Source organism: Nuphar pumila, chromosome 2 (genome assembly GCF_984573655.1).
Source record: "Nuphar pumila chromosome 2, dmNupPumi1.hap1.1, whole genome shotgun sequence".
NCBI lineage: Eukaryota > Viridiplantae > Streptophyta > Magnoliopsida > Nymphaeales > Nymphaeaceae > Nuphar > Nuphar pumila.
This window is the reverse complement of record NC_143250.1, coordinates 111,265,949-111,338,037: the sequence shown is the minus strand read 5'-3', so window position 1 is coordinate 111,338,037 and position 72,089 is coordinate 111,265,949. Positions and strand designations below refer to the sequence as shown.

Sequence of the window (72,089 nt, the reverse complement as noted above, 5' to 3'; positions counted from 1 at the left end):
AAAGAAGGGCAAGTAACCAAGAATCAAATGTGTAAAAAAGAGTAAATATTCAACATAATGTTTTGTGGTCAGAATTTGGATGGTTGTAAGCATAGTGACAAATATCGAAAGATTTATGAAAATCTCGCGATAATATCTCAAGAAATTGCCTGAAAGTTTAAAACGGTAATTTCCAGCCAGATTTTCAAAATATTGCAAGATTTATAAAAAACATAAATACCATGATTGAAACATGACATTTACTTTTTAAATGGCTATTTATTGTGAAAAAAACATGTGCTTTTAATTTTAAATAATATTTTCTTATAAAAAATATTTTTTATTGTCGAGATTGTTCCAAAAAATGCAAGATTTATGAAAAAAATTCGAATTCTGTCAAGTTTCTGAAAAATGATATTTTTTACCGTTTTTAGCTTTTGTCACTATGGCTGTAAGCAAAGCATGTATCAGAAAGAAATTTTAAAAGGTAAGGCACTATTTCAAATATCTAAAACTCCGGTCGTGTCCAACGATCCAAAATGGAGTTTTCATTAAGGGTCGTTTGTTTCACCTCTACTTTCATGTGAAAGGCATCTTTCACATGAAAGTGGTACTCTTTCCTTCCTGGGTTGAAGCAAACGCCAAACACGAAAGTGCAAGTGGGGCCTACATATTTTCCACCCAAATAAACAGGTTTGCTGGAAACCCCGTCACACCTCCCCTCCTAGGGAAGCAATTTTCACCCAAGGGATGGCTTTGAGGGGATTTTGGTTTCTGCTGATTTCTTTTTCTCCACTGCCAAACAAACGACCCGCGCCAAACTTGTTTGCATATATATATATATATATATATATATATATATATTGAAAAGCAAGCTGGGGCAGACCCTTACCAGATATCTCTTAAGCCCTATGTGGTAGAGGGATTCCAACCTGGGCCTTCTTACTTACCACATGGGATAACACCTCGGTGCTTATGACTGTTTTATATGCATATAATTATATTATCTGTATCTTACAAAGAAAAAGGTAAAAAAGGAAAAGAGTATAAGACCAGAATATTTTTTTTTGTTGGAACCCTCACCAAGAGCCGGTGGGCCCGCCTCCCTGGAAGGTAAAAGTTCGGGTTAGAGACACAACCACACAGCCTTATGGGCCCCAATCGTGTAAAAGCAACAGCATCTCAATGTGACAGTGGGGTTCTATCCTGGGCCTTCAGGACCCCGCTTACCACAAGCAACCAGATTCGAATTTGAAAGTTGGTAATAGCCTATTACTTCTTTTAAGGCAAGCTGGGTTAGACAGACCTATACCATTGGGTTTTGAACCTGCAACGACCCAATACGAGGTGACGGAATCTAGCAGCTCCTACCAGACAAGCGGAGCTCCCCCCTTGGAGTCTATTACTACTTTACTCGTAATAATGATTTTCTTCTGTGTTCAGTGAATTTTGGCAAAATGTTGTTTGATAATTCAATGATTTTTATAAGAAAATTAATGCAATAAATAGCATCTAAATAAATTGCCTTTGCATTTAGTGATTTATAAAGAATCATTGGTATGTTCAGCAACCATAAAATATACGGGCAATAACGTAGATGGCACTAATTTTTGACACAATATCATATATGACAACAAACTAGAAAATATGGCAAACATGGCTTTACTTGCAAAATATCACAAACATGTCAAATTTATTTTTTCTCTTTACAATTTTGTGATTTGTCATGGAGCTTGTTTTTCAAGCGATAACTTAGTAAGTGGGTGCCTAATTTTTCAGGTCATAGGCAAAACTGTCAAGAAAAAAAATCATCTGGCCAGATTTGCCATATTTTCTAATTCATGGCGACAAGGGTAGTGAGTCAAAAAATTAACAATTTATAACTTTTTTATAAATGATATTTATGGCATGTGTTTTGAAAATATTTGTTTAGACATTTGTATTAAGAAAAAGTGTTATTATTTACACGGTACTTCCATACAAATTTTAAAAGCTAAATAGTTACCTTTTACAAACTTAATTGTTGAAACAGATAAGCACACCTCTTTCTCTACTTTATAGAGAATCTCTCTCTCTCTCTCTCTCTCTATATATATATATATATATATATATGCTCTCAATTGCCAATCTTGTATGACCTATCAAAAGACATGCCCCTCCTACGGGAAGCAGATCAGGTCAACAAAACCATGTGGCATTCATCCAAAATGCAAACAGACGGCCAGGATGTCGGCATGAGAAAAAACCCTAGTGTTCAACATGACCTGATCTGCTTCCCCTCCTAGGTATGTACCAGAATTTTTGCTTTAATAAATCTTAATGTACATTTTTAGTAATAAATAATTTCTTTTATCCAAAAGAGGTTTGGCATAGTGGGATGGGACCTAGGCCGGTAGGTAGGTAGTCTAGGTTCAAATCTCATGGGCATTATATATATATATATATATATATATATATATATATATATATATATATATATATATATATATATATATATATATATATAGAGAGAGAGAGAGAGAGAGAGAGAGAGAGTAATGGAAAGGTGCTGACCTTTTTTGTATTTTTCTAAAATTTGATCATAGATTTTGGATCATCCCATTTCAAGATTAAAAAATCAATGGTCTATAATTTAAAAAAATATTCAATGCATAAAAAAACAAATTTTTTTAAACATGATCCAAGTGTGATTTTCTAGCACATCCATCATTCAAAACACATAAATAGGGTCAAATTTTTGAAAAACAACATGAAAACCCTATCCACTGGTGGGCACAAAAAGCGTCAGACACCTACTCATTTCTCTTTATATATATATCACCCGTGTCGACCTGTGGCTGGCTGGGCGATGCCCACCCCTACCCGTCACATCCCACTATCTCATGATAGGCATGGTAGAGGGAAAAAATGGTCCCCTATTAATAGTAGGAGTTCCGGGACAGTGCCTCCTAATTTTTTGGCCTTCTATTAAAAATGAGCTTCTTAAAAATAGGTTCTTTATTGAGCCCTTATTAAAAATGGGCCCCTAAATTTTTTTTTTGGGTCTCATTGGCCTCTTGACAGGTCCGGCTCTGGTAGAGCTGGTCGGTTGGTTACCTGCTCCAGGTCCTACCCCGTGACACAAACCTTCACCTTCACAAGTGAATGGGTGCATTACCTTTGTCGGTTTTTGACAACCACAGAGAAATTGTTTTGAAGAATCTTCGCTTTCACAACGTCATGATTGCAAAGAGCGTGCTGCTTTGAAATCACAATGCGTGGGCGATGACTTACTTCAGTGTGGTTAATGAATAAAAAGGAAGTATGAATGATTCCGTAAAGAAATGCATTTACACAAATTGACAACTAACCCTTATAACACTACATAGTTTTTTTCTCCTTTGTTCTTTTGAAGGCCGACGTGCCTAAGCATTCTTTACCAAAATCGGCTCCACTCATTCCATATGTCATCCCTATCTTTGTACCCTTTTTAGGGATTTTATTGATGTAAGTTGTTTTGATCAAATCTGACTCTATAAGTGTGATTTACATCATTCATTTAGTGAAGATCAACTATTAAATCACCATAATCCAACTTGTGTGGAGGGTTTTTTGTTATTCAAAAATCAACAGTTGACAAAAATATACATTTTGTGCATTAAAAAACCATAAATTTTCATAAAAAAATACAATCCAAGGGTCATTCTAATTAAATCCGTGATGATGAATCCATTTATAAGATAAGATTTGATAAATTATAAGATTTAAGAGGGGCATGAAGACGGGGGATGACATAGGGATGAGTGGAACCCAACTCTTCTTTAACAGTCTAAGTTACTTTAATAACCTATCTTCTGTTTTCTTTACCTAAAAAATACCGGTGCTGGACCCAGCACTATCCTGCTGAGTTTTGCTATTGAGGTCAATGGGAGGAAACATAGTGATAATATCATGATATTTTTTAGTTTGATGAAATTTTTAATAATCATATTGTATGACAAAAATGGCATATTTTTTTAAATGCCCCATAATTTTTTAAAATATGCTTCATATTCAAATTCACAAATATCTGGCTTTAAAAAAACATTTTAATCCTTCACATGTGAATTTCCTTCATATATGCAAATTTTTACCCAAATGTTACTTTTTTTTTTTGCATAATAGTATTTTGTTCTTAAATCTGTATCTCTTCGATTCGATATCAAAAACTTATATTTTTATAATTGTTGAAAAGCTGAAACACGTGCCTATAATTTTCTTGTTTTGAGTCAAAACCAAAAACCAATATAGGGTTTCTGTTTCTGAGTTTCAAAACCATAACAAAAAACATGTTATATAGACTAGAACAACCGAATAGTCTATATTCTAAAAGACATTTTGACCTAAAAAATAAAGGATTCCAATAAGTTTTTAAAAAAACAAAGAAAATAGACAGAAATTCATTTTCAACAACACCTCATTCGCTAGAAAAGAATGGTCTCCAAGATACATCCTCAACAACTTTCCTAAAACAAAAAATGAATAGGTTTAGCTGTACTTTTTTCGTCTGTTCTATGCTGTTTTTTTATTACTTGTACCAAAAAATTGAAAAAACAACAAAAATGATAGAAACAAATCGGAATGTTATCTTTTCAATGCCATCAAGATCACCTTGATCTGATGAGTGGTTGGAGAGAGACGTCCTATGAAAGATAAACTATTCGGTTGTTTCAGTTTATACCATATTTCTATTCTGGTTTTGGAACTAAAAAACAACAACCCTAGATCAATTTTTAATTCTTAAAGCAAAAAAGCTATAGGCTTATGTCCTAGCTTTTTTATGACTAAAAAACATGTTTTCGATGTTGAATAAGAGAGATACAAATATGAGAACAAAGATTGTTCTACAAAAAAATATATGAAAATGTAAATTTCCTCTTAAATACATGTGATTTTCTTCTATATATGTGATTTCCACTTAAATATAAAATTTTATCATAAATATGTGAATTTACTCCTAAATATGCAAATATGCAAATATGCAAAAAAAATTCAAATATATATGAATTTTTTCTTAAATATTTGCAAATTTTCTCCTATATATGATATTTTACACAAATATGTAATTTTTTTCCTAAATATATGTGTTTTTTCTCTTAAATATGCAAATTTCTTTCCAAATATGTGAATATACATATTTAAGAGTAAACTTATATATATTTAAGAGAAAAATAATATATATATATATATGAGAAAAATAACATATATTTAAGAAAAAAATTACATATATTTAAGAAAAAATTTGCATATATTTGAGAAAAATATGCATATTTAAGAGAAAATTTGTATATTCATATATTTGGGAGGAAATCACATATGTTTATGAGAAAATTTGAATATTTGAGAAGAAATCACATATCTTTAGGAAGAAATTCATATATATATATATATAAGAAAATAATGACATATATTTAAGAGAAAATCACATATATTTAGGTAAAAATTTACATATCTGAGAGAAAATTTTCATATATTTGCGAGAAAATATGCATATTTAAGAAAAAATTGCATATTCATATATTTGTCAGGTAAGCGTATATGTTTAGGAGGAAGTTCATATATTTTGGGAGAAAATTACATATGTTTAGGAGAAAATTTGTATATTCATATATTCACGAGAAAATCACATATGTTTAGAAGAAAATTCATATATTTAGGAGAAAAATCACACACACACACACACACATATATATATATATATATATATGAAAAAAATTATATATATTTAGAAGAAAAATCACATATATTTGAGAACAAATATGCATATTGGAAGAAAAATCATATATTTAGGAAGAATTTTGCATGTCTAAGTAGAAAATCACATATATAGGAAGAAAATCATTTATACTTAGGAGGAAATTCACATGTTTGCATATTTTTTTACAACATAGTCTTTGTGCTTATATTTGTATCTCTTTAATCTGATATAAAAAAATATGTATTTTTATTGTTGTAAAAAAGCTGAGACACATGCCTATAACTTTTCTGCTTTGAGTTAGAACCAAAAACTCTTCTAGAATTTTTGTTTTTAAGTTAAAAAACTAGAATAGAAATATGCTTTACTGATTAGAACAATCAATAGTCTATCTTTCAGAGGATGTTTTTTTCTAACTACTTATTAAATCTAGATCTATCTTTGTTCTTTTTGCTATTTTCTTTTAAAAATCTTTGCATGATGACTTAGAAAAAAGAGGATTCCTACTTACACAAACAATTTTTTGATAAAACTCTAAATTGGCATTTTCTTGTAAACTAATCAATCACATTGTAATAGTATAGGCTATGTGTAACTTATATAACACTATTGATCACCAGTCAACCCAAATTATAGATTTTTATATATTTTTCTTGTAAACTAATCAATCACATTGTAATAGTATTGCCGAACATTCCATGTTATTTATGTATGGAATATATATTTTTATATATTGCACTTAATATATATATATATATAATATTTATTATACGCAATAATTCATATTATATGTATTATCCATCCTTCTCTTTTTATATATATTTTGTGCATTCTTTTTATATATTATACTTAAAATATATATTTTTTATCTATACAAGCTCTCCCAAGCTCAGCCAAGCCGAACAAGCTGATCGGGCTCGGCTCACCAGCTATACGAACTGACCACGAACGAGTTCGTGACAATTCGAACTGTGCTGAGTCACAAGCTGCTTGGTTCCTTTACCAGCCCTACCCATGAGGGCGTATCTTGCTTCAAGGTTGTTGGGTGTACTCCCTCATGGACAAGGGGATCCTACAGGTTTTGCCAGCCAGAGGCCACCAATGTTGGGTTAGCGATGGAGGATTTCTCTTGGCCTAGTAAAAAAAAAAATTAAAAGTTCTACGTGAAATGGGCAGCTGAATAATTGCCGTTTTAAAACTTTTATGTCCATGGGAGAAAATAGAAAATCTTTCTTTACATAAAAATCTTATGTTGATTCTCTGATTCCTTATTAGGACAGTCTTTGTCTGATAGCCAAACCAGGATAGATCAGGTAATATCATATATTACCAATTCTTGGATTATATTCAATTCCCACCCCCATCTCACTGGATGGAGATGTCTGTGGGCTCCACTCTCACGGTTCACAAAGTTTGGATCTAGGACGCTAGGCAGGTGGTTTAGGTTCAAATCCCATGGGTGTCACCCCCTTGCGCAAGCCCAAGCATGACGACTCCTTAGGGCAAGGCGTAAGCTAACGGAGTTTTATGCTGTCAGGACAGTGACCATAAGTTCGGCAGGTAAAGCCAGCACAGCTAGGTCTCTGATCATGAGAGTGGTTTCTCAGTAGGGGTGTCAACGGGTCGGGTTTACCTGGACCTGAACTGGACCAAACCCCCTATAGGATGCGGGTATGGTGATAAATAAGAAGACCCGATTAAGACCCGGATCCGGATACGAAAGACCGATTAATACATGGACCTGGGTAGAGTTTGTGAAATTTTATATCAGACCCAGGCTTGACCTGAGTTCCGATTAAGACATGCAATTTTTCAATCTAAAAATGATAAAGAATATTGTTTTACCGGGTATGACCTGGGTTTGGTTCATGTAGTTCTTATCGAGTCTGGGTATGGTTTCTCTTATGGTGGGTCTGATTAGATCCAAGTCCAGATCCAATACCATACCCAAACCTGACCCATCGACACCCCTATTTCTCGGGGTCCCACTTTGTTTCCGCCGCCGATGCTTCTGCAGCAAGTGCTGCTGCGAAGCCTCATCTGTGGCAGACAAACACGCCCTTAATGCCGAAACATTCTTGAACACCAACTAGGCTTTTTTTCACATGCTTTGGATAGCAAGCAGACTCAAATTCTTAAGAATCATCCTTGGCTTCTTCATACAAGCTTAACTTTCCCACCATAGTCACAAATATAGCTATTTTTTTCAATTTCGTGCGAGATTTTCAAAAACCAAAACATTCTAAAAAAAATGTGACATTTTAAAAATATTGCATGTTTTGAGAATGTCACATTTTTATCTTTACAATTTTGCGTTTAATAATGTGATGTTTATATTTTTATATGTTTTTAGAGATTAAAAAAACCACAAATTTCTTAAAATGTGTGGCAATATTTTTCTTTGCCGAAAATATCCGGATAACAAGATTTGTGACTATATGAACTTAACCGGCAATACATCACCTCACGTAGATGCTGGATCCAGCATGACCCCACCTCGTTGTGCTTTTATTAAAGGACATACACAAAACAAAACAAAAAAGCAAAAGCAAAAGCCAATTTAGAAAGAGCACAACCTAATCAAGCAGGTAGCAGGAGAAAGACTTCTGTAAGATACCTCCAATAAACGTGAAGGCGATGTGCCACACAAATATTGCCTTTTATCACTTTCCTCAAAAGAAGAAAAAACTGTCAAGAACCAAATTTATTAAAAGCTACCCTAGTGGATCTCTTTTTCTCTTTTTCTTTTTTTTTCTAACTTTTTTTTTTCTTCTCCCCTTTTCCTCACTGTACCCATCAGTGATTGTAGGTACATTTTTGTCCTTCACTTGGGGAACCCATTCAAGGATTTGGTAATTGATCTGCATCATAGTAAAAGGTCGCATCTGTTTTCTCTAGTAAGAGAAAGAGAGAGGACCAAGAGCAGATGATGGGGCACACTCATGCATGGAGGGGGTTGTGTACTGGTGATGTTAGGTAAAGTCAACTAGGATGTACACAATAGATTAGTTGGGAGGACACAGAAAAGATCTTGAATCATCAGATTATGGTGCATAAATAAGTTTTTTTTAGAGCTTTAATATCAATGGCTTATAATCTTTATAAATATTCAAGCATTAAAAAATAATATTTTTCATCAAAAATACACGTCGACCCAGCATTCAATTCCAAGCAAATTTATCATGCCGAACACATCTACCACTACAAGAAAAATGTGAATTAGCGATGACCGATATCCGTCGTTAATCTGTTTCTAATTCGTCGCTAAACAATTTAGTGACGGATTGACGACGGATCAACGATGAATAGCGCCCATCGCATTATCCTGGTCGCTAATTAGCGATATAACTTATCTGTCGCTACTTTCGTCACTAATTTGCGATAGATTAGCGAGGACATGATCCGTCGCGAGTACGTCACTATTTTAAATTAACGACGAATAATATCCGTCGTGAGTCCGTTGCTATTTTAAATTAACGATAGATATTATCCATCACTAATCCGTCATTAATTTTTTTTTTAAAAAAAATTGCTCCCTGTCGGGCGATATTCTGGCAGCAATAGGCTGAACTTGTACCGCACCACACATGTGTTACACTCGAGCGGCCCGGCCCGCCACTGCGGAGTCTTTTGCACATAACCAACATGCTCTCCAGCGCTCTCTCCGGTACGCTCTCTGGAGCCCTCCCGACCTGGTTTCCTGCTTTTTCGTCCTGGCCCGCCATTGCGGTGTCTTCTGCACAACGCAAAAGAGTGCACCTCCGAACCGGTGCACTCTCATGCACGCTCTCCGATGCCCTCTCGACCTCCGGCCTGACCCACCATTGCGGGGTGTTTTGCACAACACAGTGGTTGCACCTCTGAACCGGTGCGCTCTCTGGCGCCCTCCCGACCTGGTTTTCTCGTTAATTGTCCATCGACCTGAAACCATAACCCCCAACAAAATCGTTAGGCCAGGAACGGAAAGCCACGCTCGGAAAAGAAAATGACTTACCGGACTGGAGAGGTCGGGCTGACCTGGTCCTCCAGCGTCGGCAGGCAGGCGACTTCGACTTCTCTTCTTTCTCGCGTTCCTCCGCCACGAATTCGTCATCGTTCGAGAAGTCATCTATTTAAATTTTGAACGGGGAGAGAGGAAAAATTGTGCACCTTAGATGGGACGGTTTAAATAAAAAATTAGCAACAGAATTAGCGATGTAATTTTCCCTCGCTAATCTGTCGCTAATTAGCGACAAATTAGCTATGAAATAATTCTCTCTCTAATTCTGTTGCTAATTAGCTTTTTTCTTATAGTATTTTGTGATGAAAAAATTTTGTCGTTAATCCGTCGCTCGTTAGCGACGGAATTACGAGGAAGATATTTTCATCGCTAATTTTGTAAATATTTCGAATGTTAGTGACAAATAGTTTTTTCTTGGTAATCCGTCACACATTTGTGATGAAAAAATTTGTCGCAAATATCCGTCGTTAATCCACGTTTTTCTTGTAATGTACATGGTTTGGATTTACATAAAAAGAATTGAAAATGCCCATATTTCCGGTTCTCATATTCTAGTAGCTCGCTCTCCCTGTATATAGAGAGCATTCAATCAAACGTACAATCCGTCCAAAGCACTTTTGAAAAACTATTTTAAAAGTGTTTTTTGGTAAAATATGACTGTACATATGCGATCTCCATGGTAAAGAACCTAAGAGCCGGCTCATGTAGCCTATATTTGTTTATGTATACATAATGGACTAAAAATCAACGGTTTGAAATTTTTAAAGTTTTTAAAATCATGAAACTCCAATTTATGCATAAAAAAAATTCACATTAAGAGTCAGTCATTTAGGTTTTAGGTCAAGAAGATCACATCTATAAAGTTTTTTAAATCATAAAACTCGAATTTATGCATAACACAATTTCACAATAAGAGTCAGTCTTTAGGTTTTAGGTCATGAAGATCACATACGCATGGTTGGATTTGCCGAAAAATGCTTTTAAATATGAATTTTTAAAAGTGGTTTAATTTGGCTGAATAGTTTACTGTAGAAATTTTAATTTATCAAATTTTAATGTGCTGTGATTTGTTGATTTGGGAAGATCAAAGAACCTGTTTACGCAGAGAATTTGTACCATCTAAAATATATATGTTTTATGCGAAACAAGTTATATACGTGGATTGTATCCGTAGTGTATTAGTTACAAGGCAAGCAAAAAAAAACAATACCCGATACAGTTCATACTACACAGTATGGTATCAATCACAAGACCGTATCTTATTTCATTCGCATTTAATTATTTGACACATTAGCATTTGGAGGTAAGAGAAACACACAGAAAAGATGTTAAAGTTGGAAAAGCAAGTTTTTCAGCCGTTTCTAACAAAAGAAAAATGTTTACATATGAAAATATTTTCTTAAGACCATAAGTTTTTTCATGTGATTTTTTCTCAACATTCTCTCATGCATTGCTCCTATTGCATATCGTGAATCTCTCTCTCTCTCTCTATCCATAAATATTTAGCAGTGTGGCCTCCAAAAGTCAGAGGTGCATGTTGTTTTGATCCAATCAAACCACGTAGATGTGTTTATCATGTTTCAAATAATAGAAACCACATTTTGAATTGTGTTTTTTGATAGAAAAATATGATTTTATGACCTGAAAAAGTGTTGCATACTGTAGGCTCTTGATTTTTGAAGTTTTATAAAAACAGGCATATATTTCCTAATCAGGCTATTCAAATGATAAATCCCACTAAGAAAAACAAGTAGATCACATTTGTAAGGTTACTTTCATAAAAACAACAAAAAGAAAATGAAAAAAAGAAGTATTTGTACCTCAAGTTGCTATAACAAAATGTTTTTCCCCCATGCATGCGCCCACACACAAAAAAAGCCATGCTTTGCTAAGTCAATTAATGCACATAGAATCGATTGTAGCAAATCTTTACTCATAAATAAATACACACATATATATGAGTAATGTGTTCCTTAGGCCCCTTTTTTCGTTAGGTCTAGTTAGGCTTCAAAAATTATAGTTTTAAGTATTTTTCTCATGTCTAACACCGAAGATGTGATCTATAGGTTTTGGTTAGTGGGAACCAGCGTTTGAATCGCTGGAGTTTGACCTGTATATAGGTTTTTATCAGTGATCCAAAATCAATGACTATGAAGGTACCCATTTTTTCTAGCATAAAAACATATTTTTTCATAGAAAAAACATAATCCAAGAGTCGATTCTCACTAAATCGATTATGCTAAACACATCTAACGGTTGAGATCTATCATAAAACACTTGAAACCTATAGTGCAGAACAAAAAATGAGGCCTAGTATGTTCAGTTCTTTATATATATATATATATATAGAGAGAGAGAGAGAGAGAGAGAGGTGCACAATTGTCTATGAGCACAGAAATGCACTCAAATTTTCACAATTTTTTATTTTTAGTTTTTGAAATTTTGATTGCATAGATGTCATTTTACATTATCAAATTAGTAGGAACCCACTTTGAAATTAATTTGTCCAATTATGTCATACAAGTCTTTTAAGGGTTAAAAATCAATTACTCATAATTTTTTATTTTTTAAATATAATAAAATAATGTTTTTTTTATCAAAATAACATAAACAAAGGGTCGATTCTTAGCAAATGGAACATGTCAAACACATCTGTATAGTCAAATCACCAAAAAAGTGTCCAACACCCACCTATATATATATATATATATATATATATGGGAAAGGTCATCCAACCGAAGAAAGGTCTAAAATCTGCAACCATTGATAGTGTTCATTCTTTAACGATTTGAGCTTTTCATCGATCAATATGAATTTTTGATATGTAACTGTATTTTTGAAAACACTAAAAATCAATAGCCTACAATATTTTGTACTGTAAAGTTTTAAATACAATGTGAGTCATTGATTTTTCATTAAAAAACATGTATAGATGCTATAAAGCCTGAAGATTATTTAATATTAGATAAATTATGAAGAACAAATATATAATGTGAGTCATCCTATCATCATTGGTTGTAGTTTTTGGACCTTTATTTGGTTGGACAATCAATTATATACATTATTGCTCTTATATATATATGATGGTTAGAATATGTAAACCAATAAACTATATTTGCTGGTCTGTAGTAACAGGAATCTTCTGATCTTTAGATTGACGGTTCTTGTTTAAACTCCTTTTTTTTTCTTAATTCTCCTTTTCCCTCCCCACCACCACCTCCTGTCATTGATCATGATTCCAGTGAGACTCTTCTCATCTACTGCAGTTGTTAGCACTGCCATCTTCTGCTCCAACGAGCTACCGAAACTGAGGTTTCGGCCACCTCCATCACAGGACGTCGTCGCGAGGTAACAGTGAACCACCCACAGTTGCAGAGCGTGTACCCGACGAGGTCTGCTGTTGGGGAGCCCGACGATGTCTGTTGTCCAACAAAGTCTGCGGCTGGAGAGCAGCGGTGAACCACCCGCAGTAGAGGAAGGGGAGGCGGAGGGCCTCCCCAACCACCAAAATCATGCTGGCAGGGTCGAACCCAACCAATGATCGGGCGGCACCGATAGTGGAAGTGGTGAGAAGAGAAAGGAGAAAGAAGAAAAAGGGCAGCTTGGATGGACTCCTGCAGCGGGAAGGCCGTACGGCAGCAGGGAGGTCATCTGGCGGGAAGGCGGAGGAGGGGGCGGTGGTGGAGGTGAAGGAAAGAAAGAAAGGAGAAAGAGGTTTACACAGGAACCGTTAATCTGAAGATCGGATTGTTATGTTGATTCAAAATGATTTATATTTTTTCTAATTTTACATATTCTAATTTCTCTATATATATCACGTTATGTATGCACGACTTCTTGCTCCCACCGGACAACTAAGGATTTGAACCTCTTCATGCACGGTCGGTCGGTGGAACATGATCTAGGAGGATGAGAGCGTGGTTAGTTTCAATGTGGGGATCTTCCTCGTGAGGAGTTACGACTTCGTGGACGTTTGAGAGAGATTTTTCAACTCTAATTAATTCCTTGTCACACAAACAAGAAAAATAATTTTCTCACCTTTTCTAACTCCATGTTTCTTGTCACAACATCACATCAAAATACTTCATATGAAAGCTTTTCATGTTTTTTTTTTTTTTTTATAAATTTCTTTTCACGTCTAAAGCAGATACCGAGGAGTACGGTACAAATTGTTTTCTTTCGGATGATTTAAAAATTATATGAAAACATTTTTGGTTTTGGTTTTGGTTTTATTAATTAAATTGATTGAGAGAGAGAGAGAGAGTCTCTCTGGACCGTAAATAAGGTAAGTATGTAGAAGAAGATGTAAGAGATGTGACAGGATCAGTCTGGGAGGACACTTTCGATGAATCAGGGGGAACCACACTGGAACTCCGTGATGCCATATGAGTTTGGGAAATCGTGTATGTACTCTTCCGCTGTTCTTCTTCCTTCGATCAAGGAGTTTTTGTGACAATAGTACCCTTTTGTTTGTGTGCAGGCAATGGCCTTGGAACACTCTGCTCCCTCCCCTCTTGGTTGGCAAAGTGACCGACCCAAGTGCCTCATTATTGCCCACTCTTTGCCCTTGTTTACCCTAAATTAGAGAATTTCAAACATTTTAATAAGTTTCAAGTTCTGTTATAAATTGTTGTTAAGAGAATTTAAATTGCCATGTGGAAGTAAAAGACTAGTTTACACAATCTTAAACTTCTTGCTATAATGTGTTGAATGACTTTTTAAATACTTATTTTTTTGTATAATGCTAAGCCTAATTTTTTTTTTTATAACAAAGAGAAACCACCATTAAAGTTCGGATATCTTGTTACAGGCCGAGAGGTGCCCCATTGATCGTAATATCTGCAGTGTAAAACTCCACGAGTAGGATGGTAGTGACAAGAGATGATGTGCACTTTAGATATCGAACTCACAATGTCCTTCAACTTGAATGCGGAGCCCTTATGGGCATTGCCAACTCTGAATTTAATGATTTTATGAGGCCTTCAATTCCATGAACAATCATGCTAATTTGTTTTTTTAAAGGCAAGCTAGGGTTAGATAGAACCCTACCAGTTATATATACAACTATACCATTAGGTTTTGAACTTGCTACTTCCCGAAAGGTGATGTGCACTAGCGGCTCCTGCCAAACAAGTGGATCCCCCGTTGGTTGGAACAAGCATGCTAATGACATTATTTTTTTATAAACAATTTAATACAGTTCATGGCAGCAATACCTGGTGGAATATAAGTTGATTTGTTTAGGGTAACCTACTTGGTCATGATGCTCAACACATCCCATGTATTCTAATTAAAAGAGCCTCAAATTTTACTTAAAATTTGCATTGTTACAAAGTTGGTGGTTATAGTTATGTCAACACTTAAAGCCCACAAACCCCATCGATGTGGACCATGTCGATTAAGCTCAAGTTGATCCACATCATTTTCAATTGCCATCGTCGTTATAAATAGATAACTGACAAAGAAAAAAAAGTGAAAGGGAAGTTGGTCTTCATTGGATTTTTTTTTTGGATAATTCAAGGAAAAACTATCGCTGATGGTTTCTGATTGGTAAAACCGTTGAAGAGTCCACCCAGCTTTGACCTTGCGGCAAGGGATGCCAACAGTAGGTTTTGAACTTGACGTCCCATCAACTGGGTAACATTGGCAAGTCGGCCCTACCAGATGAGTAGTTCATGGTTAGTTAGATAGCAATAGCAAGCCATATGAGCAATAGAGGAACACGATTTGTACGATATTTGACTAAACCTAAGCCCGGTCAACTTTTGTTAAGGGATGCAACGGTCATTTGAGATATATCCAGGGGCATAACAAACCATGATGATGTCAAAGGTCTTTTATCCGTCTTATATAAAAAGTCAAAGTATAGTAACGTAAATTCCCGCATAAGCTCCGGACTACAAATCCGCTCTGGTGGTCTCTGCAGAAACGAGATTGTGCGCAGCATTTTTCCTCTTGGACGAAATTCGAGGAAAAAAATAAGAACAAGAAAAGAGAGAGAGAGAGAGAGTTTTCTGGCAACCGGAATGATTGTCCGGCGAGCTACCCTGTTAGAGGGAATTCGAATTCCGTCCGTAGTTAGAGGAAATCCGGCTGGAGTCTTCTGCTCTGCTCCTCTAAGAGTGTAGGTCTCAATTGCGGTCGCGGAGAGAAGAAGTCCCCCCTGAAACCTCTTCTGAGGGTTTCGTTCTGCTTCCCGACGGGTATGTGCAGGTTACGGCAACGGTCGGAAGAACTCAGGCCGTAAAACTCGCCAGAAGCTTTTGCTTTTTTCCTGGCGAGTAAATCCAATTTCAGGCCACGAAGAGAAGAAATTCCGTCGGAAATCTTGCCGGAATATCCTCATTAGTTGCTTTCGGTTTTGGCCACAGAGAGGAGGAATACCGCCGGAAAAATTGCCGGAACCACTTACTCCGCCCTCTCCGGAGGCGGAATTAGGGAAATGGCGGGGAACGAGGACTCGGCCTTCCGTTCTCTAGTGGAGAAGGCAAATCGGAAGTTCGTTAGGGTTAGGGATCTGCCGGTTCACGGCCGGGACCGGTGTGACGCCTACTTCCTCAAGGTTTTCAAGGTTTACACGAAGTTGTGGCGATTCCAACAGGAGAATCGGGTGAGGCTTGTCGAGGCCGGGTTGAAACGGTGGGAGATCGGTGAGATAGCGTCTCGGATCGGCCAGCTCTACTATCAGCAGTACCTCCGGACGAGCGAGACGAGGTTTCTGCTCGAATCGTTCGTTTTCTACGAGGCGATCCTGAAGCGGGAGTACTTCAAGGGATGCTGCAGGAACCTCTCTCTCGCGCTCAAGGAGTTGCGATTTCTGGCGAGGTTTCTGATCGTCTGCTTGATTCTGAATCGGGTGGAGATGGTCCAGCGTCTTGCTGATCGGTTAAAGGCGACGGTGGACGAGTGCAGGAAGACGACTGAGGTTAGTGCTGCACTTGTAATGTATTCGTTTGAGTTATGTCTGTTATATTGCTCAGTCGAAATGCTTCGCTTTTTCTTTTTGAGATTTCGTCCTTTTTGTTTTGATTCGGAATGGTGAGAGTCTGAATCGGCAATTCTGGGATTGGCTAAGGCTGGTCTATACTACCGAGATCCAACCCTACGGGAGAGAAATTTCCAATATATCTGACATTCGGCGCACATCCTAGACACATAATATGTGTGACTGTGAGAGTTTCTTTTCTCCTGTATATGAGGAACGCATCAATGTGGGTCAGTTATGCTTCTTGCAAGTATGGTGGAGTTTTTGGATTTTGGTTCTCTTTGCTATTCCTTTTTTGTTGCGGAGTGTTTGGTACACTGTACTGCGACTGTTTCTCTTGTTTGCAACAGAGTGAGTGCAATTCATGTGACACATGTAGTCAGTTTCTTATTTTAGTTCATGTCATTTTATTTATTGTCACTGTGCAAAAATCGTCAAATTTCTGACATAAATCAGACTATGATCAAAGACTTAGAAGTTCATGTTTATCGAGTGGTTGATGACAAAGGTGGAAAGGGTGGATTTTCTGTCGCTCAGTATGGAAGAAGTGTATAAATCTTGGAACCATGATTGGGTTTGGTTTCACGTTTCTTTTCACTAAGCAAAAAGCTTGCAGGTTTTTGTTCAATATTTAAGTTTTGTCTACCTATCCCATAGCCTATAGGCATTGTTTTTTCTACGAATCAGGTCATGAACATCCAGTGCCATAGCTTGGTTAGGGTTCTCATATATAAGTATTAGTTACTGGCAACCAATGGTGGTAGTCAATTAGATATTGTCCAGGGGATGCTGGTTTTGGTTTTGCAGTTTGACTCAGAGTTACTGGAAGCTTCTTAGATAGGTGGGAAGCTCGCTTCCCAAAAACTCGCTTCGGAAGCGCGATACTCCTCGCTTCTGAAACTTGATGAGAACCTCGATTCCCCCACGCTTCTCCTATGCTTTCCGCACACTTCATTTATTCTTATTATATGTTCTCTTACTCAACTTTTCATGATTTTTATGTGTTTTCTCTGACTTTTCTCACTCACTTCCATGTGATTTCGCTAAATTAGTACTTGGTAGTCATCATTTTTAGATTTTGTTAAAAATTTAATTCTTACACTAAAAAATCATGAAATTTAATATTGGTCACTTTTATTTTAGTTTTTATTTGTGTTTTATTTTGATTCTCATTCAATTCTTATATTTCTTTTTTTTTTTAATTTCTCGCTTCCCGCTTCCTATATATTTAAAAATGCATCGCTTCTCGCTTCCGCTTCCCGTATCGTTTCCCGCTTCCGCTTCCTAGTCTGGTAACCTTGGTTTGACTACATTGGTCTGTGCTTGATAGGGTATTTCTTGTGTAAGATTTTTGACAAAAGGGTGTTTGTAACCGTCTTTCATCAGATCACTTGCAAGGGTGGAACCTTTGGAGACTTTGCTTTCCTTTGCTGGTAGAAACTGTACTGGAGATAGGGCAATAATCAACTGATGATGTAAAATGCAGATCTAGGTTATGATCCAACTGGTACAGTGCAATGCCTTATACCAGCTAAATGTACTACATTAAGCAGGGGAATCATCCTTATTGTGATGAGAGAAGACAAGTGCAAAATGTTTCCCATTGATAACTACCACAACATCCAAACTGGTCACTGGAACTAGAAAAAACAGAAACCAAAATCTGCTTCTGTAACAATTGAAAAGGTGCTCGTCCACTATAGATTAGGTGTTTGTCAGATGTGGCTTTTAATTTTATTGACTGATGAATGAATGACGAAATCTTTGACATTTAGTGCATTGATGTGTTTGTCTATTTCCATTTCTTTCTTTCTTGTGGTAGATGCTTCTCGTTGATGGCATATTTCCATGTTGCTTGAGCTGGAGTCCTTTTACTGGGTGCTTTGGCATTATACATGGTGTTTATAGAGTCATATCCTATCTCTTAGAGCAGCAAGCAGCAACATTACTTGCTTGTTAAAGTGTTAGGGCTGAATATTGTTCTATGATCATTGTTGTAACAAAACTCTTGGATGAAAAATCTACTGCCTTATATCAGAACATTTCCTTCCTCATATTTTATGATAATCATGGCATTAGTGAGAATGATACTCATTAAAATAGACCTTCCATTTATTGAAGGAACAATTGAAGACCAGGAAATGTAAGCATGCTTTTGGAGGATTTAATATTAAGTTGCTGATTCCAATACAGTTTGCTTATGGTCATCATTGGTCTTCTGAAGTCACTGGCATATTGATGCACAATGAAGTGGAGGAAAACTAGTAGTGTGTTGTTTGATAAGTTGCTGCACCTTTGACTGAAGTGGCATCTTTATAGCATGTCAGTAAGAGCTGTATTATTACGTGGTGCAAAGTGTTAGGCAGAAATAGGAGAGAGAACAAAAATACATGGGATTAATATTCATATGTTAGGGTCAATTTTTTGAGATACATGATCATGAAAGAAGAAAAATGAGGTACTTGATTACCTTGACCAGGCTTGCCTAATGCAGCTGACTCTATAGAATAAAACTATTGATTGAAAAAACAGCAACTGAGAGAGTGAGGTATACTGTTAAGCGTGATCATGTCTTCTGTGCAATGGCCTTGAGTAGGGGCTTCACCTTATTGAATATAGCTGATATATTCAGACTGTTTTTACTTTTTAAATTTATTGGGTGGACTTTGCTCAAGTCAGACTGTCCAAGGTTCCAAACAATTGAAGTAACCTGGCATTAATATTTGCATGCTGTTTGTTATGTACACTGCTTTAATTGTTAATTCATTTTAATTTAGGTGGCTATTCTTTTTTCATTCATCTTTTTTCTGGATTAGTTCTTCATTGGATCTTTTTAACCTTTGGCATTTTCCCACTAAAAAATATCTTTTATCCTAGACTCTTTGCTTTTTATCTTTAGATTTTAGTCTTGTTATTTATTTAAAATTGTCTTTGATATTGCTAAAATATTTTTTTTATTTTTATTGCCCAGGATAGACATTTTAATGAATGGAAGCGAGTGGTCCAAGAAGTCATCAGGTTTCTGAAAGCTGATGGAGCATTTATTAATACCAGGGCCTTGAACTATCATGAACATGTAGCTGCTGATCTAGGTTTGGGCCACTTGCCTAATTTCCAGTTGGGGAAGTCCCTGAGACTACAAGAGGCATTGCTAACAAGTTATCACCCTAATGAGGTAACCATAAAAGTGAACATAAAACTCCTCTTATATAATCTACTATAAATTAGAAGGATTATCTTTGTAAGATTTTTATGACTGAATAAGTTATGTCATGCTAAAAGGTTGTTTTGGCACTTAGCGTGCATCATCATTTCCACTGTCAGGTCAAGTTTACAGAGCTTACTCTGGACACTTTCAGAATGCTGCAGTGTTTGGACTGGGAGCCTAGTGAATCCTTTTTCCAGATGCATTCTACAGAATCATTTGATAATGGTGTCTCTGGTGATCTCACTGCGGCAGCTAGCCATGTGAACCTCGAAGATGATACATCAGACCCAACCCTGCCTGCAAGCCCTAGAAAAGCTATTATTTATGGTCCATCAGTCACAAATTTGTTTGCGGTAGGTTTTAAACTGCTTTGTTATTTCTTTGAATGTGTCCACACGCACACACACACACACACACACACACACTATATATATATATATATATATATATATATATATATATATATATATATATATATAGAGAGAGAGAGAGAGAGAGAGAGAGAGAGAGAGAGAGAGAGAGAGTAGATGGCTTCTAGAAGAAACACTGAAGTGAGCATATATTCACAGTTTCTGTGATTTGTTTAACCACAGCTCCATATGCATGAATCGTAGCTCGGACTCTATTCCAAACAAAAATTTTGAAATTGTCTTTACAATTGCTAGAAGTTCTTTCTTTATAGTAGAATAATTCTTTTGAGCATCATTCCATAATCCTGAAGTAAATCTTACCAATTGCTCAGGCTGCTTAGGGTCAATTCTTTGCTTTAGAATGCCTCTGTACCTTGTTTCAGATGCATCTGTTTCTACTATTTTAAATGCATTTTGGTTTAGTATTTGCAAAAATGGAGGAGATTTTACTCAGTTTTTAATATTTTTGACTGCCTTGGAATGTGCTTCTGTCCATGGCAGAGGGTAGGGGTAGACACCGGGCCAGGTAGCCCGTGGGCTTTCGGGTACCCGGCCCGATTTGGGTTGGGATCGGACCCCACTTTCAGGACCGTCTGATAAAAGTCGGGCCTAGCCCGACTCGATATCTTTTCAGGTCGGGCTCGGGCTGGGGTCTTGCCCCAAGTCGGACCTTTATTATTGTAAAAACTATTAAAGAAAATATTTGCCATTTTAAAAAGTGTGCTCCTCTCCCCCCTTCTCGCCCTTCATACATTTTGGAAAAAAAAAAGTTGGCAGTTGTCAGCTGATAACTGCCAACTGTTAGAGTGAAATGACATGAGAGAAGGAGAGAGACACACATGTCTCTCTCCCTCTCCCCTTTCTTGGGAAGAGGAATAACCTCTCTCTCTGTCTGTTGCTGGTCAGAAAGGGGGTCAGCCCCTTTTTAGCAAAAGGCCTCTCTCTTTGGGTTTTGGGCGGGTCATGAACATTGCCACCAAAGCCCGACTCAATTAGTGTTGGGCTGAGCTCGATTGGTAATAATCGGGTCATGCTTTCAGCCACTATTCAGATCCATCAGGCCTGTTATCGGCTGGCCCGGCCAGGGACAACCGGATGGCCACCCCTGCCCCAGGGGTTCTTTTTCAACCTGTTTGTTAACAACTTTCAAACTTTTTCCAAATCTTTATAGAAGTGAGATACACAATTTAGTCATCCTAAGAATAGGGAATAGCTCCATTCCCCGCTTTAGTTCTTAGTTGTCTTCTCACCTTTTCAGCAAATAAAGGTGGTAATCCAGAAATAAATTTCTCTTTCCAAAAATCTTTACTTGGGTCAGAATGTTGATAGAGTTTGGACAAGAAGGTATCTTTATACCATCTAAAATCAGAAAGTGTTTTACACCTCAAATTAATAAGCTGAATTCTTACCTTTTCATAGATATATCTTATTTCTCCAACAAAGAGATATAATTTGTTATGTTCTAAGGTAAAAATAGCGTCGGATTGATTGTTAGGTAAATGGCCTTCCATCTGGGTCTTCCTTAACCTTAGTCAATATCTCAGTTTTTTGTTCATTAGTGAGCTATGTCACAGGGATTCGGCTAGCAGGGTGCTGCTCGATGCGGGTGCGGTCAACCCGACCCTGGATGCGGTCAACCTGACCGCCAATTTTTCGGACTTAAAATTTTTTTTGCCAAGAATTTTTTTTAATATATGTCACAGGGATTCTCCAACTAGGTGCCGCACCCGCACCTGATGCGGTCAACCTGACCCTGGGTGCAGTCAACGCACCCAGGGTCATTTATGTCCAACTTTTGGACTATATATATTATTTATTTATTTTTGCCGCACCCCCGCACCCGGGTTTTTTGGAAGTGCCGCATCCCCGCACCTGCACCCGCACCCATGTGACATAGTTAGTGAGATAATTGTCCCACCAACCTCTAAGTTGTTACAATCCTGCAATAATTAGGTCTGCTGTTTTGCTGTCTATATGCCCCTGAGCTTTACAAGCATTAGAGTACATGAATATTTAATGACAGAGTGTAAATATTTTTTATTCTGTCATTCCATCAAGTTTTCATTACACTATTGACCTACTATCGAATTGTGTGGGCAAAGGAGTGTCCACAGTCTCTTCTATTTGCAAATCAGCATAAGTTGGTCTTCTGTAATAATTTTTTATTTTACTGGTCCTGATTATATATATATATATATATATTTGTGTGTGTGTGTGTGTGCGTAATATAGTTAAAATTGGACTTGGTTAGGGTTAATTGTATCTACTTTTGGATTGAGTTGGAAATCAAAAGAAAAAGAAGTGCAACAATATGAGTGATCATCTCCGATGACAACAGCCGGATAATGGTTGGCCTACAGTAAGTCTCCCGGAGCTCGGCCCTAGACATGGAGCATGCCGGAAGCTCGTAGGGACAGTCACCAAACATAACAACCATCACCGGTGGGTTTCAATTGAGAATGGTCAGCTCACGATTCATTTCACTTCTGAAACACAATGAGTGTACGTCCATGAAATGAAGGAAAGCAGAGCATATGCTAATGCAGTAAGGAAAGGGGCTGGGATATTGGAGCAGGACAAAGCTGCAAGAGTTTTTCATCTCATGACAGCAACCAACCGACTGCAACCGGAAACGCAAGGCTGGTGGTGCCAGGAATGTGCCACTCTCAATGGCATGGCGACGTCGAGATGTGGCTTCGAGCAAGACCAATGCCACCCCCACCTCTTCACAGTAACAAGAGAGAATGGCTTGTCTGCAGCAGGCCAAGAAGGCTGGACAGAGCATAAAACCAAGCTTACTATTAGTAAGGAAAAGAAGATGAAAACGATGGATGGCACCGTTAAACTGAGGCCGGGAGATTGGGTCTGCAAAATGTGTGCTTATTGCAACTTCATGAGACAGACTCACTGCTGCAAGTGCGTACGACGTAGATGGCCCAATGCTCGTCTCCGTCTCACCTGAACCATCATCTGTGGGTGATAGGTTTGCAAACCAGACCCTAGTGCCCAACAAATCAATGTTGGACATCTCAGACGACTCTCTGGGCAGGTCATCTTCTTCGGCCAGTTGAAATGCTCCATGGCCATGGTCGTGGAAGTCGGAACCACATAGCAGGACGTCCATTAGGGGTGCACCCAGGCAGGTCCAGGACCACCAGTCAGACGTTGGATTGCTGGATAACCTCGCCGGAATCAGCCCCCCCTGCAATCATTAACATGGTTGCTGCTTCGAGACCGACCACTCCCTCCAGCCTGTCGTGCACTGAGGACCGAAGTCCGATCACTCCCCTCGTCCGGCCACTCCCTCCCTGCCTATCGTGCATCGACAACTGAAGTCCGACCACAACTCTTCTGACCCCATTGTCATTGGCAGACTCGAGGGCCTCTGCCATGAGCCGTTGTAGCGCGTGCTCTCCCCCACACTCACGTCCCATCTGAATCCGGCAACGTTCCTGCACCCTCCACACCATGGCAGTGTACCACCTTTCTTGAAAAGTGTTGTAGCAGCTAGCATGTTCGGTGTCTTCCATGGAGTCCTTTGCAACACACCTCCTCAGCCCCAGGCATGTGTTGGAGGCGCTGCTCCCAGCGAATTTATAAAAGCACCTTGAAGTAGGACTACTCTGTGCACCTTTTCAAGATGTATCCTGTTTCTCTTGAATGAGATATTCGAGAAGTCGGGGCCAACGTCGGCTTTTTGGAAGGTGGGGGGTGTAAGGAAATGTGTTTCTCCGAAGATGTTCATTAAATCACAAAAAATGGACACTCAAAAGAGTTTCACCAAAATACCAAATGAACACACAAAGAACCACAAGTGGGTTCACCACAAACACCCGCTAAAGGGGCAAGAACAAGAGATAAAATAATAATTTTATTGATCACAACTCATGCAAGAAGCATACCAATAAGAAGGAGATTCACCCCTATTTATATACAAAATGGAGTCTCTAAAAGAGACGTCGGGAGCAATCCCAACGACTCCAAATAGAGCCGTTGGGTACTCTCCAACATCTCTTGACTTTAGTCAACATTGTTGACTTCTAACTAAAAGAAAAAGATAAAAGTAAAACTAAAAACTAACCTAGTTACTATATATATATATGTGTGTGTGTGTATACAAATACATTATATATGTATTTATATTTTTAACACCCCCTTAAACTTATGGTTGGATAACCGAAAGTTTGTCTAAGAGAAAGTGAAATCTTGGAGCAATGAGAGGTTTGGTGAAGAAGTCCGTCAATTGATATTTTGAAGTAACATAGGGAAGATCGATTGTGCCATTCAGGTATTCCTCTCGTATATAGTGTCAGTTCAGCTAAATGTGTTTGGTTCATTCGTAGGTCCAGTTGCTAGCAATGTAGATGAAACTTTTGTTGTCACAACACCGTCGTGATTTTCTTTTACTCTAAACGCCTATGTCAGCCAACAATCTCCTTAGCCCGACCACCTCGATAGTGGTTATAGTCGTGACTCAGTATTTTGCTTTAGTTGAAGAGTGAGACACTTTATGTTGCTTACACTGCCATGAAATCGAGTCACCTAAAAACATACAAAAACTAGTGGTCGAGTGTGTTGTTTTGATCACTCCCCCAGTTAACATCAATATAAGCAATTGAATCTAAGTCTGAAGCAAACAAAAAAACTCCTCGAAAAATCAAAGTTTTGATATATCTAATAATACGCAACATTGCTCCCATATAGACAGTGGTGGGAGCATGCTGAAACTGGTTCGTCTTGTAAACTGCATGCTCAATGTCAGGTCTCATAATTGAGAGATATGACAGTGCCTTGATAAGTTGTCTGTATGGTATTGGATTTTCAAGTGGTTTCCCATCATCAATCTTTACTTTAACATTGACAACTTTGGGCGTGTCAACCTTCTTATCATCTGAGATACCAGATCTTGCAACAATATCTAAAGCAAATTTAGATTGAGTCAACATATAACCTCTAGAAGAATAAACAACTTCTATACCAAATCAGTCATTTCAAAATGTGTTTTGAGAAGCCTTTTAATCTAAGTCACACGGACTCGGCTAGGGAGTCGCCGCACCCGAGTCGACACGCCCCGACATGGGTGTGGCTTAGGACACGGCTCGAACTCGGTCAATGACGAGTCAGACTCGGTCAACGAATCGAGGCCGAGTCCGTCCTTGTTTTGGACTCGGTCAACGTTGATCGAGTCCAAAAATGTCCATTTTAGGGCAAAAAACAAAAAAAAATGATCTTTTTATATATTTTAAAATATATATATATATATATATATATATATATATATATATATATATATATATAGCATGAGTCTTAAACATAAGCCCCAGAAGAAAAAAAAATCCGGGGGGCGCTGCCCCCCTACAGGGGCAGCCCCCCCCCCCCCCGGACCCCCACCCGCTGACCGCACCCCGGGACCCGCGCCTGGGGGAGCCCCCGGACCCCCTTTCTGCAAGGGCAAAAGTACAATTTGCAAAGTTTGTAAAAACACTCATGCTGGTGCCAAAATTTAGAGGACAATATCCACATATATGCACACACTGGATATATATATATAGTCGTCTCCTCGTGTCCAAAATTTTTGAAATTGTGCCGCACCCGCACCTGCACCCATGTGACATAGCTTTTAATGTGTTCAACTCTCATTTTATCATTTTTTGTGATGGTCATATCATCCACGTAGAGGAGAAGGATAATAATACATGGATTCAAAATCTTAATAAACGAAGTTGTCACAAAATTGAAGTCCAACATCAAGTATAACTTGACTAAACTTGTCATACCAAGCCTTTGGTGCTTGCTTAAGGTCATGCAAGGCCTTATCTAAACAAAGAGCCTTTCTTTTAGGAATAATTATATTAGGCGGTGTTTCTCTATAGACCTTTTCAACTAAGTTTTCATTAAGAAATGCATTCTTAACATTCATTTTATATATAAGCCATATCTTCGTAGAGGCAAGGGCTACTAAGGTCCTAACTGTAGTCATCCTAGCAACTGGTGGTTTCTTCATAATCTATTTCATATTCTTAGGAATATCCCTTGACAACTAATCTGACTTTGTACATTTCAAGAGTTCTATCACTCTTGGTTTTAATACCCATCGACAACCTATAGGTTTCTTTATTAGGGAAATATCTTGGACTATCCAAGTATTCACCTTTTCTAAGACATCTAATTTTACTTTCATGGCTTCTACTCATTCAGGATGTTCCTTTGCTCCTGCATAGTTGGAGGGTTATATATAGGAATGTATTAACGCAATGTAGGCTTGATACTTAAGTGAAAAAGACTTATAAGACACAAATTTGTCAAGGGGTTTTGATACTCTAGATGACCTTTTAGTTTGTATTTCTACATAATTTTCATCATTAGTATATTTTTCAAGAGCACATGAATGTTCGAAATTACAACGCCTAGAATATTGGATACAACCTTGATCCTTATGAGATTGTTCTTCACTCATATCATGAGATTCTTCTTCACTAACCTCCTGATCTTCATCATAGGCACCAATCTTTGGAATTAGATCCAATAAAAAGGAATACTCAGTTATTTCCTTAGTTTTCTCAATTTCAAAAAAATTGTTTTTTCTAAAAAGATACATTCCTTGAAACATATAGCCTTTTATTTTTAACGTTAAAACATCTATAGCCTTTTTTATTATTTGCATATTCTAAAAAGATACAAGGAATGGCACGGGGAAAGAGTTTGTCATTTTTATCGGTAAAAACAAAACATTTACACTAAAAAACTCTTAATCTAGAATAATCTAGGGCTTGTTTTAAAAGTTTTTTAATAGGAGATACATTTTTCAGAGAAGAGGATGGCATTTTGTTAATAAGATCAACCACAATTAATGTGACTTCAACCCAAAATTATTTTGGTACTTGGTTTGTAATAAGCAAAATTCTTGTTGTTTCTATAATATTTCTATGCTTTCTCTCAGCTAAACCATTTTGTTGAGGAGAGTAAGGACAAAATTTTTTATGTGTGATGTCGTTTAAATCTAGGCAGTCATCGAATTCTTTTGATAAAAACTCTCCATGTGAATCTCTGCGAAAGATGAAAATGTCATTCTTGAATTGATTTTTGACCAAATTGTGAAATATTTAAAAGTATGAGAAAACTTCATACTTGTGTTTAAAGAAATAAATCTAAATGTGTTTTGTAAAATCATCCACAAAAATTACATTATACACAAAACCACCCTTAGATATAACAGGTACTGGGTAAGTGGTCAACAAGAAACAAAGGTTCTTTCTTGAAATGGTAATTTCTTTATTTTGCCACGAGTACAAGTTTTACATTTAAGTTTTCATAATTATAAAAACTTTTCATTTTTGAAAAAAAACTGAATCTTGGATATACTAGGGTAGCCATGTCTCTTATGCCATAAATCCAAATCTAGTTTTTAAACATTGCAACAAAATGTATTATTGGGTATTTCCAAAAAATTCATGTAGTACAACTGGCCTTTCCTAATCAACTTCCCTGATTGGCGATCTTGTACTCAACATCCATGAGAGGAGAAGAAAATATTACACCCATGGTTAGATAATTGAGAAATAAATAAAATGTTTAAATTTAATTTAAGAATATATCTAATTTTTGGAATAACATTTTTTTTTTGAGTTTTAAGAGATGTTTTCAAAATTTCTTATTCCTTTGATCTTAAGAGATGTTTCATCAATAGTAAACACATTTGATCCACTTGAGTTATGACACTCGAATAACATATCACCATTCAGTGTCATATGAAAAGAGGCACCTGAGTCAAGAAGCCAAAGAGATTTACCGGGATTAGATAATTCGAAGGATGAGACCACGACTCCAGTTGATGAGGATGCTCCTTTGAGTAGAGGTTGAAGAGCCTCATCTTGTGTGATTTTTATGTCACTTGACTTTTGTGGAGATTCAACCGAGACAACTTTCTTCTCATAGGGTTTCTTCAATTTAGGACAATATGTTTTCACATGTCTTGATTTACGACAATAGTAGCAAATAGCCTTCTTTCTCTCATACTCATTGCTTTGTTTTCCATAATGTTCATCATTTGGCCTCCCATAGTGTGGTGGCTTCTAGGAACGAATATAGTTTTTCGGTCTAGATACGGCTAAAACCGAGTCATCATCACTCTTAGAGATTTACTTTTTAAGCTTATTTTCTTCTATACTTAATTCTTCTATAGTGTCTTTTATTGAGGGGACTTTTTCTTGATGAAGAAGAGCGAATTTGGTATATTCAAATACGATCTCAAACCATTGATAAATTGGTAAAAATACATCGCGTTTATTTGATTGTGGCGGAGTTCTATATCTTTGGGACAATGCCACTTTGGTTCAAGAAAATCCAACTCTTTTCATAGTTCGGACAATCCATTGTAGTATTCTCTAATACTCCTGTCTCCTTTAGTCATATTTCATATTCTGTCTTGCAAGTTGCACACGTGCAATATCTTTAGGAGAATACATTCTCTTAAGATAATCCCCATGCATTATTTGTATGTTCGAATTTAGCAAGACTAAAATGCTTCTTAGTGTCAATACTACTAATTAGCCAAGACATGATTTCGGCGTTCTCTATTTCTTCTCGTAAGTGGGCAATTACCTTATGTTTCTCACCCTCCTTAATAAGCACCTCTTTCTCACCTTCTACTTTAGTAAGGAGGATTAGCTTGGGTTCTAGATCGATCTCATCCACTAGTCCCACAACCCTTTTTCCCACGTGAGGTGCTTCATAATTGAAACCCATGTTACATAGTTTGAATCATTAAGCTTAATGGGTTTTATGGTGACATTTTCATTGTTATCTATTTTTATAAAGGTAAAAATAAATAAAAAAGAATAGAGATAAGAGAAAGAAGAGAGAAAAGAACAAGAGCACTTCGCTACCAAGCAAACACTACCAATTGAATAGTAAGAGAGCTTCAACACTTTTTAAATTTGGAGTGGCACACTTCTCAATGTATCAAAAACAATTTCACTACAAAGTCCACAAAATACACAAGTGGACAAACAACAAGAGAAACACTCACATTGAAGTTCACACGCAAAAACCCTCAAAGGGGTATTCTCACAAATGCATTTCAACACCTTCAAGCTTTGAGTGACACACTTCCCGATGCACCAAAAAATGCAGCTTGATCAGTACACTCTAATACCATGTAAGGAAATGTGTTCCTCCGGAGATGTTCACTAAATCACCAAAAATGAACACTCAAAAGAGTTTCACCAAAATACCAAATGAACACACAAAGAACCATAAATGGGTTCACTCACAAACACCCACTAAAGGGGGGCAAGAACAACAGATAAAATAATAATTTTATTGATCACAACTCATGCAAGAAGCATACCAATGAGAAGGGGATTCACTCCTATTTATATATAAAATGGAGTCTCCAAAAGAGATGTTGGGAGAGATCCCAATGGTTCCAAATAGAGCCACTGGGTACTCTCCAGGGTATCTTGACTTTAGTCAACATTGTTGACTTCTAACTAAAAGAAAAAAGTAAAACTAAAAACTAACCTAATTAGGTACTAACCTAGTTACTATTTATATATATATATATACATATATTTATATATACAAATATGTTGTATATATATTTACATTTTTAACGGGGGGTCCACAAATCTTGGTTTTGGGTGGATTTTATTGGGTTCTCGCCCCCCCCCCCCCCCCGGCTGTTTCACTTTTGGTTTTTAAATGGCCTTCCTAGTGTAACCACCAGTAGTTACACGTGGCCTCCTTGCTCTCGGTTTTTGGGGCCCATGCTAGTAGAAGGGGTTACGGGATGCCATGTGTTGCCCACGTAGCTGGCTTTGGACCAGTGAGCAGACCCTTTAGTGTTGGCCCAAACTCGATCCCAAAGCCAAGAACCAGTATTAATTTCATACCTATGGGTTGATTTGGGTCCGATCCAGACCCAATCTTCACCCCTTAGCCCGGTTTCGGTTGTAGGCAACAGAGCTCCAACCGCGGACCAGGTCGGGTATATGGAGCCATGCAGGTCCCCTTTTGATGACGAAGCCACACTCGCAGAAGTGATTGCAAAGCTAAAAATTCAGGTGTGGGGAGCACCTAAGCGGGCGGTTTTGCAGGAGCTAAGGCGGATGCAAGGTCCATTCGAACGGGAGGAGGCTGCGGGGCCACCCAGTTGATGTGCACGATCATCAAAAGGTTTAACCTCAATTCTCCAGTTTAAAATGCATATATTGGCATGAAACATTAAGGGGCTTGGCTGCCCCAACAAGCCATTATTTTTTGATAAACTTGATTAGACAAAAAAGTTGATATAATTTGTATATCGGAGTTTAAGTTGGAAGTGGTTGGTGATGGGATTATTCATCACTTATGGCGGTGGTGCTCTTTTGATTTCATCCCTTCTAGGGGGAGGTCGGGAGGAATTCTGGTGGCTTTGAAGTTTGACTTAAATGAGAGTGTTGTTCATGCTGACGTTGTGCTTTGATCACCTAATGACACAGGAACCTTTAACGCTAACTGCGATTTATGGCCCCACTACCTCATCCCTTAAGAGGGTTTTCTTGGAGGCGCTAGAGGAGTTGGGGCGCATGAACATGGTCAATTGGTGTATTGCAGAAGATTTCAATTGCTTGCTCCATACTTATGAATCTAATAGGGAACAATGCTATACAAGCAGTATGAGGCGGTTTGCAAACTTCTTACAAGCCAAGGACTTCGTGGACATGCATTGCCTATTCACATGATCCAACAAAAGGACCAACCCATGCTTGCGAAAGTTGGACAGATTCATTATAAAGAGTGTTGGGAAAGGATGCATAATGGTAGGGCTGTTATGGGCCAATTTACAATATTGGATCACACGCTCATTACTCTAGAATGGGGGGTCCAATGGAGCAATGGGCGAAAATTCAGGTTGGAACTATGGTGGTTGCACGATTGAGTTCTTGTATAAAAAATGAGGGAATGGTGGTTTCAATCCCAAGTTGCCCCATGGGCAGCTCTCACGATGGTCAAGCAGTTGGATTATGTGAGGAAACAATTAATTCAATGGTCGAAAGGTGGGGGGAGGGTGGGGGGGTGAAAAAGTGTATTCTGGATATTAAGACCCGGGTCCATTGTATGTACAGTCTGAATATTAGGACCCGAGTCTGTATGTTTTATTTCTTTTGGGTCTTTCGGGTCTAGACATTACACCAAACCCGGACCCATACCGACTCATTTACACTTATTAATACAATGTTTAGGTCACGATTTCATTGATTGAAATCGTGACAGCCGCACCCTCTGTTATTCTTTTTTCTTCTTTTCTCATTTCACAGGTTCCTCTCGAACTTTCATGGTATCAGAGCCGAGATCCATGATCGAAGATCGAAGGGGCTTCAAAGAAGGGTTCAACCAAAACTAGAGGTTTGAGGTTTTATCTCTCTCGTGTTTTTCTCCTCTCTGTGGATTCACGCTTCACATGAAATCCCTAATTTCATCACAGTAAAGTGAATCATGTTTCTCTTCTTTATCTCCTCTCTGTGGATTCACGTTTCACGTGAAATCCCTAATTTCATCACGGTAACGTGAAACTTTGAAACATCCAAAAGGATCAGTTCCCTCATCCCTCGTTTCTCTCCCTGATTTTCTGGTGGACGTGAGTCCCTAAAATCGATCTGTTTTTGTCTAATCGTTTGTACTTGGAAATATCTCAAATATTCAGTTCTCCTCCTTTTTCGTCTGATATATCCAGATCTGATCGCATCTTTACAGTAGATCTGAGGCATTTTTCATTCCTAGCCCGCGTCTCTATCTTCATTTTGTCTTTCTATTCTCGCTGTCTCATTTGTTATTCAGAAAACAGTCGGCTATTTGTTCATTTTTTATTACTTCCAACATAAGCCTTATAAAAGGAGGAAAGGAATTTTTTTTTTGGATCTGACAGACTCAGATCTCTTGAAAAGTGACAGCCGAGCAAAAAAAAAAAGGTGACCAATACCCTTCTTGGCAACAAATTGAGCATTTCACTTCGTGATTATTATTGTTAATTTTCTCCTCCCTCCTTTCTCTTCATGGATTCTCATTCCTCTCAATCGAGCATTTCTTCGAGTTTTCTAAATCAGCTTGTCTCCGAAAAGCTAAACACCTCAAACTTCTTGATCTGGAAGAGACAAATCATCCCTTTTATAAGGAGCCAAGGACTCTTAGGCCACCTGGATGAAACCACTAGAGTTTGTTACGAGAGAAGAGAAAGATCGGTCAATAGTTGCATATATCACTTCTACCCTGTCCCAAGAGGTTCTTGTTGCCATTCCCGACAATTGTACAACCCTGCAACTCTGGGAAAGATTGGTTCAAACGTATTCACAGGTTTCACAGGCGATGATGGTTTTTCTCAAGAGAGAATTTCAGTTGCTAAAAAAAGATTCCATGACCATCATGGAATATCTGAACAAGATGAAGACTATCACAGACCAACTTGCAGTTATAGGATGTACGGTAAGTGACAGTGATATGGTGCAACAAACTCTGAGTGGATTGGGATCTGACTACCATATGATCGTTACGTCACTATTGTGTCTGCCTGCCCTTCCTACCTTTGATGAGTTACGAGCTAAATTAATTCAGTACAAAATGACTCTGAAGGGTTTTTCTGAAGAAACTCATGTTCATACAAATTCCTAAGAAATTCTTGCCACAGGGGTGACTTACAGTCGAGGAAGAGGACGAGGGGGGCAAGGGCAAAGTGGACACGGAGGACGTGGTTTGCTCCCCACTCCGAACATGATGACTCATGCACAGGGACAAAGATCTATCCCCACTTGCTTCCTTTGTAACAAAAGGGGGCATATCAAGGTAAATTGTTGGCACAATCCAGAAAATAAAGGAAAGGCTTCACAGACAGAACCCAAAAGAAATTTCATCAATATCAGAGACAGGGGAGAGATTAAAGATCTGTTGATATCCGCCTTGTCAGAATTGAAATTGAAGCAGAATGATCAAGGTTTGTTGACTCAGGGGCAACAACTCACGTGACTGGTGATGCAGGTAAACTCTCCAACCCTATTCCTTATTTTGGCAAAAGTAAAATTGTCACTGGCGATGGATCCCACCATCCTGTTTCTCATGTTGGAAAAACTGTCATTCTCATGTCACATTCCACCCTTGAACTTTCTGATGTTCTTCATGCTCCCAACATCAAAAAAAATATTCTCTATTTCCAAACTTATTGATGATAATCATGCTTCAGTTGAATTCACTCCCTTCTCTGTGCAGGTCAAGGACCTTCGCACGAGGGAAACATTCGTTGAAGGAAAGAGACGAAGCAATATGTATGTCTTTGAAGAAGCTCCATGTCATTTTGTCCCCCCTGCTCATCTGGATTCGAAGTCTTCATTAGAGTCGTGTTCTTCCTCTTCTGCAAATGTTTTTAGTATTTTTGAATGTAATAAGCCTTTCTTATGGCATAGTCGATTAGGACATTGTGGGAGTCATTTTATTGAGAAACTTGTCTCGAATAATCTCAATGGGGATGAGAACAGTCAGAAGTGTTCTAGTTGTCTTTTATGCAAAAGTCATGTATTGCCTTTTCATTCCATTAATAAGGGAGCTTCAAAACCTTGTGAGATAATTTGTTCTGATGTATGGGGACCCGCCCCAGTTGCCTCTGGATCTGGAAGCAGATACTACCTAATCTTTGTTGATAGCTATTCTCGATACACCTGGATATATTTCTTAAAAAATAAGTCGGAAGTTTTCTTTTTGTTTTGAATTTTTCTTTCCTTAGTAAAAATTCAATTCTCTGAGTCTATCCAATTTTTCCAATGTGATGGAGGTGGGGAGTTCAGCTCTAGTGACTTTATTTCTTTTCTTCAAAATAATGGGATAGGAAGAAGGGTGTCCTGTCCACACACTTCTCAACAAAATGGGATTGCTGAGCGAAAATATAGGCATATCGTTGAAAGTGCCATGAGTATGCTTCATGACAGTAATCTTCCCGTCAATCTGTGGACAAAAGCTTTTCATTCTACCGTACATGTGCTAAATAGATAACCTATGGTTGTTCTGGAAAATAAGTCCCCTTATTACTGTCTTTTTGGAGCTCATCCTAATTATCATGATTTGCGTGCCTTCAGATGTGTTTGTTATGTGCACATTGATCGGTCCTTGAGAAATAAATTTCAGGACAAGGCTCAAAAGTGTAGATTTGTGGGATACGCAGACGACTACAAAGGATATAGGTGTTATGATTCAACTAACAGGCGCATCAGAATCTCAAGGAATGTTGTCTTTGATGAGCAAAATTTTGATCACAGAGTCGACACAACGAACATGTCCCCTAATGCAACTGAAGTTTATTATCCTTGGCTGAATTCAAAACTTTTTACTAGTTCCAATGAAGTCTGTCCTCCAGATTGTGTGCAGTAAGAAGAAGAAATGTTTGAAACCACCGGGACATCGAGATCACAGAATGAGGAAGAAGTATCATCATCCGTACCAGGCAGATACAAGGGCATTTCCTATTCTAGACAAAGAACGAGAACATCAAGTCATCTAAATCCCGTCTCAGCAACCGACCCTACTCCCTCTCATACCCTTGAAGTTAGGAGATCAAATCACATACGACATCCTATTGATAGGTGGGTAAGCTACAACAACTTTTCCTTGGATTTTCAGTTGTTTTTAACAGGCCTTAATAAGGAAGATGAACCTATTATGTACTGTCAGGCAGCTACTTCTACCAAATGGGTAGAAGCCATGAATGATGAAATGCAATCGTTACATGAATGTGGAACCTAGGAAATTGTTCTCAGACCACCTGACAAAAATGTTGTCGGATGCAAATGGGTCTACAAAATAAAGTATAAACCAGATGAAACCATTGAACGATACAAGGCAAGACTGGTGGCAAAAGGGTTCACCCAAGAAGCAGGGCATGATTATGATGAGACCTTCAGCCCGGTGGTGAGAATGGGAACGATTTGAATCATTCTTTCCCTGGCTGTTGAACATGGATGGAAGCTGAGTCAGCTTGATGTAAAAAATGCGTTTCTGCATGGGGATTTGAAGGAGGAAGTCTATATGGAACAACCTCCTGGATATCAAGAACAAAACTGTAAAACCCATGTGTGTAGGCTAAAGAGAGCTATTTATGGTCTAAAACAAGCATCTCGTTCTTGGTTTGACAACTTCTCGCTTGAGATTCAAAAGCATGGATTTTCACGTTCTCTACTAGACCACTCATTATTCATTTTTAGAAGTCAGAATGTGACCACCCTACTGTTAATCTATGTTGACGATATTGTCATCACAGGAAACTCTGAAGCTCACATCAAAGAAGTAAAAAACTTGCTAGGCCAGAGGTTCAAAATGAAAGATCTTGGTGTCTTGCGTTACTTTCTTGGTGTAGAAGTTGACAGCCAGGCTCATGGTTTGACTCTCACTCAGCATAAGTATACAGTAGATGTTCTCAGTAAGGCAGGTATGAAAGACTGCAAGCCTCTAGGAACTCCAAGTGTGCCTTCACCAAAAACTTAGCATTCATGATGAAGACCTGTATGAGTACCCCACCAGATATCGCAGTCTAATAGGGATGTTACAGTATCTCACATTCACTCGTCCTGATATTGTTTATTCAGTCAATCAAGTGTCTCAGTTTATGCATGCACCGCGTACTGGACATATGGAAGTAGTTAAGAGGATCCTTCGATATCTGAAAGGAACCATTGGGGACAGATCGATATATTCACCACAGTCATCTGGCAGCAAGGATGAGCATGAACTTACTGTATATTGTAATGCAGACTGGGCAGGAGACCCTGATGAACGAAGATCTACATTAGGATATTGTGTCTTCATTGGTAGAAATTTAGTCTCTTGGAGTAGTAGAAAACAAAAGGCTGTCGCTAGATCAAGCACTGAGGCTGAGTATAGATCCATGGTTGCCGCTACTGCCGAAGCCACATGGATCAGACATCTACTAACTGAAGTGGGAGAAAAGATATCTCACTTTACCTTGTTGTGCGACAATCAAAGCGCTCTCAACATGTCATTCAATCCTGTACATCACAGTCGTGCTAAGCATATTGAGACCGACCAACATTTTGTGAGACAAAAGGTTGAAGAAAAGAGATCGAGCCTGAGTTCGTCAATACTGAAAGACAAGTTGCGAACATATTTACAAAGGGTTTGACAAAAGATCGTTTTTGGATGCTTAAAGGCAAGTTGTTCATGGTCCAAAACCATGATTAACTTGAGGGGGGTGAAAAAGTATATTCTGTATATTAAGACCCGGGTCCATTGTATGTACAGTCTGAATATTAGGACCCGAGTCTGTATGTTTTATTTCTTTTGGGTCTTTTGGGTCCGAACATTACACCAGACCCGGACCCATACTGACTCATTTACACTTATTAATACAATGTTTAGGTCACAAATCGTGACAGCCGCACCCTCTGTTATTCTTTTTTCTTCTTTTCTCATTTCACAGGTTCCTCTCGAACTTTCAGGGGGGGGCGCAACCAAGTTTCAGCAGATTGAGGCATGGGAGGATGAATTAAAATTGCTATAAGACGACATTGCAATCAGTGAGGGCGACCTCAAGGATGGTTAGGGGGCTAGTGAAAGGTTTAATTGTCTAGTTGGAATATATCGGAATGGCGATTGAGACAAGAAATACGATGAAAGTAAAGATCAAAAGTTCATTGGATACAACATAGTGACAAGAACACAAAATTTTTTCAGTTGTATGCATCCTCTCGCCGTAGAGCAAATTTTCACCATGCTTTATCCATTGGGTGTTGTGTGTTTAAAAATGATAACATTTCACGAGCAGCCATGAGCTTCTTTCAAGGCTTCTTCATATTAGATTTGGTCCAAGGATCTTTTGACATTAGTGCCACATGCATGAGTTCCCTTGATGATCGGGCTAGGGCTTCTTTGGCTGGGCCATTCTTGGTGGATGAGGTAAAGCAAGCAATATGGGAGCTCCCCAATACCAAGGCCTCGAGGGTGGATGGCTTTCTGATCTAATTCTTTAAAGCCACTTGGCCAGCATGCAGGGACAAATTCATGACAATTTTTAATGAGTTTTACACTAATGCATGATTACCTGGAATGTAGGGAAATCATCACTGGTGTTAGTACCTAAAGAGCATGGGGCAAATGATATTGACAAGTTTAGGCCTATCTCCTTATTGGGTACCCCGCTAAAATTAATTGCTCATGTTTTGGCAATACACCTTAAGCAGGAGGTTCACAAAGTGGTGGGGCCTTTGCAGTGTGCATTCGTCCCACAACAACAACAACAACTATGCCTTTATCCCAAAATAATTGGGGTCGGCGATATAAACCAAATAAGAAAATCATTCTGGGTCTTCCACATGAATCCTTCTCCTCCAATCATTTCTATCCAATGTCATGTCGTCGGTGAGGTTCAAAGCATTCATATCCTTTCCTATCATCTCCATCAAGTCTTCTTAGGCCTACCCCGGCCTCTTTTAACTAATATATTTTCCCATTTCTCCATCCTTCTAACTGGAGCATCATTAGGCCTTCGCCAAATATGTCCAAACCACCATTAACGATTATCTCTCATCTTATTTTCAATGGATGCAACGCCTACCTTCTTATGTATCTCCTCGTTTCGAATCTTATCTTTTATTGTATTTCCACACATCCATCGAAGCATACGCATCTCCGCTACACTCATTTTTTGAATATGATGTCTCTTGGCAGCCCAACATTCCGTACCATATAGTAAAGCGGGCCTAATTGTCGTCCTATAAAACTTTTCCTTCAACCGCAATGACATTCTACGATCGCACAATACTCCAGTTGCACTTTTCCATTTCATCCACCCAACCTTTATCCTATGATTTACATCACCATCAATTTCTCCATCTTTTTGAATGATAGATCCCAAATATTTGAAACAGTCATCCACCGATATTTCTTGCTCACCAAGCTTCACTACACTCCCATCACTACTTCGTTGCTTACTAAACCGACATTCCATATATTTTGTCTTACTCTTACTCAACTTAAAACCTCTTGCTTCCAATGTCTGTCTCCATAATTCTAACTTAGCGTTAACCCCAGCTCTAGACTCATCAATCAAAAAAATATCATCAGCAAACAACATACACCACGACACATTTTCTTCAATTGATCTCGTAAGCTCATCCATCACTATAGCAAATAGGAAAGGGCTTAATGCAGATCCTTGATGTAACCCAACCGTTATAGGAAAATTGGTTGTCACCCCTCCACAAGTGCGGACATTGGTTACTACTCTTTCGTACATATCTTTAATTATACTAATATACTTGAGAGAAACATCTTTCTTCATCATTGTTCACCAGAGAACATCCCTAGGCACTCTATCGTATGCCTTCTCCAAATCAATAAAAACCATATGCAATTCTTTGTTCCTCTCTCTATATCTCTCAATAAGTTGTCTAAGAAGATGTATAGCTTCCATAGTTGATCTTCCAGGCATAAAACCAAATTGATTCTCCGATATCATGACAACCTTCCTCAACCTATACTCAATCACCCTCTCCCAAAGTTTCATAGTATGACTCATGAGTTTGATACCACGATAGTTTGTGCAATCTTGTATATCACTTTTATTTTTATATAGAGGTACCAAAGTACTCTTCCTCTACTCATTAGGCATCTTATTTGTCCGCCAAATCTTGTTAAAAAGATTTGTCAACCATTCTAAACCTTTCTCACCCAAGCATTTTCAAGCGTCGATAGGTATACCATTTGGGCCAACTGCCTTTCTTGATTTCATTTTCTTCAAAGCCTCTGCAATTTCTTTCTTTTGAATCTTGCGCATGAAGTCACGATTCATCTCATGAAAAGGAATGGAGAAGTCTCCAAGATCCTGAGCATGACTTTCATTAAATAGCTTATCAAAATAATCTTTCTATCTCTCCTTAATCTCCTCGTCTTTTACTAAAACCCTTTGCGTTTCATCTTTGATACATCTAACCATACCCAGATCCCTCGATTTCCTATCTCTCATCTTTGCAAGCCTATAAATATCCTTCTCGCCCTCTTTGGTATCCAACTTGTCATAAATCTCCTTATATACCTTATCCCTCGCGTTTCAAATTACTTTTTTAGCTTCCTTCTTTGCTATAATATACTTCTCCAAATTCTCATTATCACGACTCTTACTTAGGTTTCTATAACTCTCTTTTAACCTTAATAGCTAATTTGACATCCTCGTTCCACCATGATGTATCCTTACCTAGCGGTGCATCGCATTTAGACTCACACAATACCTCATTAGCCACCTTTCTCATGCAACCCGCTATCTTATTCCACATTGATTCTGAATCCTATTCGAGACACCAATCAACTTCCTTAACTACCTGCTCTACAAACATTCCTTGTTTAGCTCCTTTCAGTGCCCCCCACTTAATTCTAGGATCTATCCTGTGTCTATCCCTTTTGTGGCATTTTCTAAATCTAAGATCTAAAATTAAGACTCTATGTTGTGTAACTACACTTTTTTCCGGTATAACCTTACAATCGATGCAATAACCCCTATGTCTCTTTCTAAGTAGGGAAAAATCTGACTCGTATTAACGCCACTTTTAAATGTTACTAGGTGAGACTCCCTCTTCCTAAACCAAGTGTTGGCTAAGATCATATCATAGGACAAACCAAAATCTAAATTCCTTTCTCCACTTTTGTTTCTTTCTCCTATACCATAGCCTCTATGGATATTCTCAAATCCATCCCTACTAATGCCTACATGTCCATTAAGGTCACCGTTGATGAAAAACTTTTCTCCATAAGATATCCCATTTTCTACAATCTTCTCAAAATTGACGCTTAATGGAATCATCTAAACCTACTTGAGGTGCATAGACACTAATAATATTAATAATATCCGTACCTAATACTAATTTAATAAGTAAAATCCTATCACCCTTCCTACGAACCTCAACTACATTATCTATAAACTCACGACTAATAACAATCCCTACTCTATTCCTATTCCTATTTATTCCTGTATACCAAATCTTATATCCCCAAGGTTCTATTACTTTTGCTTTCTCACCTACCCATTTGGTCTCTTGTAGACATAAAATATCAATCTTTCTCGTACACATAACATCTACTAACTCTACCAACTTACCAGTTAAAGACCCTATATTCCAAGTGGCTAACCTAATTTTATGGTCTTGAACTATCTTCTTTACCCCCACCCGTCCAACAAAGCGAGGGAACCCTTGCCTATTTGACCCCACACCCGGGCGCCGGTGTGACACGTCGCTTCTGGGCGACGACCTAGCAACACTTGCCCATTTATCACTGTCTCCGGGCCTATAGAGTACAATGCGTCATTCAGTAGGGAACACCCCAACAAAATTCTCATATTGGTTCATATTCATAGGGTGTGACTAAGTTTTTTTATGATGGCTGTCACTGGCCTACCGCATTCGTCCCCAAGAGAAAAAAATCACGAGGGTGTCTTTTGGCGCAAAGAAGCATTTTTTGCTTAAGTTAGATATTCGCAAGGCTTTCAACTCTGAGTTGAGATTTCATGTTTAACGGTTCTAAGAGGGGACTTTGAATGACAGCTCATCATTTGAATTCATCTGTCCCAAGCGCCGTTTTTTAAACAATATATGTATATGTTGTAGAAAAAATTTATAAAATGAGAACGTTTGCCTTTCTTCTAAAAAATTGTATCCACTTTCGGACAAAAATCGGCCTTAGTGTAATTGACTTCACTTGACATAAAGGAAGCTGTGTCCAAGTGTCGCACCTGAATTGGTTCAGGTAGGGGTGTGTTGCCCTTTTAGAAGTGTCCATGTTACATAGCTGTTCAGTAATTTTGACATGAAGGTTTCTGATATTTATGCTTTTGATGTTGGGCTAATATCATGTTGCCTGAAACACAGTTTGTTAACATCTGGTCCTCCATAATTTGGTTCACATCTATGGATCTTTCTGTATTTATGTTTTGTACATCTGACATAAAATTTAAATTGAAGTTATACAATCAAATTCTTAAATAATTCCTAGCCAAATAGGTTATAATTGCTCGGATAGTCACAAAATGGGTCACTTGTTTTGCTTGAAGATTCAATATCTTGAACTGAACAATGTAAAGTTGAGCACTTATTGCTTGTCAATGTTGAAAGAGGATATTATTGGTAGGCTGCACCAGAATCACCAACTTTCTTATTCCTATTATTTTCTTGACATTGATTCCAATTGGCATTGGTCCTTGTCACGTACATCTGTTGTATTGAGTTTTTAATTCAAGTATGTGTAGTTGTTGCTTTACCATTTAGCTGTCAGATATCAATTTTTCTTCCTATTGTTTGTGTTTTGTGTCACTTATATGTGGCACTTCTGCAAAATTATTGTCCGACTGCATTGTTGTTTTTGAGAATCAAGACCCCTTCATACTGCTGGAACATGTGAAAGTGTGATAGTATTTTTGTCAGCAAGTCTTATTAGTTCCTGAAATATAACTAACCTTGTATGTGTAGTCTGCATTGTTGTCTTGAGTGTCGGAGTATATTGGTGAGTAGTCACCTATCATCACTCCTCTTCTGATACTTATTGTATCTGGATACCTGCATTGGATTGTTCTGGTGGTTATGCAGATTGAACAGAAAAAAATTGCTGGTGTTTCCCGAAAAATATGTTATTGTTGCATCTTTCCCTTCCCATGTTTTTTGGGTGGATGGACACCTGGTTCTGCTATTATCGGTGATTCAAGTTGATCAGTCAATGCTTGTACTCGTGACTGGTTTAGTTGAATCTTTATCACTTGGCACCACTCTTTTCTGTAGGTGATTCTCAACCTTTTCATGGTCCATCAGAGCTGCTGGAAACACATTTCTTGAGGTTGATAGAACAGGTTTTCCTATTTCAACTTCTTGTCATTTGATTCCTTCTCGTAGCATCCATTGTTCTAAGTTTGTCCTACCACCTTTTTCTGAACACCCCCCCCCCCCCCCCCCGGTGTCATTGAGATAATGTTAAGAGTGCTGTTTACTTTTTACAATTATATTTTGTCACTATAGTTGATTGAGAGCAGTTATGAGGTGTATTTAGTGTATGCATGTTAATTTGTATTCAACAATCATCTATAGATGCCATTTATGTCTGCTCTTTCTGTTTCCTTAATTTTTTATTTTCGACTTTCCCCACACACTGCAGTTATGGTTCTTTTTTAATTTCTCCCCTCTTTGTCTTTACTCTTTTAAGGAAATAAACAGCTAAACAAAAGTTCCTTACTGAACTTGTAATGCCTTTTAGTGCCTGCAATTTGAATTGTTTCATCAATGGGAGGATCAGCTGGAAAACTTGCTAATAATTCATGTTTCTATTTGATCAGGTGATTGCTACAATATGTGATGAGCTTCCACCAGATGGCATTTTCCTCTTATACATATCAGCACCAGGTGGACTTTCTTCCCTATTCAGGTTTCTTCCAAACTACTTAAAGGTGTTATAAATCTCTTTTCATGATTTTGATGAGATGACCATTCTCCAGGGAATGCCAATCAGAATATTACGTCATCACCCGCTGTGAACTCCTTCAGACATGTAAATGGGGATCATCAAACTCTTGATCACTCTTCAAGAGTGGATTCTGTTTCTCAAACGAGTACTGCAAGCCATCATGAAAACAATCATTCACATTCTCATCCTCTTCATCGGAAGATGGGAGACACCAAGGACCATCTTGGTGGCTTTTTATGGCTTGGTCCTCGGGGTAATAGAGGTACAGCATGCTTATATGAAAGCCTATTAATCTTTGCTGTCAAGAAGCCCATGTAAACCTTCTTTCATTATGTAGAAGCCCTTTATTGGGTTAATGCAATACGAGCTCTATAATTAAGATATAAAAATTATAAAAGATTCTGGAAAAGCTGTTATTTGACTTATATTTGGCATTTGTGTCAGGTTTAAACAACTTATACCCTGCTGATATAATTCCTTTTACACGGAGACCATTGTTCCTGATAATTGATAGTGATAACAGCCATGCATTCAAGGCAGGTTTGTCAAAACTTATCTCTGACTTGATTGGTGTTTGCTTGAAACAAGGTCTCTGAAGGGTATTAACTTCATACTGCTTATTTTCCTTGGGTATAAGGTGATGTCTGACAATATAGAATGGTGATTTGGACTTGATAAATGATATCTGGTAAATAGGACCTGGTAGTGAGCCATTACAACTAACAAAATAGGAAATTCTATCTTGTACATTAACTTCCTTTGTGCAGTAATACATGAATGCATATAATCTAATTTTATCAAATACATATAATCAAAATGAGGGTAGATGTTTCTGTTGAACTTCTGGTAAAATATTTTGTGAAATTCTCAACTTCCATTGAAAACAAAGCAGTAAGGAACCTTTGATATATCCAATGCCTGGGATGATGGTGCAAACTGCTGCCCCTGCAAGGTCTGAGTGCACCTGATATAGAACATATATAGAAGAAGAAAAAAAAAAGTAAAAAGGAAAAGTAGTGCATGCATGAGTTGACTTTGTGACTTTGTGCATTTACCATTATTTACTACCAGCTTGAATGAAGCCATTGATTCCTTTCTGGTGATGGGATTGGTAACTATCTCCTCTTCAAAAAGGAAACCAAATTGACGATAATGGAAGAACCTACATGGAATACCCTCCTATTTTATGTTTCCTTCAATTCTGCCTTCCCAAACAGTTTCACATGGATTTGTGAAGCTTGATTCCCAAAAGCTGTCTCCTGTTCCTCCCAGTTCTTTTTGACAACCACTTCCATGCCTTATTGGGGGGGCTTTTCTTGCATTACTTTAGCAAAGATGTTACTAGTTTCTTGAAAACTGAGCATCAGCCTTGACCTCAGTTAGAGTGCTTCAAAATCATAGCGATGCCACATGCTAGGATAAGGGAGTAGTTCTTTCCGTGGTGTTCTCTGTTCTTAAAGATAGTAGTGGTTTATGCTTTACTTGTATGAATATGTGATTTTGAGTGCATTTTGAAGAATGTGGTGGATGTATTCATGTTATTGTTGGCCTCACGAGTACTTTCTAGATGAGATCTAAGAGAACTCAATTAGGTTTAGGAGTATGTTTCTGTATTGCTCTGTCTATCACTTTGTGGTATTCTTAGAGTAGTCTCAACAAGCAGAATAGTCTTATAAAAGGGGAAATGAAAATGGTGAATGTAAAATATCTAGCTGGTGTCTAATGGTCTATTTGGAGGCTGAGGAATAATCTACTGTCTATTAAGGAATTTGATTCCAGGTTTAACTTGATATTGCATATTACGTCCTTCCCTCTTCATGGACCTTTGTGATAATCTTATTGTTTCTTTGATTTTAGCTTTCTTGTGCCCAATCAATTTGAATTGTTAAATGCCGAACGATGTGTGCTTGAACCACAAGACACTGAATTGAACCACAAGACACTGAACATACGTATTCTAAATTTAGTTGGCCAATCATTGCCTGCAGCCTGCATTTTCAAGATCAACTCTAACAGCTTTAGGTGCATTAGAGCAGTAGCGAGTTTCTTTAACTCTTTTCTTTGAGAAGGGGTTTTGGAGGGTGGGTGGTTGGCTTTGATATCTAGGCTCCTCTTATTTATAGTGCTTTGTAATTGTATAATTTAGTTTTTGTTATTCATGTTCTTTTCAGGATGTACATGGTGCAGAGAGAGGAGAGACTGCTGCTTTGCTTCTTTCTCCTTTGAGACCAGCATCACTTGGGTCGTCAGCAATTCATCCAACACATGATGGAAGCCAGTTCACTTTTTTCCTGACTTCTCCTTTGCAAGCTTTCTGTCAGCTAGTTGGTCTCTGCACTTCCAGTATTGGTGTGGTAGGTTTAGGACTTCGCTTTGGTGTTTGTTTCTTCTAGTCACTTGGTCTAACATATTATATAAATGTTTCAGGATGTGTACAAAAGGGCAGAGATCGTCTTTTCCTCATTATTATCTGAATGGGAAGCAATATTGTTTACGTCTGACTGCCTAGATCATGTCTGGGCACGAGTTTTGTGTGATCCATTTCTGCGGCGACTGATTCTTAGGTACGTCTTCAATTTCATATGTTCCTCGTGCTCTGATTGTATTTTCTGAATAATATCGTGTATTAAATTTTAACATGGGATGGTGAAAACAATATTGTTTAACATGTGCAACAACAAACTGCATATTTTCAAAGGATATTATTTTATATCTCTAAAATGGAAAATTGGCATGGGTTCAAAGAAGACATTTTTTTCAAACAAATCTTTTAATTAGAAGTATCAAAGGAGAGGGAGGTAATCCACAATGGTGCGAAGGCATGTGGGAATCATTTATTCTTCCATCTAAGCAGACCAACCTCATGGAAATGCCTTTGTTTTTTGGTGTTAAAGCCAAAGTGACTGAGCATGATTTATCCATCTTTTTGGAGGTGAAATAGGCATCCTCCAAAAACAAGTTTGTGAATAAGAAAATGCTAGAGGCTAGAACCAACATTGTTCCGCAGGCAAACTTAGTGCTAGTTACTACCCACGCATGTCCCTTCATGATACTGATATTCTTTTGTTTTACTTTTTTCAGGTTCGTCTTTTGTCGGTCGGTCCTCTCTCTCTTCGTGTTATCTCGTAACAACAGTCAGTATTTGCCATCTTGCCTGCCTGATCTTCCGGATTCACTTTCATCTTCCTCTGCAATTACCCAGTCAAGCATCCATCGGCTAGCTAGCAGTCTCAGGGTTGCTAGCTACTTTACTTTATCCAACATCATTAGTGACATATCCTCAGACACAACTTTTGAATTGTCTGAAATTCAAGAAGTTGGTTGATAACCACATGGCCGAAATGAAAGACTTTTTTTCTGGTAATATTCTGCACAATTTTCAGGATTTCAGGCTGCGAAGGGCTGAACGAGCTATTCTTGCAAGCTGGTTATCGTGCCGCTAATGTGAGTTTGTTGTCTTGCATTCTATCGTCCAAAACTGCTTCTGTCGGCCATGTGGGGTCATACTCTGTAAAGTAGGTGTGCCCTTCGGAGGGTGGTCGTGTATGGTCATCATTTCTAAGCTGGAGTTCCTTTTGTCAATTTATTTTTTTTGCTGTATACCTTGATTGTTACTGGTTGAGTCCTGTAAAAAGATGCAGATGACGATTCGTCCCCGTGAATATAATGGTTGTTTATTCTTTTTTATTACTAATCTGCCTATTTTGGTGTAATCTGAACGTTGTAGAGTTTTGTGGTCTGTTTTGATGAAAGAATTTGTTATCTTGCTTTCTTCCATATCAAATTGTGCAATCTCTCTCTCTCTCTCTCTCTCTCTCTCTCTCTCTCTCTCTCCACACAAAAGAATGCACTTAAAAGGGTTGGAAGTCAAATTCTTGGTAACACACTCTAAAACCGTCCTGGTATCCATGTGCATGCTCAGGCAAAGAGTCATGGCTGGTGTTATGGTTGTTTTCTTTCTTTTCCTTTTTTTAAACTATCTACTGTTCTCATCTTCATAAAATGCCCTGTTCTTTATGGAGAAATTCGTTAGTATGGGTGCAAAAATATTCATATAGTTTATCTAACTTGTAGATTTTATCATCATTATCGTCTCTGTCAAACCTTGTTCTATCCGCATGGAGTTGGTTTCTTCTTTCGGTTCTAAATTCTAAGGTCTTTTTTTAATAACCAATCTCGGGGATTAGGATGTTTGTTTTACCTTGGATCTTGTGGTTTCACGTCAGATGCAAGGTGCGCAGCGCATTAGAGATCTACGGTATTCAAATGCATCCTTACAAACTGTCACCTACGTAGGCATCATCAACATCACGTTGTCAGGTGGTTGGCTTTTTGCGGGAAGATAGAATCTTTTTCTTGGACAGAGAAAGCCGGGGTTAGACAGACCCCTAGCAATTATACAATTGTATACTATTGGGATTCGAACTTGCAACGACCCAGCACAAGGTGACGTGCACTAACTGCTCCTGCAGACAAGCAGAGACCCCAGTTGGTGTGGGAAGATAGAATCTCGACTCTGCTGCGAGTCAGACCTACTAAATTATCAAAGTTGTACCTCCAAGTTCTCTTTTACTTTTGAATCGGGGATGTGCATTGAGTATCGTACGGATTTTATGCAACCATGAGCTATGTTTGAGTTAGTGATGGAATCTTTTGCTTCATTCTATATCTATAATAGCTTGAGAAGAAGGCCCTCTCAACTCCAAATACTCTTTTTAAAATAGTTCCAAAGGGTTTAGCGCAGTGGAGGGGGCCTTAGCCACTAGCCTGGTAGTCAGGGTTCCATTCTCATCAGCGTGGGAGAGAGAAGAGAGAGAGAGAGAGGGTCTGCCACATGGCAACTCCCCATGGGGTGAGGGGTCCCCTCCATGGGAAAAGCCCCTTATACCCTTCCTCTTCTTCTATTATCCTCCTTAATTTTTTCCTTTTTTCTTTTTACCCCTTAAATTTCTTTCTTTGGTAATGTGATTCCGAAGGTGGTTTCCCCATCCTTCATGACAAAAAAAAGGCACCCTTTTCAAGTGAGGATGAACAAGTTGTTAGTTGTAGCCTCCAGCACCACACTGGTTGTTCAACATTAGTGCTCCAGGATGTTATAAAAACTGAAAATCTGCACCTGACCTGTCAGATTTGGATGATCAATTACTTCAGACAAAATTTTACCACAGAAGTTGGCCTCTGGTCTTGGCTGCGTGCATGACACCCTGAGTTGGGTCCCATGCTGTTATTGGCTGTCATGCATGCAGGCATGCAGCAGAACCCTGAGTTCAGCACAGTGAATGGACGCAGTCCACTGAACCTAACACATTTGTGCATCTGTCTGCAGACACTGGCAGATAGTGAACCATGTCTTAATTTGAACTTAAGAGTGGGTTGACCGAACAGGTGGTTGGGGACCACGGGGCTCGGTTGAGGTCCACTCATGGGTTTACTGACCGATTTGACACCCTGGCAGGTTCCTCTTCATAAAAAAACAAGGGTGTTTAGAGCAATATCCATCCATGCGATGGTAGAGTGTAGAGTAAAAGGTGTACTGTATCTTACAAAGATCAAAGAAACCGAATTTGCCAGAACACGGCCTAAAACATTTTTCTCTCCCATGTTACACCGATATATATATATATATATATATATATATATATAGAGAGAGAGAGAGAGAGAGAGAGAGGTAAGAAATTGATAGGTGCTATGGGTTTTCCTGCCATTATGGTATTTTTTTGGCAGTTCCGACCCCATAAATGTGTTGGGCATGGTCGATTTATGAGGAATCACAACTGGATCATGTATTTTAGATGAAAAAAATGATATTTGAAGCCTTGAAATTTTACAAAGATTTTGGACCGTTGACTTTTTTAACCTTATAAAAACTCACCCATGTGTCATAATCGAACACTTCAGAGTTGATCCCTATAAAATCTAGTACATAGATTATATCTGTACGGTCAGAATTTAAAAATAAAATAAGAAAGCCCTGAAAAACTCATTTAACACCTATTATTTTGCACTTACCCATCTCTCTCTCTCTCTCTCTCTCTCTCTATATATATATATATATATATATATATATATATATATAGAGAGAGAGAGAGAGAGAGAGTCACTAGAATATGAAAACTAAAAATATGGGCATTTTCAATACCTTATTTGCAAATCCAACCATGCAGATGTGTTTCACAAGGTAAATTTGCTAGGAATCAATTGTTGGATCGTGTGTTTTTTATGAAAAAATGTGATTTTTGAATGCTTGAATATTTATGAAGATTATAATCTGTTGATTTTAAAGCCTTAAAAGAATATAGTTTATGCATATAAAACCAGTTATATCTAAATTCAAGAGAAAAGAACAAAAAATTCATGAAAATCACAGTTTATACCTAATCTCACCTAATAGAAGCTTTAGATTTTCAAATTTCTTGAACTTTTTTTTTGTTGATCAGACCTTATAGAAAACAAATTTTGGATCATGTGATTATGGCATAAATATAGGTTTTATACAACCTTCAAAAATCAATGGCTCACAATGTATCCAAATTTTATTACTTAAAAAATCATAGCTTTATGTCAAAAAAACATGACCCAAAGCACGATTCCTATCAAATAAACTATCTTGAGTACTTACATAAGGTTTGATTGAGAGGATACAACCTACAACTATGATTTCTAATGCGTGGGAGTAGGTGCTCCCAGAGCACCATATATATATATAATCATTAGAATATGCGAACTAGTGTATGAACTACGCATTTTTGATGTTTTTTTTTTTTTTGCAAATCCGACCTTGCAGATGCCTTCGACATGGTTCATTTGCTAAGAATTGACTATTGGATCATGCTTTTTGACAAAAAACATGATTTTTTATGCTATGTGACCAGTAGGGTCATGTGTCAAGCTGGTAGCCTATGATCTAATTGAGCTGGCGCATGGGGGGCTATAGTTGTTTTATCATGTTTGAGGCATATGAAGTTGGGTGGTCATGTTCTCAACCCAGAGTTTTACCTCCTAGGAGGCGGACCCATTAAGTGAAACGGTTCTCGGTGAGGGTTTTCCTTCATAAAAAAAAAAAAAACAAATGCTTCTATTCAATCCTGGGATGAACATGCGCTTGTGATCTGTCATTGTCACCATCAGACTGTTGCTTTGGATATCCCACTTATCTATGACTAAATGAGATAATCTTGGATATGGGGATGAGATTTGTAATTCAACTTCCAAGGGGTTATGGTTTTGTGAGCAAGTGGGAACATCCAAGCACACTTGCTAGTGCTGAACATATGGGTTAATTTGGCAACTGCACATATCCTTTTCGTCAAGGGTAGGTAGGGCAGAGTGGAAGGTGGGATAGCCAACGGCCGTGTTATGATATGGTTGATCATCACAAGTTATGACACGCCAAGTAGCCCACACGCGATCTGTTTAAGTTGGTCAGTAGATACATTCATTAACTCTGTCAAGTTGACCCAACTTGGCTCGAACCAACTTCTCCTGGTTACTCTTGACTCGTTCTCAGCATGAGGCAACACTATGCAGCACATACCTGCAATATTTTGACAATATTGCATGATTGTACCGTGATATTATCAAAAGCTTATACGGTCCCAAAAAATTCCAATGTTTTGGTAATATTGCTTTTTTCAAAAGTATCACTATATTGATGGAACTTTTTAACTTTTTCATATTTTTCATATTTTTTAGTGGATATGTATAATTTATATTTATATATTGCTGAGAATTTTTGAGAAAAAAGTTCTTTTAATTTATTGCAATCCTCACCACAAGCAATCCTGATACTGATGTTTGCGACATTGAGTGAACACAATAAGATCTTAATACTTTCAGCCTAACAGGTAAATATGCTTGGTACCAAAAATAAAAGTTGTATTTTTTATAAAATAACCATACTATCCATAAGAATAATTCTATTTTACATAATAGCTGCAAAATATCACAATATTCCTCGAATACCAACATGCTTGTTTTTCTCTTAATATGAGGGCATTTTTTATGATTTTACCCTTTCGCTAAGACATGAAACAATGAAACTCACCATTTCAGCAAAACTAAGATTCACGTATACAGTTTTAGCGAAACTTACTATTTCAACGAAATTCATCGCCAGCGAAACTGAGATTTGCCTATACTGTTTTAGCGAAACTCACTGTTTCAAACAAAACTTTTAGCTAGCGAAACTGAGATTCACCTATACAGTTTTAACAAAACTCACCATTTCAGCAAAACTCGATGTGAGATTCACCTATACATCAAAATTGCGAAACTTAGTTTAGTTGTCACAAAACTAACAAATCTTAGTTGTACTTTTTTTGTTTACAACTACTTTTTGTTCACTCCACCCCCATCATCCTCATCACCACCACCATTTTCCTACCGTCATCACCATTATCATTGTCATCATCACCATTACCACCACCACCACCACTTCCAAGGTTGGCAAACTCGTCAAGTCAACTGGGCCACTCATTTTGAAATAAGTATCAAATAAATTCCCAATTCAGAATGACTTGTTTTTTTTTTTACCTAAACTTGCTGTCAACTCGACATGAACCAGCTAACTTGCCTTAAATCAGTCAAAGGCCTAAATATTGGGCCTCAGACTTTTGGCCTTCTATTGCAGCTCTCTCTCTCTCTCTCTCTCTCTCTCTCTCTATATATATATATATATATATATATATATATATATATATATATATATATATATATATATATATATATATATATATTGGCAGAGTGATCTCTAATTATCTAATACGATGATATTTTTTAATTTTCGTATATTCTCTTCATTTATTGAAAATTTTAGAATTTAAATGCATTTTATTTGATATTCTATTGCAATTAAGTTTCATTATTCTAGTGCAACTGAATTTTGCTGGTGAAAGTCGAGTTTCACTAAAATTTATAGGCAAAACTTAATTTTGTTAGCGGGTGAGTTTCACTAAAAGTGTATAAGCGAATCTTAGTTTCACTAAAATGTATAGGTGAATCTCAATTTCACTAAAATGGTGAGTTTTGTTGTTTCGTGTTTTTGCGGGAACATAAAATCCTCATAAATACCCTTATATTCAGCGAAAATCAAGCAAGTGGATATTCGAAAAATATTGCAATATCTTGCATCTATTTTGTGCAATAACATTATTCTTAAGAGTAGTCCGATGTGATTTCTAAATATTAACTGAACTTTTAGTTGTAACTAACATACCTACCAAATGTTCGCACTTTTGAAATGATCCCAACTTGTGCTATTATCAAAGAAATAACATCCGATTCTTTAAGCGGTTAGTTTAACCTTGAGTTAGTATAGTAGTTATGAGAAAAGAATTATTACATTAGCTTACAGCTAGGGTTGCACAACAAGCTGAGCTAGCTCGAGCTTGACTCGTTTAAGCTCGGTTCAAACTGGTTCGTGAACATAAATGAGCCGAGCTTGAACACAAATCCAGGCTCGGTGAGCATAAAAGAGTTGAGCTTGATCAAGTTGCTGAACTCAATTAGGCTCAAAAAGCTTGATTAAGCTCGTGTGTGTGTGTGTCTATATATATATATATATATATATATATATATATATATATATGACATGTTTGCAAAATAAAGTAAAAAGAGTGATAATTTAGGGGATTTTAGCATTTGTAATTTTTTTTAGCCACAGTAATCAAATCAAATAATCTATCATAATAGTGAGTCATTTGTGCAATGTTTGGGGAGGTCAGGGAACAAATCTGAGCTTCTCAAACACCTTTCACCATATAGAACATTTTGGAATACCGTTTAAGCTGGGCTCGAGCTCAGAACCTAGCCTAGCTTGGACAGTGATGTTCAAGCTTGGCTCCAGGCTCGAGCCGAGCTTGAACAGAGTCATTTTGAAGCGAGCTGAGTTTGAACAACTTAGGCTGGACTCAAACTCGGCTCATGTGCACCCCTATTTACAGCATTCTATGTAAACGTGTCCTTAATTGATGCTCAATGGGAAATCATTTGTATATAAAATACATAAAAGCATCATTTCATATAAATAAAATATACTAAACGAAATATGTTAAATGGGCTTTTTAGGGCCTCCTGGTGTTTTTTTGAAAATTCTGACCCCCATAGATGTGTTGGATATGGTTGATTTATTAGGAATCATCTGGATCATGCTTTTTCCATGAAAAAAATGATATTTGGAGCCTAAAAATTTTATGAAGATTTTGTAACATTTATGTTTCAAACTTTATTCAAAATTTAAAAATGAAACAAAGAAGTCCCGGAAAACCCATTTAACATGTTTTCATCACTATATACATGAATGAGAGAGATGAAATCTAAGGGGTTTTTACATTAATTATGCCTAGTAAAATAATTGAGTGAGGTGAAGGCTATGGATTCAGGGAAGCACTTTGGTTCATGAACTTGATAAGTTAATTTCTCCATGTTGTACGGTCGTACCCATAAACTTGTCAATGAGATATATAGAAGGAAAGAACTGAACAACATCAAGTAAAAACTCTACTCAACAGTCAAGTAGCATTGAAGTTAATGATTTACTGACTGGGCCCCACGTGACTGTTAGGAGTATCTTATGAACCAGCACATTCAAGACCAATATCCCAATAAGCAGGTCAAGGAAAAAGACAAGGAAAACATCAGTTCCATGTGACATTTCCTGTATTATTGAGATGGTAATTATATGATATCTATTTTCACATGAGTAATGAACTTTAAGATTAAATTTGATTTATATCAAGGGGACACAAGATTTTGGTTATAAATAATAAGGATGTCAATGATTTTGATTCAATATCTGAATGGAAAAACCCTTGCCCAAATTATGTATCCATTCATGACAGTTTGTAAGCATTTGGTTCCCAATCCAAAAGACTATTATATATCTGATACATATGAAAGTTCAAATCCTCTAGTTCTCAGGAAGGAGGATCAGGGCGCAATGTGATTGTCTGCTTCACCTGATTACGCGCCATCTTTAGAATACAATCAGGTGCAGCAGTACACTTAAAGTAGCTGGAGACAGAAAAAAAGAATTAGTGATTATCCATGTCTACTCTACATGCTAGGCATAAGAATAACAATGATGGTATCTATTGGTTAGTGCTAAGCACGCTGCGGTAGGCGAGATGCATTAGCCATTAGGTGGTACATAAAATATGATTTTCTCCTTTTTATATCTGTTCAGTCATTGAATATATATTGTAAGAAAAATCATAAACTTCTATCAAAACCAAACATATAAAAGCTGTAAGGCCTCATGTCTTCATGCGTTCGTGGGAAACCATTCACACAAGTTGGTTGTTGGTACACAAGACTTCACCTTCGCAGCTACCAAACATGCCCTTGGCAAGTAAAAGAGCTTGAAGTGTTCAAGCTTAGCTCATTCTTGTGGCAGGACAATCCGGGTTGGAGCTCATAATCAGTCCTAGTTAAACCAGCATAGTTTGAGCTGACTTGTTTATAAAAAAAGTAAACTGTTTTAGAGCTGGAAGAAATAGGGTTATAAAAAATACATGTGAAATATATCTAATATATATTTGAAAGGCAAGATGGGGTTAGGCAGACCCCTACCAGTTATACAACTATACCATTGGGTTTTGAACCTGCAACGTCCCAACACAAGGTGAGATAAGAAGAAAAAAAAGGTGCACCAGGTCCCAGTGCACTGCCCTCCATTAAAAGGGTCAAACACTTATAAAGTGTTGTGCCCTCATGAACACAGAACCACGCCTCAGCAAGCTGGCTGTACACGTAGTTACCATCCCAATAACGTAAAACTCTATGGGCACCCCTCTTGACTAGGGATGCACAGAGAGCTGAGCTAGCTGGGGCTCGGCTCGAGCTCGTCCGTGAAAGTAAATGAGCCGAGCTTGTACACAAGTCCAAGCTCGATCTACATAAACGAGCTACATAAATTAGCTGAGCTTGATCAAGCCACTTAAAAACAGTATATATAAAATATGTTTGCAAAACTATAAACAATAGTTATTGTTTATCTAACAGGCAGACTTTAGACTTTTCTTCCAAAGGCCACAATATCAAGTCTACTGCTAGTATAACTTTGCAACCTAGCCCGTTTTTTTTTAGAATATGTATTATTTTTTCGTCATATTAGTAAAAAAATGGCCAGCTTGGTTTAACGGTGAAGCATTTGTACGTACATTTAGAAAGGGGTTGGAGTTTGAATCTCACCTTTTCAAAAGTGAAAGATACAAAGCTCGGCTTAGCTGAAGCTCAGAACCCAGCTTGGTTTGAACAATTTTGTTCAAGCTTGGCTCCGAGCTCGAGCCAAGCTTGAACACATGCATTTTGAAACAAGCCGCATGTGCATGCCCACTCTCGACTCCTGGCTCCCCTTTGCTGAAAGGGGAGACCCACCCTATCAATGAGCCAGAACCATGTAGGCAAGCAACCCCTTGGTCACTCATGAAGGAACCTTTTATTTCTATATTTGTTTTTGTTATGGTTCAAGTTAAACATAAATAGAAAATTAGGCTAATACGTAAAGAGTGACACAATATAACCCTGTTTAAGAATTGTAGGTAGGAAAAGATATCCTAAATCATAAGCTGGCATCAGAATTTCTCATTGTTGCTTCAGATTGGAAATTAGAGCACAGTATCCTACCAAACAGAAAAAAAAAAAATTGTTAAAAAGATTAATATTACTGCTATTGTTATTGATCGGTATTGGGATTATGGTAAAAAAAGTCCACTTTGAGTGTGCTGCTGCACCTGACCACCCACCATCTGGAGTTAGGCCCCACAGTTGGCTGTATCCCAAAAATAGGTGGCAATCAGATGCATCAGCACATTAAAAGTATGCAATCACATTGCACCTGATCTTCCCTCTGCACACACACACACACACACACACACACACACACACGATCTTATCCAAACTCTTTTTGACCAACAATCTAGTTCTTAAACATTTATGGTTAGAAAATAGTGGATATGGACCTGATGCTTGATCTGTTTCAAGCCAGGGCAGATGCGAGTTGGATTGTAGGAGGTTGGATCGTTCTTCCACGTGAAACTATCGTCAGTGTCATCCTTGATGGATTGGGGACTGACCAATGTAGCCAATACCAGATCCGATTAATACGATGGCGGCTAAATGGATTTGACTGACAAATGTAGCCAATACCAGATCCGACTAATACGAAGTTGGCTAAATGGATTTGGACTTGGATGGTGAAAAAACTCTTACCAAATATGATCTTTTACATGTAACTGGGTTTGGATACCCTTCAAATTCAGTAACAAAAATTCAAAACCATATTTGCATCCTATTGTGATCGAATATGGTTTTAACTTACCAAATCCAACTAAATAGAAACAGAGTCGAATTTGGTCGGGTAAAATTTGATCCATTGACATCTCTACTTATATATCATTCTTTTTAATCATGAATTCATTCTTTAAAAAATAAAAAAGCACTTAACTTTTGGATAATAAAAAAAAGCACCTACGGCTTTAAAACTTTTAAAACACACCTAAAATTTTTCCTGGTTAATTGAAAAACTTTGAGGCCTTGGACCCTCCAACACATTATCAAATTCGTGTTTTAATGGCAATCTCTCTCTCTCTCTCTCTCTCTCTCTCTCTCTCTCTCTCTCTCTCTCTCTCTCTCTCTCTCTCTCTCCTTTTTGAACCACCACCATATTTTCCATTTTTCCCCATTGTGTACCACTTCACTGCATCTCATTCGTTCACATCGTTTATTAGTACTCACCCATCCTCACTTCCCTTTCTTCTGTATTGCAAGACCTCTTACACCCAATTCTTCTTCTGTCATTGCTCATATAAATTTATTCTTCTACTTCTGCCTGCAGCTGCACATCAATCACCATTATTGGCATTTTTCTACTGCCATTACCACCATGATACCATCATCTTACCTCTTTTAATAATCTACCACCATCCATCTTTGATCTTCTCCTTTTTCCAATATTTTGTGTAAACACAAACTTGATGATGACAAAGAAACTCTAAGGACAAGTAGACTGAGGAAAACCCTGGTAGGGATTGGCAATGGGTTGAGTTAGAGAGATTTGACATATTCAAGGCTAAAGATGTAAATTTAGGATCTTAAGATTTTAACTGCGGTTGGGGTAGATAAATACCCCTATTAAATCATTGTAAGACTGTTCTTTATTAATTGACAGTGTGCATTTAACAATCTAAAAAACTTAATAAGTATATTTTTAGGATTAATATTTGGGGTCTTTGAAGGCACCAAATTATAAATGTTTTAGATTTTTTTAAATTAAATCTTATGACTACAATATTTGTTTAGCGAGATCATGATTGTGATACATGAGCAGATTTTTTTAAGAGAATGCCCTAAATTTTTATGACTCAAAAAATCACATTTTTTAATCAAAATAACAGGTTCCAACTACATGTATGATTTTTAGCTCAATAGTTTCGTGTGATATTCGAAAACACCAAATATTAACCTTTTCGCCTTTTTTTTTCAACGTTCGACTATTTGAAAAAAGAAAGCAAGAGGCTGCTCTTTCAGAAGTAGCCTTGCAACGTCTGTACGTGGGCAGCAGCAGTGCTCTGTTGGAATCTAATTTTTTTTATAGATATCACAATGAATCGTGCGGCCATTAAAACAAATCCTTTCTTTTTCTTGAAAGCTAAAATCTTCCTTGAATCGTGCAACCATTAAAACCAAAACCTTCCTCCTGTCTCCGAACACGTATATAAGCTCTGTTCCTCCGAACGACGATGAAAAACAGAAAGCGAGCGAGTGAACATCCCTCTCGAAACAGAAAAGACGGAAGAGTTGAAAGCTGAACCGAAAATCAGAGCACCACCGTGGAGCTCATCTCGTCAATTTGAACGGCGACCTCTCAGCGAGCAAGAGAAGAAGAAGAAACGAACTCGAATGATGGTTGGTGGGTGGTGAAGGGAAAATTGTTTGTGTGAAAGAGGAGGAGAAGATGCAGCAGCGTCGGCGACTCATAAGAGTTCCGAGCAGCGTCTCGCTGCTGAGGTTCCTCTTCCTATTCGCCCTCTCCACCATCTCCCTCGTGGCCCTCCTCTTCTGCCGCGTCTTCCCCGCCGTCACGGTAGCGGTGCCTCACTCCCCTCTAGCCAAGGTGATTGCTCATTTCTTTTCCCCTCCCTGTGGCCCCCATTTTTCTTTTTTGGTGGTCCACTTCTTGTTGCTTCTTCTTCTTTTGATTCTTGCTTAGTGGACCGTTATTGGTGTTTTTGGATTTTGTTTTGCTCTGTTTTGTCTGAATAGTGGATTCTATTGGTTCTGTTTTGTGCTTTTGTTGATGGACAGGGAGCTAAGGCAGTGCCTTTTTTTAATTGGGGAATCTATGTTCTTTGTGTGGTTTGGAGTTTCAGTACTCCGGATTTTGTGGGGATCTTTGGAATTATAGTTTGTTTCTTATGTGTGCGGATTGGGGCCTTTGCACTTCGTTTTATGGCTTCTTATGGTCTCGATGGGGGATGCGTGTGTGTTTTGTTTCTTTTTGTGATTGTGATTGTGGAGTTTTGACCTCTTTTGGATTGATATGGCGCGATTTTTCGTACTTCAGTGGTTCTTTCTTGTCTTTAAAGACCCTTTCTCTAGTTGTGAATTGAGGAATTGTTTCTCAGGTGAGCAAAAACACCCCTTTTTTCCTTCTTTCGTTCTGCGGATGTGATCAATATGAAGTTCTTTTTCCAATTTTGTGTTCTGATGAAAATTCAAGATATGGTTGAGTTGAACACAAGCGTCTGGAAGATTGAGTGTGCACATAGGCTTGAACTTATGATCTCTTCTTTAGACAACAAATCTTGGTGAAAGTTGGCTCTTCAATTACTGGGTCAATTTGGGAAGGAATGAATCTCCCAGTTCCTTCTTTACGAGATTTATGGAGTGAGAACCAGAAGTAATTGGGATTCAGCCCGTTAGTAAACAAGATGCTTACTCCTTTCACTGTTCTGATTTCTATAAAATTCAGATATCATAGCTGTCATCATTCAACTTGGTTAGCATGATGTGTTTGGCCCTGTGCAATTGAGAACAGGGTCTTCACAAGATGGATTTATTTGGAACTTGCACTTTATATTAGTTTGGTTTCATGTGATGTAGTATGAAACCGAAGCCTTTTCTGTGGTTTCATTCACTGGGTTGACGACTTGAGTAGCTATCAAGAAATTGAGGAAAAATGTTCTTAAATGTCAGAAAATGCTTACATGTGTGCAGTTGTTACCTTAACTGCAAGAAGTGTGTGTTTGTTATGTGCATGCACGTGTGCGTATGCGTGTGTATAGTGCCACCTTTTCGAGCATTTCTTTGGGTTGGAGAAATAGAGAAACAGGAAAAAATATTTCTTTTTTAAGAACCAAAAGATCTGCATGTTGGTGTACTATTTTATGTTTCTAGATCTTGCCTGTGTTCCAAAATTTAATGTCACCAATGGTCTTTGTGTTGTTTCTTAGTTCTGTTTTCTCAGCAGTTGTGTTTGTTTTTTATTTTGGGTTGATGATTGAATGGAATTAGTTTCTAATGAGCCTTATTCTACAGCAGCATGAAATTGCAATTGAAGGACGAAATCATGAGTTACATTGGACCAGAGACTCTTCTCCCTCACAGTTGCTGAAACAATCTCCTGGTTCACAAAAGGTGATTTTACATCTAAAGACCACCGTCACTGGTCAGTCATGTGGTTATTCACCAATTTATTATACTGTTGCATTCATTGATGTTTTTCTTTTCTTTTAAGTGTACTACTCGTGAGTTTGTTGTATTTTATATCTGTTTGCACATAAGTTTCATTTCATCTTAAGGCACAGGTCTATTTTTGAATCCCCTTTTTTTCTTGTATAGTATGTTCTCTGTTGCTGCACTTTTTACATAAGTACCATCTGTTTGAGCATTGGTTGATCCAAAATGGCTTTTTCTCTTTCACATTTTCACTCGTTTGGACTTGGCAGCTGGATAGAGTCGATAGCATGGTGGATCTCATCAAACTGTGGAAGCCTCCATCCAATAAAAATGTTGCACGCTGCGTAGAACCAAGTAAATCATATACTGGTAAATCAGGTGGTCTGCTTTTTGGTTGAATCTTAGGCTCTGAGCATGGTCCTGAATGCTATTTCTGTACTCTTCACTTTTTCTGTTTTCCTTCTCCAGTTCCTAATGGATCAAAAGGGTACCTACTGGTTCATGCCAATGGGGGACTTAATCAGATGCGAGCTGGGGTAAGAATTCTTTTTTCTATTGGCTCTGGCACTTAATATTCTCTGAATTTGTCAGAGACCCTAAAGTGGTGATGGTAGAATGGTTCATAAGATCCTGCATTTTTTATTTGCATTGATTGGGAATTTTAGCATTTGAATCTTATTTATCAAGTAGAAGTTGAAAGGCAAGATTAAATGTGCAGTTTCTATTTTCTTTCTTTATTCCTCTATATAAGAATAAGGGTGATATACAAGATTGCACAAACTATCGTGGTATAAAACTCATGAGTCATACTATGAAACTTTGGGAGAGGGTCATTGAGTCTAGGTTGAGGAAGGTTGTCATGATATCGGAGAATCAATTTGGTTTTATGCCTGGAAGATCAACTATGGAAGCTATACATCTTCTTAGACAACTTATTGAGAGAAATAGAGAGAGGAACAAAGATTTGCATATGGTTTTTATTGATTTGGAGAAGGCATACGATAGAGTACCTAGGGACGTTCTCTGGTGGACAGTGATGAAGAAAGGTGTTTCTCTCAAATACATTAGTATAATTAAAGATATGTATGAAAGAGTAGTAACCAATGTCTGCACTTGTGGAGGGCTGACAACCAATTTTCCTATAACGGTTGGGTTACATCAAGGATCTGCTTTAAGCCCTTTCCTATTTGCTATAGTGATGGATGAGCTTACGAGATCAATTCAAGAAAATATGTCGTGGTATATGTTGTTTGCTGATGATATTGTTTTGATTGATGAGTCTAGAGTTGGGGTTAATGCTAAGTTAGAATTATGGAGACAGACATTGGAAGCAAGAGGTTTTAAGTTGAGTAAAAGTAAGACAGAATACATGGAATGTCTGTTTAGTAAGCAACGAAGTAGTGATGGGAGTGTAGTGAAGCTTGGTGAGCAAGAAATACCGGTGGATGATTGTTTCAAATATTTGGGATCTATCATTCAAAAGTATGGAGAAATTGATGGAGATGTAAATCATAGGATAAAGGTTGGGTGGATGAAATGGAAGAGTGCAACTGGAGTGTTGTGCGATCGTAGAATGCCATTGCGGTTGAAGGGAAAGTTTTATAGGACGACTATTAGGCCCGTTTTACTATATGGTATGGAATGTTGGGCTGCCAAGAGACATCATATTCAAAAAATGAGTGTAGCAGAGATGCGTATGTTGAGATGGATGTGTGGAAATACAATAAAAAGATAAGATTCGGAACGAGGAGATACGTAAGAAGGTAGGCGTTACACCCATTGAAAATAAGATGAGAGAGAATCGTTTACGGTGGTTTGGACATATTCGACGAAGGCCTAATGATGCTCCAGTTAGAAGGATGGAGAAACGGGAAAATATGTTAGTTAAAAGAGGTCGGGGTAGGCCTAGGAAGACATGGATGGAGGTGATAGGAAAGGATATGAATGCTTTGAACCTCACCGAGGACATGGCATTGGATAAAAATGATTGGAGGAGAAGGATTCATGTGGAAGACCCAGAATAATTTTCTTTTTTGGTTCATATCGCCGACCCCAATTGTTTTGGGATGAAGGCGTAGTTGTTGTTGTTGTTGTATTCACAAGTTTGTGTCTTTTGGACTTGCACCAACTCTGGCACTTAATATCCTCTGAATTTGTCAGAGACCCTAAACTGGTGATGGTAGAATGGTTCATAAGATCCTGCATTTTTTACTTGCATTGATTGGGAATTTTAGCATTTGGATCTTACTTATCAAGTAGAAGTTGAAAGGTAAAAAATTAAATGTGCAGTTTTTATTTTCTTTCTTTATTCACAAGTTTGTGTCTTTTGGACTTGCACAAAAATGAATTTTTTTTATATTTTAAAAGGCAATAGGGTACCAAAAAAGTAATAAACAGACATATATAAGTAGGGGTCTTTAAAGATTTCACCACCTCCTCCTTAATATCAATCTCTTACAAGCAAAAGAATGAAGCATAAATATTCTTCTACCAAAAGATATAGTGGTATCTTGCTGTGATGAATGCTCCTTGATGTTCACCAAAGGGTGGTTTCTCAACGAAGTACAATGTGACTGTCTAACAAGATCTTAATTTGTCATTCAGGCCACATGTACTAGCATTTCAAATTCAAATGCTATTCGAGTAAGAAACAGCTTATGCTGACAAGTGACAATGGTTGCTAACTCTGGAAGGGAACAAAGTTCTCTGATTGAATTTAATTAGTCCATTATCAGATAACACAAAGTTCCAAAGTGTTGGTCCTTTTGGAAAATTTTATCTATAACAATTGCTTGTTGATGACATTTCTTTCATCTTTCAGTCTGATTACCTGCATGCCCTAGCCACATAGCCCAAAACCCATGCATGACACATGACACATGCAGCACATATGTACACACACACACACAAATACATACACATATATAGGGTAAATATTGGCTACTAATGAAGGTACGGAACTAATGAGTAGAAATCACTCTTTTTTTCAAAAAATTCCATTTTTTTGTAGTCAAATGTTACGGATGTGATCTTCGTGGTTTGTTGATTAGGAAACTGAATCATGTGATTATGGCAAGTAATTAGGTTTTTAAAGGGGTTCAAAAATCAACAGACCACAATATATCAAAATTTCATAACTCGAGATTACATTTTTACATCAAAAAAGCACGATCCAAGGCTTGATCCTTAGCAAACAAACCATGCTGAACACATCTATTTGGTTAGATTGAGTTGATACAACTTGAACCTATGATTTCTAGCTCATTAGTTTCTTACCTTCATTAATAGCAACTATTTTCCCATATATATATATATATATATATATATATATATATATATAGAGAGAGAGAGAGAGAGAGAGAGAGAGAGAATATGGGTGATAACTCCTCTAAATGCATTGTAGTAGATCTGTTTTGAGCAAACATATATTTGACCTGTGATGCATGACGTCATAGACGTTGAAACAAGTTCACTGTTTATTCTAATTTAGCATAAAACGTTATGCTATGAGAAGCAGGACTTTGCCTGTTCTTTTTCTAGTTCATGTTAATGAAAGATGCAATTTTTAATGGCAGATAAGTGACATGCTAGTTGTAGCTCGTATAATAAATGCCACTCTTGTAATACCAGAACTAGACAAAAAATCATTCTGGAAAGATTCAAGGTGCGTTCATCTGCTGCTTTTATGCTTCTTGCTTCGCTATTATTTTTTTATTTTATAGTGATTTTTTTCTCACAATTTTTGCATTTATTGAAAATTCAGCAATTTCTCTGATGTGTTTGATGAAGAGCACTTCATAAGTTCATTAGTCAATGATGTTAAAGTTGTAAAGAAACTACCTAAGGAGATGATGACAGCACTGAAAAAACATAAAACTTTTAGGAGTTGGTCTGGAATAAAGTATTATACCCATCAGATTTCTCCCTTATGGGAACATTATCAGGTGCTCATTAGCTTTCATTCCACTTTTCTCCATTATTTCTAATGAAATTATTCATTACTCATAATTAAATCTTGGCTTGGTAATTCTTATATAGGTAATTCGAGCTACCAAATCTGATTCACGACTTGCAAATAATAATCTACCTCCAGACATACAAAAGTTGCGGTGTCGTGCTTTCTATGAAGCCCTTCGTTTTGCTCCCAAAATAGAAACACTGGGAAAGGTAATATGTGTTGTTCTTAAGCCTTTGGATTATTATTTATATGTTTGATATTTATCAACAACATTGATCACTACATGGTTGCAGCTACTGGTTGAACGAATGAGATCTTATGGTCGTTATATTGCTTTACACTTGCGTTATGAGAAAGACATGCTTGCATTTAGTGGTTGCACGTATGGTTTGTCATCAGCTGAAGCTGATGAACTTACCACTATCAGGTAGAACTATTGGGGGTGACATTTCAAACTGTGTACTTATTTTCTGCACGGTGGGACCTGCCTAATGTTACTCATTTTCAACTTTTCTTTAGGCAAAACACCCCACATTGGAAAGTGAAGGATATTAACCCTGAGGAACAAAGGATGAAGGGATATTGTCCTCTAACACCGAAAGAAGTTGGGATATTCCTTAGTGCTCTTGGTTTTCCATCAAATACTCCAATCTATATTGCTGCAGGGGAGATTTATGGTGGTGATTCACATATCGCTAATCTGAAGTCTCGTTTCCCTATTCTACTGAGCAAGGTATGGACATATTGCTTTTGTTCCTATGTTTTCTTTGCCAAAGTTTTTCATCATCTAGATTTTATGTAGACAGTAGTTGTTTCTTGCTTATGTTCTTGCTAGAAGTGGTACTTCAAGAAAGGACATATTCATATATGGAAAAGTTTGTGGTACACTAAAATCTGTGTACTGATCATGGAAATAGGCATCATTCTCCCTTTCTATTGAATCTTATTGTAGACTCAGTGGGATCACAAACTCCATCAAAGGTAGAGATTGGACACCTTTTCTAAATTAAAAACCAGGGATCCCAAATCTGAACCTCAACCCCCCTTTGAAATATGTGGATTTTGAGATCCTTAAATTTCAAGTCCTAGGTTGGATTTGCAAGAGTTGAGGCCAAAGCAATCAAATGCAACCTAGAGTAAGAAGAAACACATGCTATCAATTATTTTTTCAGGTCTATGGATGCATGTGGTTACGTGTACCTATTTTGACTCTTGTATTGGGTATACAGAATAGTGATACTTGTAGTGGCTAGAAAGGAAATGTCTGCAGGGGTACAATGACAAATCTGTGTTGACTCTTGAGTGTGTCGATCTTGAGGATTCTTTCAGCTCCAGTGGATGGGATCAAACTACTTTTCAAAGGAGATCCTTTTGGAGGAAATGTTTGTTTATTGAGGGCATGTTTGTTTTGACCACTGGTTATTCACCTGTGAAAGTTGTCCCTGAGAAGGTCATTTATGTGATTCATATTCTCAGGCATTAACTTTCTCATGTTTGCTTTTAGGTTGTGAATTTGACTTGTATGAAAATCTATCATGTGAGAATGTGTCATGCCATGTCATATCACTGGTTTATCACATTCACAGGTAAGTATCTAATGCTTGTGAAAGTTATTTACAGGGTTAGACTTGTGTAAACTTACAGAAGTTTTGAGGCTTCAACACTAACAGATGGAATTACATTCATGGGTTGCATTTTTGCACGTTTGTAATGCCCCTGTGAAAGTTCTAAAATGTGATTCAGAATCACAAGAAACATGTGAAAGTTACAAAATCACAGGCATTGCGACATGCCCGTAGTATTGACCCATCTGTAATAGTCTTATCAATTCTACTGATCTCAGTTCCCGTATTTTTCTATGGATCACTATTTCAAATATTGACTCTTATGTCCAGATATGGATCAAATAATAAATATTCCTTTTCAGGTGGCTTACAAGCTACTGCTCAATCTACTGAAATTCCGTTAATTCTTTGAGTCTATTCTGGTTGATTGGTGTGTTGAACTTCGATATAGTACAGCTCGAGAGTGAGCTTCTGAGACTTGGGTGCTTTTCTGAGAATCACGAGGAAATGTTCTCAGGCTTATATAATCACCCTCTTATAAGTACACCAGTGCTAGTAGTATTTCTGCGCCATGACAAAAGCAGATAATTACTTTATTAATTTTATCATGTTTAGTTACTAGCAGAGATAAGCATCTTGGACTCTGCCTAGCATTCTGACCTGTAGTGCAGTCTGTTGAACATGGCAAGTTTATCCTTTTCACCTGCCAGCCTTAGTCTCTCCCATATAAAGCTTCTGACATTGTATTTTTTTTTCAAATAATATTAATAAATTAATAATACAGCTTCTGCGACTGTTTTTCGTCAGCAATCCTGAAATGTGATTAAGAAGTTATTGCACTTTTGGTATCTTGAAGCTTATCCTGGCTATTCAAGCTATGTTTGACCAGCAATTTGTGATTAAGAAGTGATAACATCCCAAATGCTGGAGTTGCGTTTTTCTTTTTTTCATTTATATGTAATCGGTGGGTTCTGGTTGTTCAATTCAAACTGAAATTTAAGAAAAACTAGAACTGACTAAACATGTGGGCTTTATTTTGATTTCTTGAAATATGTAAGAATCAAGCTGCAGTTTGTTTGAAATTTGTACATATGATTTCATGCTGTCTGATATTGTTGAATGGTTTTCTTGCATTGGTGGTGTCCATATGTTGATATTCCCATATTTCTTTCTGTGTTCTTCGATGCAAGTGGAGCTAGCTTCAAGTAGGGCTGGAAAACAAGCTGAGCCGATTGTGGCTTGGCTCATGTTCTGCTCATAAAGGGCTCGTAAAATGGGCTCTGCAAGCTGAGAATATGAACAATAGGTACTTGGCTCGGCTTGGCTCGGTTCCGCTCCGCTCCTACAACGTTAGATAGTAAAAAAAATATTTTAGGTACATTTTACATGTATTTTTTTGTAAACCTATTTCTTCCAGCTCTAAAACAATGTATTTTTTCTACAAACAATCTAGCTCGAACTCGGCTCATTTAACTCAGGCTCATTATGAGCTTGGCTCGCTACAAAAATGTGCCAAGATTGAACACTTCAAGCTCGTCTACCGGCCCTAGCTTGAAGGAAATTAGTGTTTACTATTTATCTGTTTTTTGACCAGGAAAAGTTGGCATCTCCAGAGGAGCTCAAGCCTTTCTCAAGCCATGCATCTCAAATGGCCGCCCTGGACTACATTGCCTCAGTAGAGAGTGATGTATTTATTCCATCATTTTCTGGCAACATGGCGAGGGCCATTGAAGGACATCGTCGTTTCTTTGGTCACAGGAAAACAATTTCTCCCTATAGGCAAGTTGGTGTTTATATCACTTCTAAAGGTCCATATTGAATTTTGTTGCCAGGATTGGAATTCACACTACTGTTTGTCTCTTTTTCAGAAAAGGCCTCGTACGCCTCTTTGACAAATTTTATGGAGGATCACTTAAGTCAGCCAAAAAGTTATCTGGACTGATTATCGAAATGCACAAGAAGCGGTAAGCAAAAAAATCATGTTTTATAAACAAATTATAGGTTTTGAGACCAAGTTGAAGTCATTGGTTTGACAGGAAGGGATCTCCAAGAAAAAGAAAAGGACCCATTTCAAGCACAAGGGGAGTAAGGCGATTTCGAACTGAAGAAACATTTTATGAGAATCCTCTACCAGATTGTCTTTGTCTCAAGGAAACATCCTACATGCCCGTTCGGGAACCGGTGGGGGACAGATTGGTTTCTTCTTAACAGCACATAGCAGAGGGGTTCTTTTTTTATTCCCTATCTGGCTACTCGCCATAATTAATGCTAAATGGTACATGTACAGATTGATTTATTCTTTATGCTCTCCCAGAATCACTGTGCCATTGAAGCAGAGTGCATCATGAATGTGTGTTTGGGTTACATTGGTGGACAGCAAATTCTTTGTAATTGCTATGAAAGATGAGTTTAGTGTAGATATGCTAGCAACAGTGATCGAATCTGTAATTGACTCATATTCTGATTGTAGTCTCTCCTGATAGTGTATTTAATTGCATTGGAATAATAAACAGGAATAGGACATTTTTTTTCCTTGGATTCTTTTTTTATGGGTGAATGAAAATGAAAGCCTTACCAATCCACAATGTATTATTTTCCTCTGATTCTACACTTTGTTTAACCTGTGCAAAGGGCCTTCTTGCCTGCCGAACCTCATTTTTTTTCTATTTTTTGGAAGTCAATTGCTCTGTACATATTGGTTTCTGGCTTGACATGGCCATAGTGTAACATACCCAGAAAATCGACGGAAAATTTTACCAAGTTTTTTTTAAAGGTGATTTAAAAGAGAACACAGCAAAAGAAAACTTAGTTTATAAAGATCAATTGAAGAGAAAACATTCTCAATATTGGATTGAACTTAAGAGTTAAAATCTAACTGTAATACCCGAGAATTTTATCAGATAAATAAACTTGAAATTTATATCCTTAAGCTGGTACAAGGATATTTTTAGGGTCGCATTTGTTTATTCGTATATGAATCTCGGATATCCTATTTGGATATTCAAGGATTGGATCCCCGATATCTAGTTCGGATCTTCGATATTTCATTCGGATCTTAGATATCAGATCACGAACATTAAATTGGATATTTAATAATTATTTTGGTCAAATGAATCAAATCTCTGGTTTTGAATCTTCAATATTGTGGTCAAATTCGATATTGAATCCAGGACAAATTGAGTGGATCCACAAGGTTTAAATTGAATTTTTAATAAGAAAAATTTTATATATTAGACCTATAACACTTTAGAGGGATCCGTAATAGTACATGCAATGGTTGGATCTATATTACTCCATTTGGATCCTGGACATTGGAGAGGTAAATAGGATAAGGATGCAATTAAAATTTTACTTTGATCCATTATAAGTCACTTAGAATCCATGATAAAGTAACTTGAATCCATGAATAATTTGCTTGGATTCATGGGTCCAAATCAAAGTATGAAGAAAATTCGAATCCTTAAATCCGAATTTTTCTTATGGGGTTTTATGAACTCAACGGATCTTGGATCCATAATAATTTAGTAGAGATCCATGATAATGAAATTGGATCCAAAAGTAATTTAGTTTGGGTTTATATTTGAAAATTTAAATATTAATACTTTAAAAATCTAAAAAAAATATGGATCCGAGGATGAATCCGGATAGGCCCAAAGGCGTGGACCCAACTATATGTGAGTTGCGGGTCACGGGTTCGGTCGAACCAAATCCGCACCGGTTGGTGCATTAAAAAGGTAAGCACAAAAAAAAAAGTAAAGTGCGTTAAAAAGAGAGGGTCCAATAGGAAACCCTAATCAAGCATAATGGAGGGGGGGAGGGGCGTTAAACCCCATTCAGGAAGAAAGTGGAGAGGAGGGGGAAACCGACCCCCACTCCTCACCCACGACCTCCCTAATCCCCCATTCTCTCCCTCTAACCGACCCTTCTCACGTGTTTTAACCCATCTCCTTCTCCCTCTCGTTACCTCGCTATTCTCTCTCTCTCTCTCTCTCTCTCTCTCTCTCTCTCTCTCTCTCTCTCTTGCACGATTTGGAGGAACGGCATCCGGCTTCACCAAAGGTGGCAGTAAGGAGGAAGAACGATTATAAAGGCAGGAGTTTCCATGATTTTTCAGTGGTGCTTTGCGTCAAGTATGAAAGAGGACCCATATGAAGCTTTTACTGGTTTGAAAAAAAAAAGAACAGAAAACAAATATTTGTGGTATGCATGTGTGGCTTTGAAAATATTCAGTATTAAGTCAATGGCGGAATTTTGTCTATCTGCATGGTTGACTCATAGATTCAATAAGATGTCTGATCTGCATGTTTTTGCTAATAGATCCAATTAGAAAAGTTCTTCTATGACTGATTTTGCACAGAAGCATGGTTGCTGTCCAAATCTGGGATTTCATTACGAAATGGGTTCATAATCTGGAAAAAAAATCCATGTTAGACTGTGTTGTTTAGTTAGCGTATTGCACAGTTTAGTGTGAACTCTAAATGGTTTACCTAAACAAAACCCATCTCTGTAAACAGTGTCAGATGAAAAAAAAAATGAACGAAACCTATGTTAGTCACAGCCGGACCCGGTATGTGAGTGAATATACATATAATTTGGGGCATTGGCTCTTACTCAGGTTACTTAAGTAAAGTCAGATATACAACTTGATATTTACATTGATTAGTCATCACACCTGTTGTGTGATAAATCCAAGCACACTGAAATTGGGTAAGAGGTTACTGTGTGCTGAATCCAGGCATACAGGGACTTATGAGAATTTATATGGGTGTGCTGAATGTAAGCACACAGGGATTTGCTTAGAATTCATCGGGTGGACACTGTTTCAAGTACAAAAAAAAGTAAAATCATATGTATATAAATATAAAATCTATACCCTTTTTATGCCTATGATATTGATGGATCTGGTGTGAAATAAATTTGTTTCAAGCACTTGCATATGAATGATCGATGCATGTTCATATTAAGTGTGCGACACAGGTGTGACCTACAGTTTCTAACATGTTTTGAAAGTTGTTATGTTCCCTGCTTGTGAGTAATGATTACAATACATAGGTTAATTCAATGTTAATAAGTATATGCTGATAACTTTATTTGTTATTATCTATATAGTTGTGTTCTGAATATTTGGTTGCACATGCCATCATGCTTGTATTCTCTGCATCTTCCTAATTACTTAGACTTGATCTGAAATTAGTTCTGAAATATTAATCGTACCTGAGATATTCTACTTGTTAAGCTGCATATCTCCGATGTTCACATGCCTGTTAAGCTGTATATCTTCTGAAATTTTGTTGAACCACCTAACAAAGCTTAAATTCTGTTTATATTTTGAAAGTGCATCGATAATGTTAGGAATTCTGTCATAATGGTATTGAAAATGAGTTCAGGGGTGAAAAATGTCTTTAACAGCTAAATCTGGATTCTTAATTGAACTACCATGTTAACTAATATAAGCTAATTATTCATTAGTTATCAACTTGTACCATGTGGCAAGTTATGTTTTACAGTTAAGAATATGGACTAGAAATTCTGCACTTAGAATCGGTTTACGGGTATGGCCATGAGCGGTAAAAACAAAGGTACAGATGATCTGGACAGTTACATGAGGAGTATGAAAGGGGTAATAACTGAATTCTTGCGATTGACATAACCTGTTGGTAATTCTTGCACACTGCTGCATTACACCCACTCACTCAGTTCATGACACCCTCTTGTGGCACCGTTTAGTGTTATATGAATACTATTCATATACAGTGTTAGGCCCAAAATTGGGTAATACTAATAGGGTGCTCGATAAAATGATTATTAGCATGAAACTTTATAGTTACTCTTGTATGATTTAATTGGACGGGTTACTTACCTGAATTTTTTTCAAGAAGAGAACTTATGTTTGAGCCTGCGGGTTGGATGTTGTTGGCCCCTGAGAGGTCAAGCAGGAGATTCAGGAGTCCCGATTGGGGGCTCTGAACTTATACAATTAATATCCAAGAGAATGCAAATTTTATATTCCTGCCTGACTGGTTTAAAGGTACCAAAGCATTTGTGCTTGACGATTTAAAGGTACCGGAACACTCTGGATGGGTCTGCACAATTAAATAGTTAAAGTTTTGGTGAACATACCTATTTAAGGTATGGATGATTGGGGATCTACTACTCCGGTGATATGATTCAATTTTGGGGTCCTCCAGTGTCTTTGAGTCACTAGGTTCAGGTCAGGGAAAATCCTAATCAAATCGGGTAATACAAATTAATAAGTTAGTAACTCACTCATACTTGGTCTTACCTTGAAGAGGATAGGTGATACACAACTCTGGGGATACGTGCTTTTAGTTTCGAGCGGTAATGGCTCGTTGGTCCCCAGTTTTTGAAGTTAGGAGACCTGAACTACCAAATCTTATCCTAGGCGGTAGCTCCATGCTCTTCTACAGAAGTTAAGAATGCATTGTCTTGGGCCTTTGGGAGGTTCTCTCGGTTATTCAACCGCTCCATTAGGATTTTAGTTTCAGTTAGAAGTTTGGGTTAATAAAACACCAATGCATAATAAACTTTCGAATGTTCTCTTCTGTTACGGTTGTTTTGGCCTGCGAGTACTCGATAATTTAAGAGAAACATTAAATTTTATTCTTTATCAAACAGACAAAACATTGTGAGCATTGTACTTGAACTTGTTAACTTGTGATTAAATAATTGAGCATGTGATTAAGTATTTGAACTAATGTTTACTTATCTAATTAGATGTTAATTCTTGTTATGTTTTTTGTGAGTTAGAATAGTGACATGAAATAAATTATTCTCATGTTACTTATTTCTTTATGCCATGTTTTGTATCATGTTTCATTGTCTATAATTAAGCAAATACGTGGCATACTTGTTACATAGTACATATGCAAAATCATAGTATTCTCCTACGCAGACTGGTTTTAGTCTGACACAAATTATTTTACTATTTTTCACGAGAAGAGTAAAAGATCAAGAGCGGTTGCATGATGGTGTGCGGACATAGATATATGATCTATTGTGTTTCCGGGATGTTAATTCAAATTTGGTTATTGTAATTATGTTATTCAGTTATTTCAAACTCTGATATTATGTTTTAAATTTTCATTAGAAATGAAATAAATGGT

At 37.6% G+C, this 72,089-nt stretch overlaps 2 protein-coding genes across 2 annotated transcripts; both read left to right on the top strand.

Moving 5' to 3' along the window:
- The first annotated feature begins 15,617 nt into the window (after positions 1-15,617).
- On the top strand, positions 15,618-46,452 carry LOC149846744 (uncharacterized). The gene is made up of 9 exons (XM_089996539.1): positions 15,618-16,617; positions 19,649-19,852; positions 20,002-20,238; positions 42,638-42,704; positions 42,797-43,027; positions 43,210-43,301; positions 44,937-45,119; positions 45,193-45,329; positions 45,847-46,452. The coding sequence occupies exons 1-9, from the start codon at positions 16,135-16,137 to the stop codon at positions 46,088-46,090; spliced, it is 1,878 nt and encodes a 625-aa protein (XP_089852665.1). The 5' UTR covers positions 15,618-16,134; the 3' UTR covers positions 46,091-46,452.
- An 11,266-nt stretch (positions 46,453-57,718) lies between these two features.
- On the top strand, positions 57,719-67,173 carry LOC149846743 (O-fucosyltransferase 7-like). The gene is made up of 13 exons (XM_089992319.1): positions 57,719-57,877; positions 58,069-58,242; positions 59,305-59,400; positions 59,712-59,811; positions 59,911-59,978; positions 63,018-63,106; positions 63,206-63,386; positions 63,481-63,609; positions 63,694-63,827; positions 63,920-64,133; positions 66,560-66,744; positions 66,834-66,929; positions 67,002-67,173. The coding sequence occupies exons 1-13, from the start codon at positions 57,719-57,721 to the stop codon at positions 67,171-67,173; spliced, it is 1,797 nt and encodes a 598-aa protein (XP_089848445.1).
- The last annotated feature ends 4,916 nt before the right edge of the window (positions 67,174-72,089 follow it).

What these genes read in the sequence shown, in the direction of transcription:
- LOC149846744 (XM_089996539.1), top strand. Translation starts at nt 16,135, where the DNA reads ATGGCGGGGAACGAGGACTCGGCCTTCCGTTCTCTAGTGGAGAAGGCA. An exon ending in AGTGCAGGAAGACGACTGAG is followed by an intron (nt 16,618 to 19,648) that starts GTTAGTGCTGCA and finishes TTTATTGCCCAG; the next exon opens with GATAGACATTTTAATGAATG. An exon ending in TGGTCCTCGGGGTAATAGAG is followed by an intron (nt 43,028 to 43,209) that starts GTACAGCATGCT and finishes CATTTGTGTCAG; the next exon opens with GTTTAAACAACTTATACCCT.
- LOC149846743 (XM_089992319.1), top strand. Translation starts at nt 57,719, where the DNA reads ATGCAGCAGCGTCGGCGACTCATAAGAGTTCCGAGCAGCGTCTCGCTG. An exon ending in AAATAGAAACACTGGGAAAG is followed by an intron (nt 63,610 to 63,693) that starts GTAATATGTGTT and finishes ACATGGTTGCAG; the next exon opens with CTACTGGTTGAACGAATGAG. An exon ending in TCCCTATTCTACTGAGCAAG is followed by an intron (nt 64,134 to 66,559) that starts GTATGGACATAT and finishes TTTTTTGACCAG; the next exon opens with GAAAAGTTGGCATCTCCAGA.